We start from the raw sequence: 60,948 nt of genomic DNA, 5'->3' as shown, positions 1-60,948 counted from the left end.
CAACTCAATTTCACAGAGTTACAAAGGGCAATTTGCAAATTCATCTGAAATAACAAAAATCCTCAGATAGCAAAAAGTATTCTTAACAATAAAAGAACCTCTAGTGGAATCACCATCCCCAACCTAAAGCTGTACTACAGAGCAGTTGTGATAAAAACTGTCTGGTAATGGTAGAGTGACAGGCAGATCAATTAAACAGAGTTCAAGACCCAGAAATGAACTCACACAGCTATTGCCACTTGATCATTGACAAAGGATCTAAAACCATCCAGTGGAAAGAAGACAGCATGTTCAACAAATGGTGCTGGCTCAACTGACAGTTAGCATGTAGAAGAATATGAATTGAAAAATTCTTTTCTCCCTGTACACAGCTCAAGTCTAAGTGGATCAAAGAACTCCACATAAAACAAGAGTCACTGAAACTTGTAGAAGAGAAAATGGGGAAGAACCTTGACGATATGGACACAATGGAAAAATTCCTTAACAGAACAGCAATGGCTTGTGCTGTAAGAACAAGAATGAACAAATGAGACCTCAAAAAATTGCAAAGATTCTGTAAGTCAAAAGACACTGTCAATAAGAACAAAAGGCAACCAAAAGTTAGGGAAAAGATCTTCACCAATCCTAAATCTGATAGATGGCTAATATCCAATATATATAAAGAACTCAAGAACTTGGATTCCAGGAAACCAAAAAACCTTATTAAAAAATGGGGTACAGAGCCAAACAAAGAACTCAACTGAGGAGTGCCAAATGGCTGAGAAGCACCTATAAAAAAATGTTTAACATCCTTAATCATCAAATCAAATCATCCCTGAGATTCCACCTTCCTCCAGGCAGAATAGCTAAGATCAATAACTCAGGTGATTCAGCAGAAGCTGACAAGGATGTGGAGAAAGAGGAACACCCCTCCATTGCTGGTGGGACTGCAAGTTGGTGCAACCACTCTGGAAATCAATTTGCCGTTTCCTCCAAAAATGGGACAGAGTTCTACCAGAAGATGCAGTAATACCACTCCTGGGCATATACCCAGAAGATTCTCCAACATGTAATGAGGATACATGCTCCCGTATGTTCATAGCAGTCTTATTTATAATAGCCAGAAGCTGGAAAGAAACCATATGTCCCTCAACAGAGAAATGGATACAGAAAATGTGGTACATTTATACAATGGAGTATTAATAAACTATTAAACAATGGATTTATGAAATTCTTAGACAAAGGGATGGATCTGGAATATATCATCCTGAGAGAGGTAACCCAATCACAAAGGAGGACACATGATATGCACTCACTGATATGCTGACATTAGCCAAGAAACTTAGAATACCCATGATACAATTTACAAAACGCATGAAACCCAAGAAGGAAGACCAACGAGTGGATACTTTGTTACTTCTGAGAATGGGGAACAAAATACCCATGGAAGGAGTTACAGAGACAAAATTTGGGGCTGCAATGGAAGAAAGGACCATTCAGAGACTGCCCCACCTGGGGATCCATCCCATATACAACCACCAATCCCAGACAGTATTGCATATGTCAGCAAGATTTTGCTGACAGGACCCTGATATAACTATCTCTTGTGAGGCTATGCTAGAGCCTGGAAAATACAGAGTGGATGCTCACAGTCATTTATCAGATGGAACACAGGGCCCCTCTTGAAGAAGCTAGAGAAAGTACCCAAGGATCTAAAGGTGTCTGCAACTTTATAGGAGGATCAACAATATGAACTAACCAGTACCCCACAGAACTATGTATCTAGTTGCTTATGTAGCAGAGGATGGCCTAGTTGACCATCAATGGGAGGAAAGACTGTGGTCTTGCGAAGGACATATGTCCCAGTACAGGGGAACACCAGGATCAGGCAGCTGGAGTGGGTGGATTTGGGAGCAGCATTGGGGGAGAGGGTATAGTGGACTTTCTGAATAGCATTTGAATTTTTTTTTTTTGGGTGTTTTTGAGACGGGGTTTCTCTGAAGCCCTGGCTGTCTTGGAACTCACTCTGTAGACAAGGCTGGCCTGGAACTCAGAAATTCACCTGCCTCTGCCTTGCAAGTGCTGAGATTAAAGGTGTCTACCACCACGCCCGGCACATTTGAAATGTAAATAAAGAAAATATCTAATAAAAATGTATCTAGTACACATTTTAATTTCTTCCAAGCTTTATTTAGGGAATGAAGACTTATTAATAAAGTCAATATGTTTCCCTAATTGTTTATGCTACTTCACATTTCAGATGCTAGTAAATGAAATGTATTTGTTTTTAAATAGTTTAATTACTGGAAAAATGTATACACACACACACACACACACACACACACACACACATATGGATAATATGTAAAGGTCATGTTCACCCTTCTTTTTATTCCTTTAATTTGTCCCAAACTTTCTAATGTGATTTTCTTACCAATATCATGTCTTTGTAATTATAATATTCTTTATCTCACTGTCTCTAGTTAGTACTTCCTATATGCACATGGATCTGAAGGCATTTACTGGAGCATAAGCTTCTGTATTAAGCATGGAGACATGTTAGTTGCTCCCATTCCATGCTCAATTTTTTTTACCTGACTTAATGTTTTTCAGGTTTACACAGATAACAGAGTTCATGATTGCAAATGCCATCTCACATTCTAAAGACATAATTTCCGACATTCCTTGCCATCCTTCAGCTTTTCAATTCTTCCCTTTGCATTTTCTGCCTTGTTCTCTGATTCTTGTGGATAAGATAAGGAAACAAATGTCCCATTTAGAGCTAAATACCCACAATAACAGATTTTCAAAATTTTGATCAGTTCTTGCTTTAAGAAGAAGACTAGGTTTTATGAATGCTAGAAGCCTCCAGGCCTAGGCACAGGGATAGTTAGAACACATAAAGAAAAACTCTGGGCTCAACCCAAGCCATGGGGTAATAAAGACTGAGTTCAGCACTCATCTCATCTGTTCATCTGACAAAATAAAAACATTTATATTTATAGCCACCCAAAAGGAGAAGTATCCCAACAACTGGCATAAGAGTGAGAGACCCAGCCGTTAGCACCGAAAGGAGTCCCATAAAAAGAAAAAATCTAAGCTAAAACCTATAATATATACTCAGAAGACCTGACAAAAAACTTGGTAGGCTTTGTTTACTTGCAACTTCAATCTCTGTGAGTTCATTTGCGCCTTGACTAGTTGATTGTAAGAGGCTTGTTATTCTGGTATTCTCCATACCCTCTGCTCACAAATTCTTCTGCCTTCTTTTTTGTGGTTTTCCTAGCCATTAACAAAGAGAATTAATGAAGGCATTCCATTCTCTCTATCTTCTGTCCCTATCTCTCCCTCTTTCTCTCTCTCTGTCCCCTCTCTCTGTGTAATATTTGGCTGTGTTTCCATGTAATATCTGCTGTTGTCTGCTGAAGGAAAAAGTTTCTCTGATGATGACTGAATAAGACACTGATCTAGGAACCTATCGGAATATGATTAGGAATTTTGATACATTTTTTTAGACCAATAATGTCTAGATTTACTTTAGATTTCTGTGCTGCCTACCCCTAGCCTACTTTAGATCTCTGTGGTTATCCAAGTAATATCTGGTAGAGGTTTCTTCTTATGTAATAGGCCTTATATCAAATGAGACTACTCCCATATGTTCTGTGCTACAGATGTCCTAGCATACTTTGCAGGTAGAGCAGATTGTAGGCCAGAGAGTTTGTTGTGGTGCTGGTTTTTACATTTCTCTTTGGTAGCATGCAGGATACATTCCATTTCCAAAGTGACTAGAACATAGTATTGAAGGCTACATGTAGGCACATTCTTGACCTCTGCATATGCAATGAATTGTGTGGGTGTTTTCCACAGCAATGGGTCCTGTTCTCAGTTTTTGAAAAGTGATGCATCGTATTAATAACTGCCTAGGCTGTTGGCAGATTTTTTTGGAACACCTTTGGCAAACGATATAATTCAATGCAATACTTTCCTATTACTGCTGCATTGTTTGCTGACAATGTATTGGCCCGTTGAGACAATGTATTCCCCATTATTATGAGATCTCTTTAGGATTACCATATATTTGAGGAAATTTCCATTGTACCATATATTTGAGGAAGGTTCCCATATCTTCCTTCAAGTATTCCTCATTTCTAGCTGTCTTTCCCCAAATTCTATGCTTCTATCCTCTCTCCTTCTCATCTGGTAATCCCATCCTTGCCCTCAACTACCTCTGTCTTCCTGTAAAATCTATTCTATTTTCCAATGTGACAGAGATCTATGTGTCTCCCCTAGTCCCTTTATATCTAACCTCTCTGTGGTCTACAGATTGTAAGTGATAGCATCAGTTCTATATGTTAAAGCTGTAAATATCAGATGAGATGAGCAGGTGCACAGGCCCTTATATCTGCACGCAGATGATTAAAAATTTTCAGAATGGTGGGGAAGTGGAGGCACATGCCTTTATCCCAGCATTTGGGAGGCAGAGGCAGGTAGCTATCTAAGATCTAGGCCAATCTTGTCTACAGAGTGAGCTCCAGGGCATCCAGGGCTACACAGAGAAAGCAAGTCTTGAAAAAACTTCAGAATATTACAGAAATATTTATCATGCTATAAAATAGCTGTCATCAAAACAACAAATATTGGTTAATTACTTACATATGTGTCATGTGTCTCCACAAGCAAGCTTGAATAGTGAATATATGCCAATAAAGAAGTGGTTGTTTCTGCTAGATACCCCAAAGGGCAAGGATAAAACTTGGTAAGATGTCCAACAACAATGGGAAAGACCCTGATCCAGTAGGCAACCACAGTCTGTACATAGAATTTGTAGGTCATGAGTGCTACATAAATCAATGGCTTTCAAATGACAATGTAATTTTCATAGGCCATTACAGTTAGTAGGAGGCGCTCAGTGCCTGAATATATAGGGTCAAAGAACACTTGTACTGCACAGTTCAGGAAAAACATGTTTCCTTCTTAGGTACAAAATTGTAGAACAATTTGGGGATGGTGACTATTATATAACAGGTTTCATTTCTTTTTATATCCACTCATTTCTCACTTTTTACAAATCAGTCTCTAGATTTTTTCTTCGGGGAGTTTTGTTTGTTTGTTTGTTTTCTGTTTTTGCTTTTGTTTTTCTTCGGTTATTTTTTCCTAATCCAAATGAATTTTTAGCTCACCATTTGTACTACAGTAACATCTTTTCCTTAAATCAGCTCTTTCTTTTCTTTTTCCATTAATTAATTTTTAATTGATTTATATCCTTATATGGCTCTTATTCCCTCCAGTTCTCCCTTATCCCATCCCGTAGGATTCAGTCCCATACCTGATTCGTATTATCATGAACCAGCATGCACAGTTCTGAGTTCTGTGCAGCTCCCATAGAATTGTCAACCTCAGACTCAGTTAGGCCTCTAAAAGAATTATGCCAATTGTAACACCACAATTTGTGGCTCTTAAGCTATAGTAGGAGCTGGAGGTCACCCTTTCTTGTCTCTATTGTCTCCAAAGCCTGAGGGACCAAGGGGACCCTGCATTAGCAGCAAGGTTCGAAAAGAGTCGCTTTTTCTGCCTTGGTGGGAGGAGGATCTTCTTCATCTGAGTCCTGGATATCCAGCTGAGGGCAGTGGACTGCAACTGGCTTACTTAAAGCAGCTTCAATCTGTGACTTAACAAAACTGGTTAATTTTCTAAAGGCCCAGGGTCCAAGAGACAAAAGCAGCAAAATATCCATGAAAGGTCTCAAAAGGCTGGGAAGCAAGGTGGTGACCCAAGGAGAAGTAGAAAACCAATTTTTATACCAATATTCTTGTTTCTTTCTGTTGCATTTTCTCTCTTCTAAACTAGCTCTAACTTTGTCTATGCTATCTTGAACTACGCCAGTCTTGTCAAAGTAAAAACAACACTCTTCTAATATCTGAAATTTCTGTCTTTGTAGCCTTAATATTTGTTATATCCTGTCTTATTGTTGAAACCACTACTTCTAAGACATTAACCTTTGCCTCCAAATTTTTTATCTACAATAAATTGCTAATATTCTTATGCATATCATTAACAAAATGACCAGTATACAGCTGTTGATCTAAAGATGTGGTAGATATTGAAGTTAAAATTGCAATTAAAGCAGTAAATCTTAAAATTGCTCATTTGACCTTTTCCAAGTTTGTATTCTCAGATTTTTAAACCAAGGATCATTTCCTAACTCTAACAGGAAGCAAAACATAAGTAGGTCTCTTTAACAAAATCATAACAGCAGATTCCTTATCTATATTAGGATCTACACAATTAGTTAATTGACAACAATTACAATGAATATAAAAAGACTTTTCAAGATTGGTGATCTTAACTCTTAAAATTATCTAACTAAATAGCATATAATTAAGGTACAAAAGCTTTCACAGCTATAGGGGAGTTGGCCCGAATGGCCCAAAACAATGTCTCTGATGAACTCTTGTTTAATACACTGTAGCAGTCCCTCCACCTCACATGTCATCATTTATAGTTGTCTTCAAATTGACACCAGGTTGGCTCACCTTGCTGTAGCCCATGGTGGAGATAGGAAGTTTCTTCATCTTGTTTGCAAGTGGCTGCTCTCCCTGATTCCTTTTCCTCTGTGAACTTAACACAGCTTTATTGTCATCACTGCCAGGGCACTCATGAACTCACAGGTCAGTCTGTCACACGGATCATTCTGGAAGCTAGCATGCTTCTGTAGTGTTCTGTGGAAAAAACAGAAACACTGCCCCCTTTTCCCCATAATAACTTTCTGTTCAGGATCATGCCTTGTGCCAATAAGTGGATCCTTTTCATCTCACCTAGACATGATAATGTCTAGTTTTAAGATACTATAAGGCATTTATTAAGTTCTTTGACATCTGAATTTCAAAATTCTTAAAAATAAAAGTATGATTTAAATAATGTGCATGGGAGTATAATTTCTCCCCTTTTTGTTTGATTTTAAGAAGATAGAATTTTTAAAGTTTTATAATACCCTGTCTTTGAGAATTATTAAATTGTTGACAAAAACCACTTAAATATTTGACTGTTATAGTCAGTTTTTTTATTAGGTATTTTCTTCATTTACATTTCCAATGCTATCCCAAAAGTCCCCCATACCCACCCCCCCTACACTCCCCTACCCACCCACTCCCCCTTTTTGGCCCTTGTGTTCCCCTGTACTGGGGCATATAGAGTTTGCAAGTCCAATGGGCCTTTCTTTCCAGTGATGGCCAACTAGGCCATCTTTTGATACATATGCAGCTAGAGACAAGAGCTCTGGGGTACTGGTTAGTTCATATTGTTGTTCCAACTATAGGGTTGCAGTTTCCTTTAGTTCCTTGGGTGCTTTCTCTAGCTCCTCCATTGGGGGCCCTGTGGTCCATTCAATAGCTAACTGTGAGCATCCACTTCTGTGTTTGCTAGGCCCTGGCATAGTCTCACAAGAGACAGCTATATCTGGGTTATTTGGCCTGTCAGGGAGATTGTGAAAGGCTCACTTTCTCACGGGATGGTCTCTGACACTCCCTCACACAGCCTTTACCAATAGCCCTTTCCTTTTTCTCTGAGAAGGAGGCCCTCCCTGGGTATCCTGCCATCCTAGCACATCAAATCCCTGCAGAAGTAGACCATCCTTACCACTGAGACCATATAATCCAGCCCAAACATGAGCTCAAGATCCAAAGGCAGTCGACAACTTTACAAACAGCCAGCATTCCAAATTAGGGGACTGCATGAAGTCCAAACTGAACATCTGATACATATGTGCCCAACTTGTATGTTTATTGTTGGTGGTTCAGTCCCTGAACCAAGTGTCCAGGTAAGGTGACACTGTTAGTTTTCCTGTGGAGTTCCTATCACCTCCAAGGACCTTAATTCTGCTCCTATCACTTCAAAAAGACTCGCTGAGCTCCATCCAGTGTTTGGCTATTCGTCTCTGCATCTATTTCAGTCATCTGCTAAGTGGACCCTCTCAGAGGATGGCCATGCAAGCATAATAGAGTATCATTGATAGTGTTAAGGATTGGTGCTTGTCCATGGGGTGAGTCTCAAGTGGAAAAAAGTTATTAGTTGGCCATTTCTTCAATCTCTCTCCATCTTTGTCTTTGCATTTTTTATAGACAAGATAAATTTTGGGTTGAAAGTTTTATGGATGATTTGGCTTCCTTATACATCCATGGGAGTTCTGCCTGGATATAGGAGTTAGCCACTTCAGGTTCCATATCCATGTTGCTGGGAATCTTTGCTAAAGTCATTTCCATAGACCTTTTGTTGCCTCCCCCATCATAGGACTCTAGCACATTCTAAAGGTGACCCCACTACCTTGACTCCTGTCATCTGAAAAGATCTATGATTTCTCCTGTTCATATGGTCCATTCTCCTGTTTCTCCACTCACCTAATCCTGTATACCTTCGTTCCCCTCCCCAGCTTTTCTTCCACACATTTCTCTCTCTTTATCTACCATTCTATAACTGATTTATTCCCCCTTCTAAGTGAGATTTAAGCATTTTTACTTGGGCCTTCCTTCTGGTTTAGGAACTTTGGGTCTGTGACATATAGCATTGGTATCCTGTACTTTGTGACCAATATGCTCTTATAAGTAGTGCATATCATGCAGGTCATTTTGGGTCTGGGTTACCACACTCAGGATGATATTTCCTATTTCTATTCTTCAAATTCATGACATCTTTATTTTTAGAAGCTGAGTGGTATTGCATTGTGTAAATAAAACATATTTTCTGTATCTATTCCTTGGTTGAGGGGCATTTGTGTTATGTCCACTTTCTCACTTTTTTTTTGTTTTCAGAAGAAGTGATAGTATACATAACTGACCCTAAAAGTTCTCTCAGAGAACTATTCACCTGAGAAATAAATTCAGCAAAGTGACTGGCATCATCCTGAGTGAGGTAACTCAATCACAAAAGAACTCACACAATATGTACCTCATTGATAAGTGGATATTAGCCCAGAAATTTAGAATACCCAAGATATAAGATACAATTTGCTAAACACATGAAACTCAAGAAGAATGAAGGCCAAAATGTGGACACTTTGCCCCTTCTTAGAATTGGGAACAAAACACCCATGGAAGGAGTTACAGAGACAGAATTTGGAGCTGTGACAAAAGCATGGAACATCTAGTGATTGCCATATTCAGGGATCCATCCCATAATCAGCTTCCAAACGCTGACACCATTACATACACTAGCAAGATTTTGCTGAATGGACCCTGATATAGCTGTCTCTTGTGAGACTATGCTGGGGCCTAACAAACACAGAAGTGGATGCTCACAATCAGCTATTGGGTGGATCATAGGGCCCCCAATAGAGGAGCTAGAGAAAGTAACCAAGAAGCTAAAGGGATCTGCAACCCTATAGGTGGAACAAAAATATGAACTACCCAGTACCCCCCGGAGCTCGTGTCTCTAGCTGCATATGTATCAGAAGATGGCCTAGTTGGCCATCATTGGAAACAGAGGCCCATTGGTCTTGCAAACTTTATATGCCTCAGTACAGGGGAACGCCAGGGCCAAGAGGTGGGAGTGGGTGGGTGGGGGAGTGGGTGGGGGAGTGGGTGGGGGAGTGGGTGGGGGACTTTTGGGATAGCATTGGAAATGTAAATGAAATAAATACCTAATTAAAATAATAAATCAATAAAATGTACTCAAATAAATCAGTAGGCATCCCTGTTAAACAGGCTGAGAAAAATTTATGGAAACAACACCCTTCACAATAGCCACAAATAATATAAAATATCTTGGGGTAATTCTAACCAAACAAGTGAAAGATCTGTATCACAAGAACTTCAAGTCTCTTAATAAAGTCATTGAAGAAGATCTCAGAAAATAAAGTGATTTCGCATGCTCATGAATTGTCAAAATTAGCATAGTAAAGATGGCCACCCTACCAAAAGCAATCTAAAGATTCAACACAATCCCCATCAAAATCCCAACACAATTCTTCAAAGACATGGGAAGAGCAATTCTCAAATTCATCTGAAAAAGTAGAAAACCCAGAATAGCAAAAACAATTCTTAACAATAAAAGAACTTCTGGGGTAATCACCATTCCTGAACTCAAGTTATATTATAGAGCAATAGTGATTAAAAGTGCAAGGATAGTGGTACAGAGATAGATACTTTGATCAATGGAATAGAATTGAAGACCTAGAAATAAAACCATATACTTAGAGAAACTTGATATTTGACAAAGAAGCCAAAAATATACAATGGAAAAGAGAAAGCATCTTCAATAAATGGTGCTGGTCTAAGTAGTAATCTCTAGATTAGAAAATGAAATGAAAATGATCCATAGATTTGTCACATTGCACAATACTCAAGTCCAAATGGATCAAGGACCTCAACATAAAACCAGGTAAAATGAATCGAATAGAAGAGAAAGTAGGGACAAGTTTCAAACTCATTGACATGGGGAAAATTTTCTTAAATGGAATTCCAGTGGCTCAGACTCTAATATCAAGAATTGATAAATGGGACCACATGAAACTGAAAAGTTTCTGTAAGCCAAAGGACGTAGCCAACAGTACGAATTAACAACCTACAGATTGGGAAAATAAAATCACCAACCCACATCTTATAGAGAGTTAATATTCAAAATATATAAATAACTCAAGAAGCTAACCACCAAGAAGCCAAACAAAGCAGTCAAAAAATGGAGTACAGAACTAAATAGTTTACAACAGAGGAATCTCAAATAGCTGAGAAACACTGAAAGAAATGTTCAAAGTTCTTAGTGATTAGGGAAATGCAAATCAAAATGACCCAGATGTTCCATGTTATACCAATCAGAATGGCTAAAATCAAAAACTCAGGTGATAGCACATGTTGGAGAAGATATGGAGAAAGAGGAACACTCCTCCAATGTTGGTGGGATTGCAAGCTTGTACAACCACTCTGGAAATCAGTCTGGTGGTTCCTCAGAAAATTGGACATAGTACTACCAGAATATCCAGCAATACCTCTCCTGGGCATATACCCAGAAGATGTTCCAACTTGTAATAAGAGCACATACTCCACTATGTTCATAGCAGCCATATTTATATTAGCCAGAAGCTGGAAAGAACACATATGCCCCTCAACAGAGGAATGGATACAGAAAATGTGGTACATTTACACAATGGAGTACTACTCAGCTATTAAAAACAATGAATTTATGAAATGGATGGATCTGGAGGATATCATCTTGAGTGAGGTAACCCAATTATAAAAGAAATCACATGATATGCACTCACTGATAAGTGGATATTAGCCCAGAAATTTAGAATACCCAAGATACAATTTGCAAAACACATGAAACACAAAAAGAACGAAGACCAAAGTGTGGATACTTCGTTCCTCCTTAGAATGGGGAACAAAATACCCATGGAAGGAGTTACAGAGAAAATGTTTGGAGCTGAGATGGAAGGAAGGACCATCTAGAGACTGCCCCACCCAAGGATCCATCCATAATAAACCACCAAACGCAGACACTATTGCATATGCCAGCAAGATTTTGCTGACAAGACCCTGATATAGCTGTGTCTTGTGAGGCTAGGCCAGTGCCTGGCAAATACAGAAGTGGATGCTCAGAGTCAGCTATTGGATGGAACACAGGGCCCCCAATGGAGGTGCTACAGAAAGTACCCAAGGAGCTGAAGGGGTCTGCAACCCTATAGGAGGAACAACAATATGAACTAACCAGTATCCCCAGAGCTCCTGTCTCTAGCTGCATATGTAGCAGAGGATGGCCTAGTCGGCCATCATTACGAGGAGAGGTCCTTGGTCTTGCAAAGTTTCTATGCTCCAGTACAGTGGAATTCCAGGACCAGGAAATGAGAATGTGTGGGTTGGGAGCAGGGACAGGGAGGGGATAGGTGACTTTGGGGATAGCATTTGAAATGTAAATAAAGAAAATATCTAATAAAAATTGTTTAAGAAAAAGAAAGAAAACCTCTTTCTGAACCTACTTACACAGGATCATTTGTGATTTTTTTTTCTGGTGCCAGGGTATCTTTTCTTTTCTTTTCTTTTCTTTTCTTTTCTTTTCTTTTCTTTTCTTTTCTTTTCTTTTCTTTTCTTTCCTTTCCTTTTTCTCTTTCTTTCTTTCTTTCTTTCTTTCTTTCTTTCCTTCCTTCCTTCCTTCCTTCCTTCTTTCTTTCTTTCTTTCTTTCTTTCCTTCTTTCCTCCTCCTCCTCCTCCTCCTCCTCCTCCTCCTCCTCCTCCTCCTTCTTCTTCTTCTTCTTCTTCTTCTTCTTCCTCTTCTTCTTCTTCTTCTCCTTCTTCTTCTTCTTTTTTTTTTTTTTCCGAGACAGGGTCTCTGTGTGTAGCCCTGGCTTTTCTGGAACTCACTTTGTAGACCAGGCTGGCCTCGAACCCAGAAATCTTCCTGCCTCTGCCTCCCGAATACTCAGATTAAAGGGGCGTGAAGGTGTGTGCCACCACGCCCAGCCCCAGGGTATCTTGTAAGTAGAAAATAAAAAGTCATACTACACAACAAATCTCATATAAGAAATTTTTTGAAAAAACCCACAGAATTGCATTTGCTTTGGAATGGGAAAAGGGAATGTAAAAAGCTGGGTGGAAGGATGGGCTTTTATAGGATTTTTGAAGCATGTTCATTGAGAGCTATTGGAAAAGTACATTGTGGTGGTAAGTGTCACTTGGCTGTTAATTCAGTCATAGAAGTGGGGATTTCCAAGTTTCATGTAGGGAACATATTTCCTGCATTCTGTTACACAAACAGTTAGAGATTGCTATAGACATGTTTTAACAGTAACATATTTAACTCCAAATATTAACAGAAATTAGCATCTTCTGCTTATGGTAATTTTGGCAGGTATCTAGATGTAACCCTTACTGGTTCAAAATGTTTTTATTAAGATTTCAAAGGATGTCTTGGTAAGCCCAAGAGTGTATAAAAAAGGTCAAGGTTTCTAAAATCAAGTCCTGAAAGGATGATGCATGACCTTAAAGATGAAACCTAAGCTATGAGGGGAACTTTAAGCTGATAGAGATGAAAGATCCTGACAGAATGTAAAAGGACACAGAAGCCCTGAAATTGGCAAGATAGATGTCAGTGTTAGCAGAACTAGCTTCACTGATTTAGAAAAAATAGAGGTGCACAATGCTCTGGCCACTCCTTGAACCTGTGTGTCTGCCTATGTTTTGACCATACCTTGACCGATGTGTGTGCTCACTAATGAAGCCCATTGCCAGGTGTTTGTGATATTGGTTGCTGAGAAAGAGTCAGAAAATCTCCCCAGCAACCACAGCCCAGCAAATCCTGAGTTGCTACACCTGCACCAGACTCTTTCCTTGTGCCCCTCCCATACCCATTTCTTGAGAATAGACATTTTTTAGATCTGGAAATAACCTACTTTCCCCCTTCTCCTTTCCCCCCTGAGGGCCTATAAAAACTGGAACCTCTTTCTCCTCGAGGTCGACTCCTCTACCCCTGCATGGGATATGAGTCGTCCCCAGAGCTCTAGCTTTCCCCGAATAAAGCCTCATGTGGTTTGCAACAAACTCCGTCTATCTTGAGTTCTTAGGTGTCCACTATTGTCCTGAGGCCTGAGTGAGGGGCTCCTTTCAGAGTCTTTCAGAGAAACCAAGCTTGTGGAATTTTGGTATGAACATACTCAGGGAAGATTAGGAGCCAGAAGGAGCAGTGAGGTTATATACTACAAAGTACAAGAATACAAGGCTTTTCAAGGACTTAAAATTAATATTTTGTTCCACTTGTTCCCAAAGCTACATGGAGATCCACAATTTAATGTTTGCCTCATTGAGTTTTGGTCTGGTGTTGGTTCTCTTTGTTCTTTCTTAATTTCCAATATTTTTTGAAATGTTGTATTATCCATTTCTTATTGTATGTTGTCATTTTATAACAGATATTTAATTGTTCATGACCCAGAGTTTTGTGCAACAATTTCCTTCAAGGTTAAAACCGTATAACCTTCCAGGCAATGGTGGTACACACCTTTAATCTCAGCACTTGGGAGGCAGAGGCAGGGGAATTTCTGAGTTTGAGGCCAGCCTGGTCTACATTGTGAGTTCCAGGACAGCCAGGACTGCACAGAGAAACCCTGTCTCAAAATAAAATAAAATAAAATAAAATAACAAAACAAAACAAAACACACAGAGAAAAAAAACAAAAAAGAGATGAAACAAAACACCTTACATCCTGCATAGAACCTTTTGAAGCTGAAAGATAAACAACTCAAAATAGCTGAAATCAGTCCACAAAATTTACCAAACTCAATAAGCTTCTTCTTTCCAAGAGTAAAAAGGTTAGCTTATGATAATCACTCTCAGATAAGAAAATGTGCAAAGATTCAGGAGAACAGAGCCTGGAAAAAGCAGAAACTGACCAATCTGCCTAGAAGAGGCATAAAAAACTGAGAACCTGGAAAGTCCTACTTAGCTGCCTGCAGGCTGTGCAGTGTGTTCCATTTTTGCAGCATTTGTAAGCTGTCCCTCATCATTCTGGTGTGGATGTTACAACACAGTTGTGTTTGAGTCATTTCTGCTCCTATTAAAAATCCCTGATCCATAATCTGATAAGTGGCCAATACATCACATTGTTTCACTAATTTAGACATTGATCATGTCTGTATTTTGTTCTGTTGTCTCCCTATCTGAAGTGAGTAGAATATTTTATTTCCCCAAAAAGAGCCTTGTCATAAATTGTATGCTTAAGATTTTATCTCAAATCCTATAAGGCATTTTTATAGTAGACTTTTGAACAATTTTTAACTCTTATGGATTTTTAATGATAATTAAATGTATTTTGTTATGAGATGTCTATGAGAATTGTAAAAGAATGCTATATTTGAAGATTAAATCCTTCCAAATGGCTCATATAGTGAATGGTTATCTTGTAGTGGGTAGTAATATTTAAAATATTTGAAACAAAAGCCTATATATATTCAGTAGATTACCTATAAGTTGTCATTGGTGCTGACTTGTGTAACTTGCCTCTAAGGACAATTGTATGTATATTCAAATATAAACCATTTACTTAGTCTTGATACAAAATGTCTATTTCACCAAAAATTCCCTCATGATTCTTCTCTTCAAGTTCTAAATACTAAAAACAAAACAGAAATTTACTCTTCTGGAGCCAAATAATGTATTATATCTTAAATTTTATAAAATTTTGATCATTATAACTGAATAATTTTCTGTTATAAATGCATACTGTAAAACTAATTTTTATTTACTGTGATGAAGGGATGAGATGAGGGTTGTATGCAAGCTATGCACATATATGTCTTGGGCTGATTCCAGAGTATTTTCTTCTGTGTTCTAACTACACTTTGACCTAGGACAGGAAGTTCTAGCTTCCATAAAATCTAATATTCTGTAATCATCGACCTTGAAGGCTTCAGATTCTAGTCTCTGTCTTCTAAGCTAAGCCTAGAATATCTCACCCCTTGGGACTTATTGATGATAAGCTACCTCTTTCTAGTTCTTTCTGAACTATTGCTGGCTGTTTCAGCTCAAAAGTCCTCTCCAAGCTGATTTCAACTGGCTTCTCTTACTTGCTCTTTGAATTGCTCTGCTTGACCTCAACCTAACTCTGGCAGTCCATTCTAACCTCTGGCTCCTTCTCATCCTCTGGTTTCTTCTGTTTTTATGTGCAACTTGACTATAAAACTGTCCTGGTAAAATTGCCTCTTCTGTCTCTGACTCTGTTTCTCTTTATCTCTCTGTCTCTCTCTCTCTCTCTCTCTCTCTGTCTCTCTCTCTCTCCCTCCAATACATTCTTAAATCCCTTCTCTTTTCAGTTTGTTCTCATTAGAGTTTGGCATAGTCCATCTCTGACTCATCTTTAAAATCTTTCTCTGATTCCTAACTTTGTCTGCCCCTTAAATAAATGTCACTTTCAAACATGGCTGCTTCCATCTATAAACTAACCTTACTTTCATTGTTTGAGATTAAGGAGTGCACTTACAGTATGTCTGTATTAAAGCCAGGTCACAATGTAATCCAGACTATGACTGCCTTCCATTTGGATTACAAAAACCTTGATCTTTGGATGTAATCTCCAGAGCAGTCATGTTGCTGGATTCAAACTGGCACATATGCTACTTCTTGGGACATTGATTTTAAATTAGGTATCGCACATGTTCTAATCACAGAGTTAATATGTAGTAGTATATTATCTCTTTATTTTCAAGTTAATAAGCAGTATTGACTGTAGTAATAATATTTATTTCAAATTAAAGTGCTTTATTTGTTGATATTAATTTTCAAATATGTAAAGAACTAGTAATATACCTCTGTTAAGTATCTTTAGAAAACAAAAATTATGTACTGTTACGTTAGAACTTTCAAAACTAATAATAAAATACATGTCACAGAACCAATATGTGATATGGAAAAATCATTTTAAATCACTTTTTAATAGTATTTTATAGACCTAATTACATCATATTTTATCCCAAGTTTAATGCAAACAGTGTTTGTTTTCTGTATAATTTCCTAATGTTTGGAGAAAGCTTGAGGTGGGGATTTTATCCTCATAGAAAGTTTTCTATTTTTGGAAACATTAAATCCTAGTGATGAAATATTATTCATGTTTCCTTACATTGCATTGACTGTAGCTAACAGCATGGAAAAGAAAGAAGAATATTTTTTCTTTTACTCTGTTAGCATTTATTACATCTAATCTTCAGTTTCCCATCTCATCCTCTTCCCAGTCCCTCTACCGCACCTTACCTCTCCTGAGATCCATCTCTACTCTTGTGGACCTTCAGAATGGAGCAGACTTCTCAGGGATATCAACTGTACAAAGCATAACACTATACACTAATACTAGGTACATATCGTCATATCAAAGCTGGAGGAAGCAACTCAGTAGTTGTACATCAAGTATCCCAAAATTTCCCAAAAGCAAGCAAGAAATCAGAAGAAAAATAACGTAAAGAACATAAGCAAAATTATTTTATAAGGACATTTTGGCACCAGGAAAGAACAAACATTTCTTATTGACTTATAAACCTCTTTTGACCAGTACAAAGCAAGGAGAAACACTGATGTTTAAAAGCAAATCAATGTTAATGAGCTTGCAGTTATGTTTGAAGAATAGAGTCCATTATGAAAACAATATATTATCAATTTATTTACTCATTTAAGAGATGAAATTGTGTTCAAATTAAATGTTCAAAAAATTAGATATTTTAATTGGCTTTAATTGACTCACAATGCTAACAATCTGGTAAATAATTTTTTCAGTGCCCCTGTGACATCCTTGTTCCTCAGGCTATATATCAAGGGATTGAACATTGGAGTCAAAATGGTGTAAAACAGAGAGAGAAGTTTGTCTGTCCCCTCAAACTTATTGGACTTAGGTTTTAAATAGGTGATACTAGCTGATCCATAGAATAAAAACACAACTATAAGGTGGGAAGAGCAGGTAGAAAAGGCTTTTGTCCTTCCTGTGTTTGATGGTAACTTCAAGATAGTTGAGATGATCCTGCTGTAAGATGCAAGTATTAACATGAATGGGATAGTGACGATCAATACAGCAAAAATAAAGACCACAAGTTCATTCACAAAGATGTTCCCACATGCCAACTTGAGTAGTGGAGGTATGTCACAGAAGAAATGGTTAATTTGGTTAGATTCACAGAAGGGCAGAGACAAAATCTGATATGTCTGCCCCACCTGAATGGGAACACCAATGACCCAGGAACCAACTACTAACTGGGTACACACCTTGGAACTCATGACTACAGGATAGAGCAGAGGGTTGCAGATGGCCACATAGCGGTCATAGGACATCACAGCCAGGAGGAAGCATTCAGTAGCCCCCAGGATCAGGAATAGACACATTTGTGTAGCACAGGCAAGAAAGGAAATATTTCCTTTCAGTGTGAAGAGATCCATAAGCATTCTAGGAAGAGTGACAGAAACATAACAAATTTCTAGGAAAGAAAAGTTGCTGATGAAAAAGTACATGGGGGTTTGCAGAGTGGGTTCAACCTTTGTGATTAGAATGATGATGCCATTTCCCAGAAGGATAATCATGTAGATGAAGAGGAAGATTCCAAAGAGAAACCAGTGCAATTGGGGAATATCAGAAAATCCCAAGAGAACAAATTCTATAGGTACGGTAAGATTTGTGTCTGTGATTTTAAATTTGTTTGCTCTTTGTAGGTTCACATATTTGGATTGCATTTTCTTCTTAAACCAAATTGGGATTGTGTTTCAGTCTTTATAACTTCTAAGGGTTTTTTGTGAATCTTGAAGGATTTTATTCTGCGTGATGTCTCTGGAACTAGAAGTAGTGAGTTTTTATGAATAAAAATTGAAATTGTTTTATACCTAAAGTCTTCCAAATGAGTTAACCATGTTAGATATATATCCTAGTTATATCAATAAAATTCATATAACTATATTTTATTCACTTGCCATATCAGAAGCATAATCCATGTGGATTTGATCTTGCTGTTCCACTATGATGCTATTTCTTCAATCCCTTGTCTCTCTATATATCCATAGCCTCAGAATTTGTTCAAGTGAGTTCCAAACTTTAAAAAGGACTACAACTTTCAAAATATTACTTATCTTTGAATTTCAAAAGTAGACTTGATGTCTTAGAGGCTTTATTCCTAATATTTTTATTTACATTTCATATTTCAATCTCACATGCAGCATGAGGTAAACAGGACTTAACATTTTCATTTGCCAGTGACAGGATAAGAGTTTCCATTTACCTTTCCATTTACCTTTTCTGTGTATGTGATCTTTAAATGTATAAAAGATTGAGGTTGTCATTCTTTTACAGGAGTTTACTCTTTTACTTATATACTAATAAACATCTGACTATAACAGTATCTATTTTAATTAATAATTAAAATCAATTAAAATGTACTCATTTTTAGTTTTCATTAGTTAATATCCTAAGTTTGGCAACCAAAATATGAGTAACAATTCTTTCAAAAGGTGGGGAAAAAAGAGATGTTAAGGAATAAAAGCAAGGAATAAATGTTATAATTCCATTAAAATGTCAATAAAATAATCAATCGTTTATCATATGACATCTATGACATAAGACCCAAAAGTTTACTCAGATTTGTTCACTCCTATCTATTCTCATTAGCTAGAAAATTGAAAACAAAGTAAAATATTTCTGAACTGGTAAATACATAATGAAGTAGAAAACTGTATATTAAAAAGGAGGATACAGAAATATAAACAACGCACAAAAATATTATTTTCAGAGGACAGTCAGGATAGGTCCCCCTTTTTTGAGCATTCCATAGCCTCAGTGTCAGGCCTTGGGGTCTCCCTTTGAGCTTGATTACACTTTGGTCCTAGAGTCAGATATTGATATTTGCAACCTGCCAATGAACAGATGTTATTGACCCTGTAGTTGAATTAAGAAAAACATGGAAGAAGATCAGGAGGCAGGTGTCCCTGTAAGAGGACCAGAAGTCTCAATTAACTTGGACCCCCACTATCTCTCAGACACTTGACCACCAACCAGGCAGCATATATCAGCTGATATAAGGCCCCCATCAGGTCTGGGTTCAGTTTGAGATGATGCTCCTAACCCTCAAGAGACTGGAGGCCCCAGGGAATTTAGAGGTCTGGTGGGCTTGGGGTGGGGTGGGAGGGTGGGGACATCCTAGTGGAGACACTGGGGTGGGGAGTAGTTATGGGATGTGGAACAGTCAGAGGGTGGGCCAATACGGGGATAAAATCTGGAGTTTGAAAAAAAGATTAAATAATAATTATAAAAAAACTATTATTTTAAATCTGAATTAGAAGTACTTTCCGACTTGTCATATCTGAAATATTTAAATTCCCTTTTACTGATGAAATACACAGGGTTATTTCATTTCAACCTGTCGATTTTTTTAAATTCATATTAAGTCTGTCCCCTGCTTCTCTCTCTCTCTCTCTCTCTCTCTCTCTCTCTCTCTCTCTCTCTCTCTCTCTCTCAGTAGTGTGTGTGTGTGTGTGTGTGTGTGTGTGTGTGTGTGTGTGTTTGTAGGCTGGATGAGCGAGATGTGTTGTACACATTTCACAGCATCATGTGGAATCCAGGGATTGACCTCAAACCATCAAGTTTAGTAGCAACTTCCCTTATCATTGAGCTATTTTTCCAGACACCCCCCCCCCCGCAATATTCTTTATATAACCACTTATTTCTTTGTATTCATTGCCTCAATAGATCATTTTTAACACTGAATTCTAGTTCAGAATCCATGCATGTCAGCTTAAAAGTCTTCTACTACTCACTTTATTTTATAGTTTTTACATGTTGTTTACTCCTAAATATGTAGAACGCAATGCATGTGTAGCTGTTAGAGAAGCCATCATGTTTCTTGTGAGGATTGCCATTGATTTGCATACATAGAAGCGAGTTAAATGTTTATTAATTAAATTATATAGTTTTATAAGGGGAAAATTAGTTGGTATGTCCTCACTATTTATTCTACAGGACGAAAACAAGTTTAAAAAGCTTACATTAAGAAAGTGTTATAATACAGTTCCAGACCCAAGTTATTTAGAAGGCAAGTTAATTGTATTGGTGTGAATTCAAGGCAACCCTTGCTCTAAGAGTAAAATATTTTATCATAAAATAAAACATTCTTAAATAAACATGTTGCTTTAAAGCATATTTTTTGTTTTAAAATTTTAGTATATTTTTCTTTCTGTCACATTTTCATATTTTTTCTTTTTAAAAAAGGCTTCATTCTTTTTGTCTGTTTATTTATTTATTTATTTATTTATTTATTTATTTATTTATTTGACTTTCTACTTGTTAAATAAAGGACTTAACCAAACATATGAAAGACATAGGGTTGAAAATGAAGACAATATTGTAATTGGCATATGTTATTTTCTCACCCAAGAAGGGAAAAATCATATGCATATATTATACTGTATCTTTTGTGGTATGAAAACATGCAGAAATGGGTATGTAATCACAATATACTGCTGAGTAAAAATTTTAATAGTACTCAGAAAAAACAAAATCCTAACTCAATTATCACTATCCTAACTCAATTATCACTCATACTATCTAGATTCCATAAACCTCTTCTAGTTCTGTGTAGCCCATTGACAGCCTGGTAGATAGTGCCCACCAGGTATTGTACATCCACATAGCTCCTGCGCATGTGTTTGTATCTTTTTCTGCACTCAAAAGTATATATCACTGTATTGTAGATACAGATAAAACTCTGATTTATTCTGTTATCTTATGTGTGATTTCAAAGTAAAGTAATGGTACAACTTATCATTAGAGTTTCCTTCTTCATGTAAATCAAGTGGAAAGATTCACTGAGAATGTGAAAACAAATAATTCCAATTTTATATCAAAAGATATTGCTAACTCTTACATATTAGATTAAAGTAGATGATGTTGAATAAATAATAGGCATTTGACTTTTTACTTTTTATTAGCATAATATAACTGTACTTACTTTTCCCTATATCTAAATTATCTCCATGAACAATAGACAACTTTTACCATGTTAAACACATATAGACACATATTGTGTAGAAATTTTGCCATGATTTTTACTAGGGGTCTTATAACAGATTAAATTAAGGCATTAATCTTTACAATTCAATCAGCTATTGTTTACCGAAGATGATACATGTAACATGAAAGATACAGTTGATGTCTGTTTTCTCCAATACTGGGAGAGGTTTTCAAACAGGGAAAGAACTTTCTAGGAATGCTGTTATTTTACTGTTTCCTTTATTACCAACATAGCAAAATGTGTTTTCATTATAATCAAAGCAACACTTTCATTATGCTTTTTTATTGTAATTATAAATAAAAATGTTAAGAATCAAATGTTTTAGAGGCTTACACCATATATTAGTTTACAATTTAAATTAGATAGTAAGAAGAACCTAGGGATGTCTAAAAGATAAAACTTTAAGATCAATATACTAAAATTCATAATTTCAGATGTTCATTACAAATTACTGAATTATATTCCACAAATTTATACTACTGAGAAATATAAACATGTTAGCAGTTTACCTTTTCAGTTTTGCTAAAGCTGTATATTTTTGATTGAAGTTTTATTGTTTGAATATATAAAAATAAGGGGTTATATCACATTTTAATTAGAGCCCGACTTGTTTTCTAAGTACTGAATACCATTTATAAAGAAGATACTTCCTTCCAGTGGGGATACCTATTCTCCCTTGTCACACCTAAATTGATACATACGTGTCTGAGTTTGCAATTAATTTGGTAAGTTTATTACAACCAATCCCAGTATAACAAACAAAACATTTTTATAACATTTCTACAGAAAGTTGTTCTTCCTCCCAAACACTTTCCAATCAATCATTTATTAGTCCCAAAAGTATAAACATTGGAAGTGTGATATTATCTATTACATGCTATATCTGTTTGCTTTCTTAACTGAATAATATCGTATGCTATTATTTCCAATACTAAGGATCCATCAGGTTCAGTACTGATTCAACAAGTCTTTTACAAATGAATAATCTATTTTTAAAAATTTTTCCAATTCTTTATTTTTTAGTTATCAGAATTATCATTACTATTATGTTTTATGAAATAATGAAAAAAAGTACTCAAACCAGTCCATATAATTAAAGATCAGAGACACCTCTAAATTGTCTCTAGGAAAATAGTGTTAACATGGTAACAAATCACTATTGTGTGTAAAATGAAAATGTAGTGAATGCTACAGGTCAATTTACCAATTAGGCATAGAATAAAAGTACTCATAAAAAAATACTTGAAAAACACCCTGGCACGTAGCCCTGTCTTTTTGACAGGAAGCCTTCTGCCATCCAGAACATCCAGGTATTAGACCTATATCCCAATGCTTTGATTCTGGGCTCCTCTTCAAAGCAAGCAGACCTGAGCTTTTCCCCATCAATTTTGTGCTCCATTTCCTGGACCACACCTCCAACTACAATCGGTTCTGCTGTCTACTCCCAGGGCCACAGCTTTGCCTGTCTCCCAAGAGTCCTGCTGTCACACAGGACAACCAATCCTAGAAGCCTGCTACTACCAGGGACTACCAGGCCAGCGGACTCCAGAGACAACCAGCTGGCTGAAGGCAAGTACAATGGCACAAACAAAAAAAGCCAGTGAAATTTGGTGCCATAAAACCCAAGCTCTCCTACCATACCCAGCACTGGATATCCTAACACACCAGAAGAACATGACAAAGATTTTAAATCTCATCTTATCAAAACTATAAAAGCCTTTAAAGAGGAAATTAGTGGATCTCTTAAAGAAATACAGGAAAATACAATTAAACAAGTGAAGGAATAAATTGTAGCCACAAGACACCATGGGTTACTGGGTTTCTGAACAAAGAGGTGGGGGTAGATGGATAGGATGGCAAGAGAAATAAGGAGCCAAAACAAAATTCCCTGATCAAAGCTCAAATTTTAGGGTACAGCTCTGAATATGAATGGGAAAACCCAAGGAACCATCCCTTTGTTTCAGCTGTGTTCTGTTGAGTGTTTCAGTTGGATTGAGTTGCTAAGTAATTGCTTTAGCAGCTCAGGGGGTATGCAGTTCTCAATTCTCTTGCAGGAAGTTGTAAATGTAGCAAGGCCAGATGTCAGATTCCAGTGTTGGTGATTTGTTCAGCCAGCTCAAGGCTGTGAAGAGGGCACAATAAATGAATGAATAAAACTGTTCAATATCTGAAAATGGAAATTAAAGCACTAAAGAAAAGAGAAACGAGTAACCTTGTAGATGGAAAATCTAGAAAGAGAGCAGGAACTACAAACACAAGGGTCTCCTACAGAATACAAGAGATGGAAGAGAGAATGTGTGGAAGATACAATAAAAAAGTGACATATCAGTCAAAGAAAATGCCAAATCTAAACAGCTTCTAACACAAAATAACCAGGAAATTTGGGACACTATGAAAAGATCAAACCTAAGAATAATAGGAATAGAAGCAGAAGATTCCCAGCTCAAAGGCTAGAAAAAGTCTTCAGTAAAATCATAGAAGAAAACTCTCTTTACCTAAAAACAGGTGGCTATAAATGTAGAAGAAGCTCACACAGCACCAAATAGCTTGGACCAGAAATGAAAATCCTCATGCCTCAAAATAATCAAAGCACTAAATGTATAGAACAAAAACGGATATTAAAAGCTACAAGAAAAAAAAAAGGTCAATTAACATATAAAGGCCAATCAGTAAGAACTATACCTAACTCCTGAAAAGAGACTCTAAAAGTGACAACGTTCTGGACAAATATCTTGTAGTCCCTAAAAGACCACAAATGTCAGCCTAGATTATTTTACTTAGCAAAAATTGCAATCACCATAGGTGAAGAAACCAAGATACTCCATAAAAACAATAAATTGAAAAAATATCTTTCCACTATTCCAGCCTCATAGAGTATAGTAAAATGAAAAATTTAGCACAAGGAAGATAACTATACCCAATGAAACAAAAATTCATCATGTCAGAATAAAACCAAGTGAAACACACACACACACACACACACACACACACACACACAACCAATATAAAAACAACAGGAATTAGGGATCATTGGACATTAATATCTCAATGTCAGTGGATGAAATTTCTCTATTAAAAGCACAGGCTTTGAGAGTGGATGTGTAAATGGATCCATCATTCTGCTGCATGCAAGAAACACACCACAGCAACAAAGAGAGACACTATCTCAGTGTTAACATCTAGAAAAATGATTTTCCAAGAAAACAGACCCTCAAAAAAGCTAGAGTTGCCTTTCTTTTTTTTCTTCTATTTTTAAAATTTATTTCATATATGTGAGTACACTGTCACTCTTTTCAGACACACCAGAAAAGGGCACTGAATCCCATTAGAGATCATTGTTTGCCACCATATGGTTGCTGAGAATTGAATGCAGGACCTCTGGAAGAGTAGTCAGTGCTATTAACCACTGAGCCATCTCTCCAGCCCTTAGAGTAGTCATTCTTATATCTAATAAATTAGACTTACAAACAAATGAAATCAAAAGAGAGGGGGAAAATTCTTTATAATTATGAAAGGAAAAATCCACCAAGATGACCTTTCAATTTTCAACATCTATGCCCTTCAAATGTGATGGCTCACATTTTTATAAACAAAATATCACTAAACCATAAATCACCCATAGAAATGCACACATTAATAGAGAGTGACTTCAACACCCCACTTACACCAAGGAACAGTTCATCAACACAGAAACTAAACAGAATATAACGAAAATAAAAGATGCTATGAACCAAATGGACCTAACAGATATCTACAGAACCATTCACTCAAACACATTAGAATATATGGTCTTCTCAGCATGTCAGGGAACCTTCCTTATCCAGAGAGCAATCCTCAACAGACACAAGAAAATTGAAGTAAACCAGTGTAACTTATCACCCTGGATTGATACTGGACTTCAACAACAACAGAAACAAGAAAAAGACTATAATCTCATGAAAACTAACAAGCTCTATACTTAAGGACCACTGGGTCAAAGAAGAAAAAAGAAATAGAAGACTTTCTAGGGAGTCAATGAAAATGAAGACACAGCATACTTAAACTTATGGAACACCATGAAAGCAATGCTAAGAGGAAAGTTCGCAATACTAAGTTACTTCATAAAGAAATGGGTGAACAGAGGAACTTAGAAGATTAGAAGACTTTGTGCTAAACTTGCTCTGCAACATACTCCAGTTGAAACAAAGGATGGGTTTTGTGGGCTTTCCCTATATAAACACAGTGCTAAATATTAAACTGGGAGTCTTGATCAGAAATAAAGAAAGGAAGAAATGGGAAAAATCTCATACTAGCAACTTAACAGCATACCTGAAAGCTCTAGAACAAAAAGGATCAAACACACCCTAGAGTAGTTGATGGCAGGAAATAATAAAACTCAGGGCTAAAACCAATCGATTAAAAACAAAGAGAATGCAAAGAATCAACCAAATAATGAGTTGATTATTTGACAAATTCAACAATAATCGATTTCGAAAATCTGTTAATTGAATTGATTTGATTCAAGAGATATTTTTAAACTTACAAATCTCTCAGTAAAAGTATAGAGTTTGGTGAGATGTATAAGCAGTTAATCACACTGCATGTTTTCCCAGAGGACTCAGATGCAGTTCAGAGCATCCATGTAGAGGCTCACAACTATCCTGAACTCCAGTTTTTAGGGTCCTTAACATCTTCACCTAGTGTCTGTGACCACAAATAATAAAACATGACTTATTTGTACAAATATTAATCTTTTGATTAATATATCTGGGTAATGGCCGGGTCATGAATAATCCTAAGAGTGATAAATGGCAAACCTTATTGTGATGCTAGACCTTATTGCCTGCCTCATGGCAGGCAAAACATTTATACATATTCATAATAAAGTAAATAAATATTTTAAGTTTATTAAAAAGTAAATTTGTAATACTTTTTAGATAATAGTGAATGATGTAAGAACTCCATTTTTAGACAAAACCAATAGAAGACACATATATACATTCATACATGTACACACACAGATACACACACATGCACACTCACATACACAAACATTAAAATTATGATTTCATAATATTCAAAATCCTAGCATGCAGTGACATGTTTGGCACCAGGGTCTACTCCTATGTAAGGACATAGTGGCAGTTGGTACCTGCTTGGAAATAGCAATGGTCTTCTTCAAAAATATGAATGCTAATATGTCTACCAAACATCAGTGGGTGATCTTACATTTGAGAGTGTGTGGGCAGTATACACTAGATATGAAAGAGGTATCGGGGTGGGCAGGTGGCAAAATTGAATTGGTATGGAAAGACTGGGGAAAAGACTGAGAGAAATTGGAGAAGCAGAAAGAAAACAATATAATATTTTTAATGAAATTGTCAAAGAACTATTGTACATTAAAAATAAAATAATGGAAGTGAATAAGTAAAAATATTGGAAACTGTGGCAATGAAACTAAAATATAATAAATGCAACAATAAAACAATTTAGACATAGCAGACTAGAGACAGGAAAGTTCCAGCAGAAATGGACTTGCCAGTGGGAAAGACAAAGAGATAGAAAGAAAGGGATAACTAAGATTGATGGATGTACTTAACATACCTACTCTTTTATACATTTTTAAGTGATTAAGGCAACATCATCTTGTTCAGATTCCATTTTCTCTTTACTTAGACTTTTCTCTGCCCTCTACTCTCTCAATAAGATGTGCCATATATCACACTTGGGATGATTCATGACCCCAGCCATTATCCTGATATATTATTAATCAAAAGATTAATATTTTTACAAATTTAACATTAAATAAAATAATTGATAAAGGTATAAATCAAATTTGATTGTAATGTTGTATCTATGGCTACTCTACTGTAGAAACAGATGCTTCAACATTAGTCTAACCACCCTAAGATTGATATAGTTGTGTCTTATATAATCTTTTACCCTAAGAAACACTGTATCCCTGTGCTTCTGCACCAGTGTTTTTGAGATCCTAGTCCACTTTTTGTTACACATCAAAAACAAAAGACTATTATATTCATAATTCATAATAATTTATGGTCTATAAATTTCTCATATATATTTCAGTTAAACCTAGTATTTGAAGAAAATATCTCTCAAATCTGGATAATATTGCTTAGCTCCATCTTTAATGAATAAAATCAAGATGTAGGAGTGTGGCATCTCTTCAGAGGTTGTTGCTCAGGCAGGCCCTACAGGCTTCCAAAACAAAGATGTCTCCAGGCATGCCTCTTGATGACTCCCAAGATATATGTAAGAGCTCATTGCTGAGCTTTGCTTAGCCAGCTATCCTCTGTGGCTGCTTGCTGCAGGTATGGTCATCCATCATCACAATTATGTTGATCCCTTGGGCTGTGTCTCTTTTAAGCTGTTTTCAGACAAAGTTCTAAAGGTAACCCTAAACTTCCAGGCTCTAAGCAGTGGGTAGAAAGGATTTGGACATAATGGTTCTTCCTTTCCCAGAACAGAATTCATGTTCTAGGTTGGCAGTTTCATATGCCAAATTAGTAATGGCTCCAGGGGAGAAATTTGAGGATAAGTAATCAATCTCCATGGGGAGAAATTTGAGGATAAGTAATCAATCTCCATGGGGAGAAATTTGAGGATAAGTAATCAATCCATTCTGAAGTATACAGGTCCTAGAATCTTGTCCACAGAAAATATTGAACCAAATACAAATGCTTCCATTTCTCCTTGACTGTTAAGTTTGAGCTGCTTGATGTCAACATGGGATCTTTGGGAAGGGGAAATAGGGCATTAGCATTGTGGAAGCCATGGAGGTTTCTGGGTCCAAAAAGGCAAAACTTGCTACATCTACATTGTGTATCATTCTAATTCCTTTTGACTTGGGATAACACCCACCAGATCATTCCTTAAGTAGTTCTGGGGAACTCCTGCAACCCCTTATGCTAACTGCCCCTGAAATTTAAGTGGGATTACATTGTTAAGTTTAAGATATCTAATCAAAACTAAAAAGATTGGGACTGGAGAGATATCTCAGTGATTAAGAGCACTGGTTGTGCTTCCAGAGAAAGCAGGTTCAACCCCCAGTAACTACTACATTGCAGAAAACGCCTGGCTCTCACTCCAGTGTTAGGGTTTCTGATTCCCTCACACAGATATGCATACAGGCAAATGAACATAAAGTAACACTAAATTTTAAAAGAGAAGTAAAAAGACAACAATTTAAAAATCATATTGTTAACCACCTTGGTAAGAAGATATAGAGACATCACTCTGGATCTTAGATTCTTACTTCTTGCTTACTGGTCTTTGCAGTGTTCGAAGCTGCTGTGCAGTTTCTTGTGTAAGAAAACTTAGCTGTCGTCTTACCTATCTGTGAGCAATGTAACTACAATGCCAACCAGCTATGTAAGATGTTTTAATATACCAGGGTAACCAAACAATCTCAGGTTGATGTGGAGGCCCAACAACTTTAGGGGAAAAAAAGCTTATCCTGTGAAGATGGTTAAAAATCCATGGCCATAGGTCCTAGGTGGGAATATGAAGTAGTATTGTTTATGTAAAGTGTCACATGCTGAATTTCATCACAAACTTTGTACTTATAGTAAGTGCTATGCTAACTTAATCTTAAAAGCTTCTCTTTGTGCTGAATGGTAGTGGATGCTTAGCCTAGGGTATTAAGGAAATAAGTGCTACTGTTAAGTATTTGGCTCTAAGCAGGACATCATTTCAACCATCTTTTCGATAGCTCAGAGATCATGAATGTCTCAATGTAGCCATATCAATAAAAGTTTCTATCCCAGCCTGGGTGAAGACTCATGAGAGCACCATGTCTGCGTCTCTTGATAGAACATGCCTAAAACATCAGAGGTTAGAGAGTCTTTTCAAAGCAGCTCCACTTGTTAGAAAGTCTCATCGTCCAATTATTCTTTACTTATTCCTCAGTCTTATTGAGGGGTGTTTTAAATCCTGTACAATTAAAATTTCCTGGCCCAGTCACCGGAGCCAGCCATGCCTGCAGTTTCCTGAACTATGTGCTTCTGTCCACCCAGAGCAATTGATTCTAAGGCCTGACTCTAGCAATGCCCTTAGCAAATCTGTGCAATGTACTGTTCAGTGACAGCCTGGACCCCTGCTGCCGGATGATCATGCAAGATGGAGGGCTGCAGGTGGTGGAGAAGCCAAACGAGCAAAGGAGGAACTTATAGCTGAACTCCAGGACTGTGAAGACTTATCGTTCAGTCAGCTACTAAGGTCACTGCTGGTGTCATCAATGTAGCAGAGAAGTTCCAGGTGGTAGGCAGGGCTGGTACCGGCGTGGACAATGTGGATCTGGAGGCTGCCACAAGGAAGAGTATTTTAGTCATGAACACCCCCACGGAAACAGCATCAATGCTGTGGAGCTCATCTGTGGAATGATCATGTGCCTGGCCAGGCAGATTCCCCAGGTGACTGCTTCGATGAAAGATGGCAAATGGGACCAGAAGTTCATGGGGACAGAACTGAACGGGAAGACACTGGGAATTCTTGGCCTAGGTAGAATCAGAAGACAGGTGGCCATGGGAATACAGTCCTTTGGAATGAAAACTGTAGGCTATGACCCCATCATTTCTCCTGAAGCCACAGCCTCCTTTTGTGTTCAGCAGTTGCCGCAGGAGGAGATCTGGCATCTCTGTGACTTCATTACTGTCCATACCCCACTCTTGCCCTCCACCACAGGCTTGCTGAATAACAGCACTTTGCTCAGTGCAAGAAAGGTGTGTGAGTGGTGAACTGTGCTCAAGGAGGCATTGTGGATGAAGGTGCCCTGTTCCTGTTGCGTGCCCTGCAGTCTGGTCAGTGTGCTGGGGCTTCACTGGATGTGTTTACAGAAGAGCCACCAAGGGACCTGGATTTAGTGGACCATGAGAACGTCATCAACTGTCCCCTCCTGGGTGCCAGCACCAAGGAAGCCCAGAGCCACTGTGCAGAGAAATCATAGTCCAGTTTGTGGACATGGTGAAGAGGAATTCTCTAACAGGGGTCGTGAATGCCCAGGCCCTTACCAGTGTCTTCTCTCCAAACTCCAAGCCTTGCATTGGTCTGACAGAAGCACTGGGCATGCTGATGCACTCCTGGGCTGGCTCCCCTAAATGGACCATCCAGGTGGTTACACAAGGAACATCTCTGAAGAATGCTGGGACCTGCCTGAGCCCTGCAGTCATTGTCGGCCTTCTGAGAGAAGCATCCAAGCAGGCAGATGTGAACTTGGTGAATGCTAAGCTACTGGTGAAAGAGGCTGGCCTCAATGTCACCACCTCCCACAACCCTGCGGTCCCAGGGGAGCAGGGCAGCAGGGAATGCCTCCTGACTGTGGCCCTAGCAGGTGTCTCCTACCAAGCTGTGGGCTTGGTCAGGGCACCACACCAATACTGCAGGTGCTCAACAGAGCTGTCTTCAGACCAGAGCTGCCCCTACACAGGGGCCAACCCCTGCTTATGTTCCGGGCTCAGCCCTTCAACCCTGTGATGCTGCCTACTATGATCGGTCTCCTGGCAGAGGCGGTTGTACAGCTGCTGTCCTACAAAACCTCCAAGGTGTCTGACAGAGAGCCCTGGCATGTCATGAGCCTCTCCTCCATGCTGCCCAGCCTGGAAGCCTGGAAGCAGCCTGTATCTGAGGCTTTAAAGTTCTGCTTCTGACCCTGGGGCTCAGCACTCTCAGCCCCACAGGCTCTTCTGAAGAAACTTGCTCACTGTGACCTATAGGGAGAGGGGATCACAGAACCAGGGCATGTGCCTGAACTAATAGCTAGTAAAGAATCATAACTCCAATAAATAGATAGATAGATAGATAGATAGATAGATAGATAGATAGATAGATAGATAGATAGATAAATGAATAAATAAAAATATCCCAAACAATTGGTATGTATTTACTCTTTGACTCTTACAAGCCTCCTTCTTTCCTGGATAAGAGGATGTTTAAAATGGGAACAGGGGAAGAGCACTTATTGCTCTTATAGATAATCTGATCTTAGTTCCCAGCATCCATAAAATGGCTTAAAACCACCTGCAAATCTAGTCCTAGGGATGTGATGCCCTCTTCTTATTTTCATGGGAATTGCACACATGTGGAACACATGTACCTGCAAATAAATATTCTTAGACATAAAATATAAGAGTAAATAACTCCAAAAAATAAATTTCCTTTGTGCCTTCTCTACCTTGTGTCCTTATATACCACAGACTTCTCTGTAGTATTTCAGACATTTCTTAACATTTCTTGAAACAGCTGCTGGTTCTTGTGGTGACTTTGTGCTTAAGGTTCTTTATTAATTAATGAGAAGAGAATGTAGGGGAGCTCATCTTATCTGACATCTACTTATTCACAGATACCTAAAGACCAAATTTCTCTGTTCTGCTTTCTGATATGTATTCATGTTACTTAAAGTAAAATATAGTATTTTCAAGTCACTATAAGAGAACAAACGTTATGCAAACAAGTTTTATTAATGTTTAATGGTCTCAATATAATGGAGCTATGTTTCCATGATTCTCTACTTCCTATTTTGCACAGAAGCTACTCCAACTCTCGCAATCCTCTTTCTTCTATTATTACACAGGGTCTCACATAAAACTCTGGCTGGCATGCAACTTCATGTGTACCAAAGGCTTATCTCAGACACAGAACTCAACCTAATGAATAACTGGATTACAGACATGTACCTCTCTATCCTTTTTTCTCTTTAAACTTGAGAATTTTACTCCTTTTAAGCATTCCATAAAAATTAAATTAAGCTGGGTATGGTGGCATACGCCTTTAATCCCAGCATTTAGGAGCCAGAGGCAGGCTGATTTCTGAGTTCAAGGCCAGCTTGGTCTATAGAGTGATTTCCAGGACAGCCAGGGCTACACAGAGAAACCCTGTCTCAAAAAACCAACCAACCAACCAACCAAACAAACAAACAAATAAATAAATAAATAAATAAATGAAGTGATAGATACACAGAATTGTAGGTATTTGGGGGATATTGGATTATTTTTAATACTAATACACACTGTATAATGTTAACTCAAAAGAAAAAAATATAATTTCAAAATTGGTCATTTATTCATTTTAAATAGGTTCAGTGTTGTTTCCTCTAACTTCCAGTGCATTGCTATTTTCTGTAGTCCTCCAGCTGTGCAATTGCTATAATTTGCTGTCAAATTATCTGCGTTGCTTGTTTTCTTGCTTCCTGGTTCTTCCTTGCCTACAATTACCACAAATGTATTCTGTAATATTAAACTGTGTATGTATAAGATTAAATATATTGAAGGTTAAAGATAAAAAGTGAGAACTGGGAGAATTCAAAGATTAAAAACTTTTAAAAAATAAAAATAGGATGCCTATTGCTATAATATGCTTATTAAACATCCTACCTATATATCCAATAATTTATTGTAATCTACACTTTTATGGAAACATTATGTATGAATAAAATATTCACATCTATGAAGGAGGCTCATATGTAGAGATATTTACTAGCTTAGAGGGTGAGTCTTCTTCACATGGGAAGAAACTTTCTAAAAGCATTAAGATGCATTTGAAACACTGGTGATATTGTCATGATAAATTCTACCAATAAATTAACACTAAACATCCACAGAATACAAATTTTCCTTTTTTATTTTTGAAAATATGAGCAGTGAACTGTTAATGTAACTTATTCACCAGATGTAATTATCATTTTGGAGGTTTACTGCTAAATAACCTCTCCCTTTTTATTTCTTTCTGAACTCTGACTGGCTGATTCAATTTAGCTGTTTTGGCTCAAAACTTCTCTTTGGGATGACGGATTCAAACTGGATTCACTTTCTCCCTGAATTGCTCTGCTCAGATAAACTGTCTTGGAATTCTATGACCTGAATGCCACTGACTGCACTGACTAAAGGAAATGAACAGAATGGAAATGAACTGCACAAACTCAATTGAACTCAACTGCATTCAACTGAACTGCACCAAACTGCACTGCACTGAACTCAACTACACTTCCTCAACTCTGTCGCTCTGTTGCTCTGTCTTTGCACTGCTCTCCAAAGTCTCCTCTCTTTCCTGTCTGTTCTCCTGAAAGTTGGGTATACCCTAACAGACTCATTTGGTCAAATCATTGTCTAATTCATCACTGTCTGCCCCTCAGTTAGACTTTCAAATTTCACATTTTCAAACATAGCGACATTCTTCTAGAACCAAACTTGGGATTACAGTTTTGTACTCAGGGCATGTCTGTGTTCTAGTCAGAGGGATTAAAGATGTTTCTGAATCCAGCCAAAGGGATTCAAGGTGTGAATTAAGGGCATACCTGTATTACAGCCAGATCACACAGACCAAGAAGACCATTGGATGTGATCTTTTGTTAGAGCAGCCATGTTGTTGGATTAAAATTCTTCTACTTTTTTCCCTTTCAATTTACTACTACAAAAGAAACAGTTATCAAAAATGCTTAATTTAACAGTCTAAATGACATTCTGAAAATCCATTGATGCATAATGTTCCTTCATACCTTCAGTTTGATCCTCTGTCTTTTAGCAGATGTATTGGTCAGCACCAAGGTTTCCCAGTGGGCCAGTCTGATGAACGATCTATCCTTTTTCGGTTGAGCTGTCCCCAGGCAGAGGGATCAGATTTCTGCATGTTCTGCATTGCTATCTTCCTTTATATTATCCTTCCTTGAGTCATACCTTTCATGCTGAAGGTTCTCTTATTCAACTTGTATCTTCATCAACTTTGATGAAACTCATAGTCTTTCATCGCCTGTGGAAATATAGACAGACCCTCTTCCCCAAAGTAACTCATTCCTTGACATCCATTGTGATGTTGCAATATCTTTAAAGTATACAGGTTGATCTAATTCTTTTCTAAACCTCAGTGTCTTTCAACTAACCTCATCCCCCTTTTCTGTTTATCAAGATACAATTAGATCTTTATGAATCCATACATAAACTAGATACTTAGGCACTTGAATTGCAAGCTCTGCTCCATACAAGCCAGGCTTCTCACCCACTTAAACATAGAAACAATTAAGCCATCAATGTATAGTGTATCCTATACCTAGTTTAGTTAAGTATAGTTGCTCTTAGCTGCTCTGTGGGTTGCTGACAGGAAAGAAGCACCTGACTAATATTGTGTATTTACCAGGGTACGTGTTAACTCCCTTAAGGAGTTTCCTATTGGTAAGGGATTATCTGGGATATCTCTTGCTGATCTGCATTCACTAGTCCTATGCCTATTCTTACCATGCTTTTCACAAATCCAGAAAGGCTGAGACCTTGAAGTCTCTAGGCATACCCTGTCTAATATCCCTTTTCAAATAAATGATCTTGTTACCCACAGTCAAAACAATAGACACATTGATATCTCTGATTATTGGCCATTGCTTATCTATGTAGTCAGTAGGATCAATATCATCAGTAGTTCTAATCCAGCCATCCATGGGTATTGACTGAGATTTAAAGATCTAAAAACTTTTTTTTTAAAGTCTGTATTTGCATTTTTGAAAGCTAAAGTTTTAATTAATACCTGCCTTATATCTAGATCTGATATTTTCCTTTTAATATCTGACTTTAATTTATGTGATGTCAGTAAAAGTCTCTCTGGAGCTTTTCATAATCTTTGTGAATGACATAGAGTCTTTCTTCTTGTTCCTTCAGTTTATTCTAGGCTCTTAAAGCTACTAACATACATTCTATAATGATAGAGTCATAAAATTGCATCTGCCTTTGTAAGTAAGCATATTGACCTTCACTTAACAATTTATCTTTCCTGATATTAACATGTTTGCCGGGAGCCATGACCACAGCCATGGCCTTGTGAAAATTTTCTAGCTTACATAAACAATCCTGAGGGAACATTCATGGTCATAACAGTAAGAATGTTTGTGGGTAAAGAGGACACGGTGTTCAAGGAGCTGAAGATTGCCACCTGACCTTCGGAGAGCCCCCGGACTCCCCACCCCCTGCCTTGAAGCCTTCTCTTGCTTATGCTCATATTGCCACTCCTGAATAAAAATTTTCAAAGCTTGATCAGTATAATTGACTTGCTCTCATTCTTCTTGTCTCTTTTCCCTCCCACTCTCTCACTCTCTTGCCCTGGGTCCCCGCTGATTATCCCTGCAGGCCGGGGCACATGTTTAGACCTATTATGATTCTGCATAATTACAGTTTTTTTCCTCACCACCATTTCAGTCTTTCTAATTGAGAACTAGCTTCCATTACAGCTGCTCCTAAATCTTTCCAGTCTTGGGGGATAAACCTGTTTTGTCTAGTCAAGGTATCTGTCACTCATAGTGTGAGTGCATTCCATAAAATATTACTAGTTTTTAAAAATTATTTAATATGTTGTAGTTCAACTGGATTCCTGGCTAGATGTTCATCTTGTGAATTATCAACATTTTCTGGCATTTGTCCCTGGTTAGCTGGGAAAGCCAGTTTCCTTTAAGCAATTTCATTAAGAAGTGGACCATAAGTTGAATGGACTGTTTATTTTGATCCATAATTTCTCAAGGTGCATTAGATTCACAATTAGAAACTTCCATTTTCTTATTTTTTTATATCTTATCTATCAAGATTTATACTATCATAGGTATTTTTTTCTTGTTATTCGTGTATTTTTTTCTTGTTGCACATCTATTTTATCTTACACAATTTTTTAATTTTACATTTATTTTTCAACCTCGTTTGAGATTTTTTTCTTACTGTACAGTTATTGTTTCAATTTTGTGAAGAAATATATGAAGATTTTAATAGAAAGTAGGGAGGTGTTTACTCCAATGGTCACAGTTGTAAAAAGGTATGACAATGGCTTTTTCAAGTAATATTTCTATATGCTCAACTGCTACCATTGGTAATAAAGGATCTGAAATGGAGTTTCACAGGGATTTTAGAGCAAGAAAGGGGATAACATTTGAAATGCAAATAAATAAAATAACCAATAAAAACATAAATAAAAAATGTGTATATATAATTAAAATTATCTTTTCGGGTAGCTCGCTGTGACTTAATGCTGCATAGGGTCCTGTGTTGTTTCTTCCTCTGGGCTCAAGTCTCTTGCAACTTCAGAGTCTTCTGAGTATCTAGGTGTCTAGCCAAACTCAGAGAACTGATGCTTTCTCTGGAATCAATTCTAGTTGAAATTCTCCTCTGCAGCTTTCTGCCCAAAAGACTTTCTGTCTTGTCCTCTGTAACATTTCTGTAAGTTGCCAGCTTTCTTTAACATTAGTAGACCTTCTTTTGCTCCAATTAAGTTGGGTCCCTGATGCAAATATGCAAATGCAACTTTATTTGACAGATGTAATTGTCATCTCAGAGGCTTACCTCTGAAAAGCTTACCCTTTCTTATTCTTTCTGAATTAACTAGTTTAGCTCATCTATTCTCGCACAAAACTCTTCTCTACAGTGACTGATTAAACTTCTCTCAGCTTCTCACTGCTTATACAAACTGGCTTTGAATCCCATGAACTGAAATCCACCAGCTTCACTGGCTTCCATTCCATTTCTATGAACGTCACTACATTGCCTTTACTCTCTGTCTTTGTCTCTGTGTTCATTCCTGTATGTTCTCCTGAGAGTTGGGTATATCTTATTTTACTCATTCTGTCAAATCTCTCTTTCACTCATTACATTGTCTGCCCACCAATTAGATGTCTCTTTTAAACCTTGCTGCTTCTTTCTAGAAATTAACCTTGCCTTCTTTTTTTGGGGGGGAGGGAGAGGGGGGGCTAAAGGTATATGCGAAGGGCATGATTGAATTCCAGCCAGATCACATAGACTTAGAAGATTTTTGGATGTGATCCTTTGTCAGAACAGTCAGATTTCTGGTTTATAATTCCTCTACATTTTATTAATAAAATATATCAACACACATTTATCATGTACAATGCTGTATTCCCCAATATAGGGGAATGCCAGGACCAGGAATGGGAGTGGATGGGTTGGGCAGCAGAGGGGAGAGTGAGGTGATAGGGGATTTTTGGAGGGGAAACTAGGAAAGGGGATAACATTTGAAATGTAAATAAAGAAAATATCTAATAAAAACAAATAAATACAAAATAAAAAGAGAGAGAGGGAGAGAGAGAGAACTTAAGGTTCGGGGATATGGAATTGATACAGGGTTTCTCTGTGTAGACTCTAGTTCTCTTTGTTTCTCTAGTCTTGAAGCTCATTCTGTACAATTGGTTTACCATGAACTCAGAGATCCTCATGCCTCTTCCTTTCATAGGCTGAGATTAAAGGCATGTGCAACAATACCCATCTTAAAAAGACAGATTAATCCCATGATTAGAAACAGTTTACATACCAGAAAAATAAAAGATGTCTTTAACATGAAATATCCTTAATCTCAACTGAAACCTGATCTTTTTTTTCTTTAATAGAATTATATAATTATGAAGCAATCACTCATTCATGCATAAAAAGCATTAATAGTTGAATCTTACCTATTCATTAATAATTATTTCAACATTATATTAGAGTAAGCATATATTTACATCATAAACATTTTCATGAAATAGAAAATATAGTCATTACTTTGGAGTCTCATCATGAAACGTACAAAAACTTTATAATTTTAGTATCTGTATCTTGAATTAGATATGCACAAATGTAAAAACTGAAGTTTAGAATTAATTTACTGCTTAAAAATAAATACAGAGTTGGTCTTGAGTGCTATATAAACATGAGTACTCATTAAAATATCTAAAAAATCAAGAATATTGAAAAAGAACCACACAAGGTTTCTGAATAAAAGAACATATTTTATTGTGTTTTATTTACATATGCTTATATGTAACAATGATTAAAGAAAAAGTAGCTGTGAATGTGACCAAGAATTAGGAGAACTGTGCATGACAATGGTAGAAAGAAAAGAAAGAAGAAAGAAATTGTGTAACTATACTATAATTTAAAAAAGGAAAATATAAAAATAAATAAAACATGTTTCTTAGGTCATAACATGAAGCATCTCAGAAAAATTTTTTTCAATGCAATCATAACATCTTTGTTTCTTAAACAGTATATCATGGGGTTGAACAGTGGAGTCACAACAGTATAGAAAAGAGAAAGGAATTTGTCTACTCCTGCTGAGTGGCTGGACTTTGGTCTCAAGTATGTAATGATACCTGATCCAAAGAATAAAGCTACAACTATAAGGTGGGAAGAACATGTAGAGAAGGCCTTGGCTCTCCCAGTTGCAGATGGAAGCTTCAGAATGCTTGAGATTATTTTCACATAAGATGCAAGGATCAGCATAAAAGGAATGGTGACAACTAAAAGGGCAATCACATAAATTAGCATCTCTATCATAAAAGTGTCCCCACAAGCTAGGGTCAGGACTGGAGGTATGTCACAGAAAAAGTGATTCAGCTGATTTGATCCACAAAATGGTAGAGAGAAGATCCAGTATGTGAACCCTATATGAACAGGAACTCCACTTATCCAACAGCCAGCTGCCAGTTGTATACAGAGACTATTGTTCATAATGAGAGGATAGAGCAATGGGTTACAAATAGCAACATATCTGTCATAAGCCATAGCCGTCAGAATAAAGCACTCAGTGGCCCCAAAGATAAGAAAAAAATACATTTGTGTAGCACAAGCCATGAAAGAAATGATTCTGTCTTGTCTGTAGAGATCTGTTAATAACCTTGGCAGAGTGACTGACACATAACACATTTCTAAGAAAGAAAAATTTCCAAGGAAAAAGTACATGGGAGTTTGCAGGGAAGGGTCAGCTCTTATAATTATGATAATGAGGCTATTGCCCATCAGAATAATTAGATAGACCATCAAAAACAACCCAAAAAGAAATTCTTGCAAGTTGGGAACATCAGAAAAGCCAAGTAAGATGAATGCTACAAATGTGGAGTGGTTCTGTTGGGGACTTTGTAGGGTGGATCCATCCATAGATGATTGATTTCAAGGTTTTAATGTCCATTTACTCAATGGAGTTCAGATATTCTAAAAAAAAAAAAAAGAAATACAAAAAAGTATCAAATACACAAACACAGGAGAGGTGTCCAGTCATATTGATTTGTATGAGTTATTCACAAAATAGTCCTACTTCCTATATTTTATGGGGATGAAAAAAAAAAGAAGCACATTTAAGATCTTTTTGTCCTGCTAGTTTGTCACAAACCAAAACAACAAAGCACTGAGTAATGACACAAGATCACCATAGTTCAGACTGCCTATCCCTTGGCTATAAGCAGTTGCTATTATTGTGTAGTACTAGATCAGTAAATTTCATCTTTACCTTTCATTATTTGCCTTTATTTGTCATAGAAACTGTTTCATCACAATTTTACTTTCAATAAACTTTCCAATTGAGCTAAAAGTGTTTTCTTTGAGTTGTATCCCAGGTAAGGAATTGAGTGGTCATTCAGTAACAATGTCCTGTCCAGATAAAGCTATTCTGAGTTCAAGAAACCTGTACCAATTACTATGTGGATAGACATTTACATAATGATAACAAAAGTAAGCATTTGTTGCATAATTATAACTTATGCCATATCTGTACAAACATATCAGAGATAATATAGCACAATAATTCATGACTTAGATTGTGAATAAGAATAAGATGTTCTTGTTTTATGTATACATATATATAAATACTATATATATATATATATATATATACATACACACACACACACACACACACACACACACACACACACACACACACACACACACATATATATATATATATATATATATATATATATATATATATATATATATATATTCCTGTCATTGTCCCTACTAAACTTAACAATGCTACTTATGTCTGAGATTTAAAACCCTGAAGGAATCTTTGTCAAAGTTGAGAAATTCACAAAATTAATATATAAAAAGTAACCAAAAGAATTTGAATTTGATTATAAGTGTCATATCAGCACCATATCTACAACTTTATGGTTCCAGCATTTCTTTCAACTGTTATTGAAGGGTGGTTATTTATACTATTCTTTAGTAAGCAACTATTTATATGTATAACTATTATGTAGAATGCATGTTTGTACTTTAACTCTTTATTTCTGACTAGCATGCCAGCATATAACTAAATGCTAGTTACTACCCCTCATGTATTTATCTTTTATCCACAAAAGATATTCAGTATCTACTACAGTATACAGTATCCTTGCCATCATTTTATTTTTCTTTAAATTACTTCTAACCTATGTACTGAATTATTAGCTCTTCCAGAGTTGTGCATTCTAAAAAAACTGAAATTATCTTGAGTTTTATACATTGTACATATTATAGATCTCAAATTCTTTTTCTGTTCCACATGTAACAGCTTTTCTCTCTGCTATTGAGATTTTAAATTTCTCTGTCTGTCTCACAATGGTAAATGTTACAGTGATTTGTAATTTTGACTTGGTGTTGAATTTTCACTATTCCTATATTTCTGAGTTCAATGAACCTTTGATTTTAAATTTTACTTTTTAAATAATTGTGAATTATTTAAATTATCTCCCAACATCTTCCTCATTCAAAGAAGAAACATCAAAGATTTCAAATTTTTGGACATGTTACTATTTTATGCAAAATGATGCCAAGTATAATTTCTAATATGTTTAATTGCAAACTCTAGTGTGTTTTTATAATCTCTGAAAACTTGTGTATTTCCTTCATATTTTATTGCTTTAGAATTACCTTTTCATTTTATATCCTCTCAAAAGCTTTCAATATTTACATGACTTTTCCACGTGTATACATATTTAGCACAATACTCACAAAACTTATATTTGAATGAACATCTGAACATAGATATTTTAAGTTTGTTTGTTCCTAATATTTTACTGAATACATGATTTAATTTTATATATACATATGTCTTCTCTTCATGAAGGATCATGAGGTTGCATATATTGTTTGTGAAAATTCAACATAGAAGCTTAGTTTCTGCTCTTATAGAGCTTAGAAAGTAGTGCTAAACCCAAATATGTTTTATAAGGTATAAAAGAATCTATAGGAAAAAATCATAACTAGTTATCCAACATGTCTAAGTGTTATAGAATGAATGATTTGAAACATAGCAGTAAATCTGAAATGTTCTTAGACCATAGAATATCACAGAATCATTTTGTTAATTTTACATTTTTGAAGAAGATAAAAAATACTGTCTAGGACAAACACTTTATTTTTTACTTGTTTTTGTGTGTTCTCATAATTAGGTAGTTGTGTACACAGGCCAGTGTTATTTATAACAAAATCATTGCAGGAAACACTTCTCACTGGGTTCTACAATAATCTTATAAACTGAATCAACAGCGAATTACTTACAATGGAATTTAGGCATCTTATGGTATCAATATCCTCATTGAAATATTTGGCCATTTTCTTTTATTCTTGTAGTGATATTAAGCTCAAGTGGGTGTTTTTGTCTGAGAAACCCTAGACCATGAACTATATTACCTGGAAAACGACAGCTGCCATCTTATTAGGTGATCTTTTTTATTGTTGTTCTTACAGCTGCTGCATTTTAAAAAATCATTTTAGCACCTGCTGTCATCCCACTTTCATATACCCTCTTATTCTCAGTTTATAATAGTTAAAACAGTGTTGTGTATAATCACAAATATTGCTCTAAGAGTTAGTAGCTCATCTACTCTAAGGTATATGAAACAGTAACCATAACTATGAAAACTCTTTTATAAAAATTGGGTCACTCTGTGTAATTGTATTTCTATCACATACCGAAGTTAGACTTTGTTTTAAAAACACAGAAAATTTCAAATTTATGATCCACATCACAACATAATTATAGCATTCTCAAAACAACCCATTTTGACCATTTCTATTTCTGAACCTGAAATACTTTTTATGTCAAGAATTAATGATATAATTAATGATTGTAGAGCAGTTTCAAGTTGGGAACCATGGTTCATAAAGTATCTTTACTGAAAATGTGCTTTCTCTGTAAATGCTACATCACTCTTCCCAGATTATTTTTGTTTTATTCTTGTACACTTAATGAAAAATGTAGAAAAAAGAAGGATCTGATTAAGCATATTTTGCCCTTCCACTGACAGTTTGTGAACATTCTTTTTGTACCAAATACTGTGTTGCTGATCTCCTTGTATGTCTAACTTAGTGTGTTCTAAATAGTGCTTTATGTGAGTAGATGAAAAAATAAAAAACAACCTACAAACTGTGAAGAGCCCAGCTGAACTCCAACTTAACCTTGTAAGTTTAGAGTTTTTAGCCTTAAATAAAGATCAATAAAAGTCATGAGAAACAAAAGAAGATATTACTTTGGCTTCTATAATCTTAGAAATAGAACTAAATATCAAAGAATACAAAACATTATATTTTCAATGACAAAAAGGAACTTGTCAAATATCTCATTATAAGACTGAGGAGTAATTTCTTTATAGGTATGAAGATATCCACTTTACAAAAAGTTTCATTTTGTCTGATATGTTTTGATCATGAGGATAAAAAATTCACTACAATTAGATGATACAAATGTTGCTTACCTTTTATATGTGCTGATCAAATAATATTTTATCCCAATTTTAAGAGTAATATAATAAACATTTTATTTTCATTTGTATTATTTAAGTAATAAAACTAGCCACTTTTTCTATGTCCTTAAAGCATATTCTTTAACTTTAATTAAACTATAGTGAATTTTAGGAAGGAAATGACTTCTTATTCATCAAGATATACTTTCTCTTTGAGATATACAGTGTTTTTAACCTCAGAAATGTGTTAATCAAGGAAAAATGTAGTCAGTGATCAAAGCTGTCTGGTTCTGTCATTGGATCATTGTAATTTTTGTCTCTGAGGAATATTTCCAAAGGCAATAACCTATTTGGCCATTCTTTCCAGCCCTCTTAGCCATCCTTTCAGTCTTTGGAGACTAAGCACACAACAATTGGGACAAGTTGCATAATAGAACTGTATTCACAAATGTATTTGGTATTTTATATAAAACTATAAGTGACTGAACTTTTAAAAAATAAACCTATCTTTAAAAAGTATTTATTTTGAAAACTAGAATACACGATTTAATAATGTGATGCTTTAGAATCTGGACACATTGTGCAATATCTAAATTGAGCTAATTGACATGTTCATTACATCAGATACTTGTCTTATTTTATAGACAGATTATTTAAGGTGTTCAGTCAGAAATTTTAAAAAACACGACCCTGTAGAATTAATTATATGCACCATGTTATTAAATAAATTTGTTTAATTTATTCCTCCTAGCCGCTGCTGCTTCTGCCTCTTCTTCTTCTTCTTCTTCTTCTTGTTCTTGTTCTTGTTCTTCTTGTTCTTGTTCTTGTTCTTCTTGTTCTTCTTGTTCTTCTTGTTCTTCTTGTTCTTCTTCTTCTTCTTCTTCTTCTTCTTCTTCTTCTTCTTCTTCTTCTTCTTCTTCTTCTTCTTCTTCTTCTTCTTCTTCTTCTTCTTCAAGACAGGGTTTCTCAGTATAACCCTGGCTGTCCTGGAACTCACTCTGTAGACCAGGCTGGCCTTGAACTCAGAAATCTGCCTGCCGCTGCCTCCCGAGTGCTGGGATCAAAGGCATGCAACCCCACTGCCCAGCCCTCCTAGCTTCTCTTAGTATGGCATTTATTTTCAAATATATCCCTCAAACTTGTACTCTTTACATATTAATTGCTACTGTCCAAAGTCATTTATGACTCTTAAAACTTTGAAATTATGGGTTTGTATATAAAAAACTTTTTATTCCCTAAAGTCAACTATCAAGTCATGAAAATTATTTGTTCCTTACAAGGTAATAGATGAGCTAAAAACTGTCTTAGTAAAGATAACATAATAAAAATTGAGTCTCACTTTTTTATAGACAATGTTGGAAACATTTCATCAAAATATCTATGAAAGTACTAGGAGATATAATGTCCAGTGAATTTTATATGTTGTTATATATTGGATTAAATCAGTTTTAGTGATTTTGAAATTCAGTAGAATGTAATTTTAGGAATTATGATGCTATACAATTCATAGTACAAATTCAAATTACTACCTGTATATTTACTGATCTTCTTTAATCCCAACTGTCAATTTCAAGTGTAAACTGGATAGTTCTTTCTTTCTTTCTTTCTTTCTTTCTTTCTTTCTTTCTTTCTTTCTTTCTTTCTTTCTTTCTTTCTTTCTTTCCTTCTCTTTTTTTTTGAAATGTTATCCTCTTTCTTTGTTTCCCCTCTAGAAACCCCCTATCACATAACCCCTCCCCCTGCTTCTCTGAGAGTTCTCCCACCCACCCTGGCATTCCCCTACACTGGGACATCCAGCCTTCCCAGGACCAAGGACTTCTCCTCCCAATGATGCTGTACAAGGCCATCGTCTGCTACATATGCAGTTTGAGCCATGGGTCCCCCCCATCATGAGTACTCTTGGGTTAGTGGTTTAGTCCCTGGGAGCTCTGGTGGGGGTGGGGGGTGTCTGGTTGGTTGATATTGTTATTCTTCCTAAGGTGTTGAAAATCCCTTCAGCTCTTTTGGTCCTCTCTTCAATTCCTTCATTGGGGACCCAGTGCTCAGTCTAATGGTTGGTTGCAAGCATCTGCCTCTGTATATGTCAGGCTCTGGCAGAGCTTCTTCTTTTTTTTTTTTTTTTTTTATTTTCTTACACATGCATGCTTTTCTTTTTTTTTTCCATTTTTATTAGGTATTTAGCTCATTTACATTTCCAATGCTATACCAAAAGTCCCCCATATCCACCCACCCCCACTCCCCTGCCCACCCACTCCCCCTTTATGGCCCTGGTGTTCCCCTGTACTGGGGCATATAAAGTTTGCAAGTCCAATGGGCCTCTCTTTCCAGTGATGGCCGACTAGGCCATCTTTTGATATATATGCAGCTAGAGTCAAGAGCTCCGGGGTACCGGTTAGTTCATAATGTTGTTCCACCTATAGGGTTGCAGATCCCTTTAGCTCCTTGGCTACTTTCTCTAGCTCCTCCATTGGGAGCCCTATGATCCATCCATTAGCTGACTGTGAGCATCCACTTCTGTGTTTGCTAGGCCCCGGCATAGTCTCACAAGAGACAGCTACATCTGGGTCCTTTCAATAAAATCTGGCAGAGCTTCTTAAGAGACAGCTTTATCAGGCTCTTGTCAGCAAGCACTTCTTGGCATCTGAAATAGTGTCTGGGTTTGGTGATTGTATATGGGGTGGATCCCCAGCTGGGGCAGTCTCTGCATGGCCTTTTCTTCAGTCTCTGCTCCACACTTTGTCTCTGTATTTCCTTCCATAAGTATTTTGTTCACCCTTTTAAGAATGACCGAAGTATCCACACTTAGGTCTTCCTTCTTGAGCTTCATATGATCTGTGAATTGTATCTTGGGTATTCTGAGCATTTTAACTAATATCCACTTATCTTTGAGTACATACATACCATGTGTGTTCTTTTGTGATTGGGTTACCTCACTCAGGACGATAATTTCTTGTTCCTTCCATTTTTCTAAAAATTTCATAAAATTTTTGTTTTTCTAATAGCAGAGTAGTCTCTCTTGTGTAAATGTACCACATTTTCTGGTAACATTTGACATTTCCTTCTTCTTCACACCATGAATGTAAGCCCTTCGTTTGTCTTGTCTAATAGCAATTGCCAAATTCCAAAAACTAATCTACACATAGAGGACTTTATTTATTTCCTTACGTAAAACCAATATCATTTGATTACTTCAAATCATTTATATAAAGTTCATCATAACATGTCAATATAGACCATTTGAATTGAGAATATAATATACTTCCATATGAACAAGAGTAGAACAACAAACAAACGAACAAAACACCAGGGATGTCATTACTCTAATGATCTATTTGGAAAAAAGTGGCCAATATAAAGACTGTTTAAAATGTTCATATTGTGAAAGGGATCAAAAACTACACACAGATATTATGCCCAAATGTTTCCCGTTGGCTCTCAGGTAGTCCAACAATGTCCTCTAACAAAGGAAGGTCCAAGAATCCAGTATTTGTTGAATCTACAAAGCTGCTAGACTCAGATGGTCTTCAGCCTATACTGACTTGTTAGCAAGATCTAGAGCAAACAGCGAGAGAGAGAGAGAGAGAGAGAGAGAGAGAGAGAGAGAGAGAGAGAGAGAGAGAGAGAGAGAGGTTCAAGCATCCTCTTTCCATGTCTTTTATATAGGCTGTCAACAGAAGGTATGGCACAGATTTAAGTTAGACCTTCCTACCTCAAAAGATCTAGATAAAAGATTCAAATCAGAAGTGGATCTTCCCACTTCAAATGATTTAATGAAAAGTGGTGGTTTGAACATGCTTAATACAGTCAGTGGTGACACTATTGAGAGGGGGCTTTGTTGGAGGAAGTACGTCAACTCTGGGGTGAATATTGAGACCCTCCTCCTAGCCATGTGGCAGCCTGTCTGTTCCTGGCTTCTCTTGGATGAAAATATAGAAATCTCATTTCCTCCAGTGTTGTGCCTGCCTCAAAACTGCCATGGTAATTGACTGAACCTCTGAAACAGTAAGCTAGTCCCAGTTAAATGTTTTCCTTTATAAGAGTTGCCTCAGCAATGGTGTCTCTTGATAATAATGGAAAACCTACCTAAGACATGAAGGAAAAGTCCAAAAGATAAATATGTTATGTATTCACTTATATCTTGGTATTTATCATTATGTAAATGATAGTCAAGCTACAATCTGTAGACTCAGAGAGGCTAGGCATAGGAAAATGAATTACTGGGGACACATGGATCTCTCTGGGAGGGGAAATAGAATACATATTATGAGTGGAGAGGAGCTCTGTGAGTGGAGACAAGAACAGAAAGATCAGGTGGAAAGTGCTCTAGGACATGGTATTGCAGGAGGAAATAAACTTTGGGACACAAAGAGCATTTGAGTGGCAGGATGCAAACCTAGTACAATGGAAACTTCCTGTAGTAAAATAAGGCCATCCTAATGAAGTTTCCAAATAATGATCAAGAATGAACTCTCTTGTCACCAAATTAAGCTTCTAGTGCCATGAACTAGGTTTCACTCAATTGAGTTCTTGGCTGAGGCAGTCCCATGAAAAACTGCAAACAACTGAAGCTGTTGTCAAGAAAAGAGGTTGCTTTTCACAATCTGACATCAAGGTCTCATTGCTGAAGATGACAGTTACACAACTGACCTTGGAGAGGATGAGATGGTTCCAACATGGAACCTTCACCATCATTAGACCCTTGTAGAGCTTATGACATGGAAACATACATTGAATTCTACCAAAAAAGAAATATAAAAACCAACCTAATGCCGGGCAGTGGTGGCGCACACCTTTAATCCCAGCACTTGGCAGGCAGAGGCAGGGGAATTTCTGAGTTTGAGGCCAGTCTGGTCAACAGAGTGAGTTCCAGGTCAGTCAGGACTCACAGAGAAACCCTGTCTCAAAAAACCAAAAACCAAAAGCAAAACAAAACAAACCCAACCTAACAATAAAATCTTTGATCTTCAATATATACTTCCTGGGAATTGTACTAGGGCAATATTGGCACAAACTAGTGGGAATAATTCACTGATATCTGTTTTGACTTAAGACCCACTCCAAGAGATGAAATTCATACCTGAGACTACTTGGATGACCAAAAACAAGACTTTGTATATCCCAGAGAACTAGGGAAAAGCCAAATACTACTGGTCTAAAAAAATGGTTACAGAAATGGCTCCTGATAATATATATTGTTATGTTTATATATCAGTGACTTATTAAGCCATCATCAGAGAGGCTTACTCATACAGCAGATGGGGACAAATATGGAGACCCACAGTATGCAGAAAGATAGCTAGAGGTGAGAGAGAGAGAGGGAGGGAGGAAGAGAGAGAGAGAGAGAGAGAGAGAGAGAGAGAGAGAGAGAGAGAGAGAGAGAGAGAGAGAGATCTTGGAACACACATATATTACCATCATCTTTGTAATTAGAGCTCAGAAGTAAGAGGTAAAAGGAATGGAGGGAGACACAAAGAATGAAGGACACTAGGAGAACCAAGCCATCTAAAATATCTGATTGAAATACACATGAACTCACAGACACTGAAGCATCATTTACTGGTCCTCCTATGCTTATGCACTATAGCTTTAGTACTTTTATAAAACTCCTGAATATTTAAATGAGTGGATCTCTGATTCTTATGCTTTCCCTTAAGGCTCTTTTATTTTGTTATTGTTATTCCTTATCTAACTTTGAGAATATAGTCTTCATTTTATCTTAATGAAAAGGACTGAGACAGGCTGACAACATGACAGGCTTCAAACTGGAAGTTCAGGAGACTAGGCCTAAATATCTCTTTCCTAGAACTGGGAAAGTCTGGGTAAATCAGCTACTGGAAAAACCACAGTCCTCAGGCAGCCAATCATAAGCTGCCCTGCCATATGGCCTGAGGGAAGAGCAGTGAGTAAGCAACTGTTTCCAGGCTTCCCCAGCAGTGTTCTGGAATTTTTCCAAGAGCTCAAGCCAATCCCCCAAAGACCCCCATACCCCTACAAATTGAGCCAACCCATCAAGATAAATGTCACCTACCCCTCCTAGGAATCCCTTTAATTGGCTTTAAATTGGGTCTGCAAGCTCACCAGAGCAACTCCATCTTGGTAAATGGTAGACTCCAACATGCTGGACTTCTGCAGAATAAAATACTATTTGCTTTTGCATACTATTTGAGTCTGAGGTATCATTCTTTGGTGAATCATGGACCTTTGATGATAATGGACTGAACCTCTGAACCTGTAAGCCAGCCCCAATTAATTTTTTTTTATAAGACTTGCCTTGGTCATGGTATCTGTTCACAGCAGTAAAACCCCAACTAATACAGGCCCCATCCCTCTAAGTGGGGTGCCAATCTACTGGAGGTGGTCTCTTCAGATTCTATTTCCCTGCTGTTGGGTATTTCAGCTAGTGCCATCCCTAATGGGTCCTAGAAACCTCTCACATCACTGGCATCTGGGACTTTCAAGTGGTTCTCCAAGTCCCTTCACCCTGCTAATTATTTCTCTCCATTTTCCTAGCCCTCTGGACTTCTGTCTCTTCCCATATCTGTTTCTTGCCCCTCAACCTGTTTACCTCAACCTCCCTTCTCCAATCCAGATTCCTCTCACCCTCTGCCTTTCATGATTATTTTGTTTCCTGTTCTATGTGGGTTTGAAGCCTCCACACTTTGGCCTTCCTTCTTTTGAGTTTTATATGGTTTGTGAATTGTTTGATCTCCTTTTGTTGTCTAATTGCTCTAGCTAGAACTTTGAGTACTGTATTGAATAGATATGAGGAAAATGGACAGCCTTGTCTTGTCCTTGATTATACTGGGATTGCTTTAAGTATCTCTCCATATAATTTGATAATGGCTCTTTGTTTGCTGCATATTGCTTTTATTATGTTTAGGTATGGGCCTTGAATTTCTAATCTCTCCATTACTTTTAACATGAAGAGTACTGTATTTTGTCAAAGGTATTTTCAGCAGCGAATGAGATAAATATGCGATTTTTTGAGTTTGTTTATATAGTGAAATATGTTAATGGATTTCTGCCTATTGTACCATCCCTACATCCCTTGGATAAAGCCTACTTAATCATGGTGAATCATCATTTTGATGTGTTCTTAGATTATATTTGTGGGAATTTTAGTGAATATTTTTACATCGACATTCATAAGCAAAATTGGTCTGAAGTTCTCTTTCTTGTTTTCTTTTGTTTTGTTTTTTAAAGATTTATTTATTATTATACGTAAGTACACTATAGCTGACTTCAGATGCACCAGTAGAGGGCATCAGCTCTCATTATGAGCAGCTATGTGGTTGCTGTGATTTGAACTCAGGACGTTTGGTAGAACAGTCAGTGTTCTTACCGCTGAGCCATCTCACCAGCCCCACTGAAGTTCTCTTTCTTTGTTGGGTTTCTGTGTGGCTTAGGTAACTGTGGCTTCAATGAATGAATTAAGTAGTATTCTTTCTGTTTCTATTTTGTGGAATAATGTGAGAAATATTAGTATGACGTCTTCTTTGAAAGCCTGATAGAGTTTGCATAAAAGCATCTTGTCCTGGGCATTTTGGGGGAGTGGGGGAGGGGGAGGTCGGGAGATTTTGATTACTGCTTGAATTCCCTTAGGGATATGGGACTGCCTAGATAGTTTATCTGATCCTGATTTAACTTCTGTACCTGGTATCTGTCTAGGCAATCATCCATCCTATCTAGTTTTTCTAGCTTTGGTGAGTATAGGCTTTTGTAATTGGATATGATGATTATTTTGAATTTCTTCAGTTTCTGTTGTTGCCTCTCCTTTTTCATTTCTGATTGTTAGTTTGGATAATTTCTCTATGCCCTGTAGTTGCTTTGGCTAAGGGCTCATTCTTTAGAATTTGCTTTGTGACAGCTAGGCTGCCTTTAGATCTCTGGAGAGTCAAACATCATTTTTTTTCTAACAGGATTTATGATTTTAGTTAGAAAATCTAAGGAGAGCAAATATTGTTCTTTTAGAACTTTGCATAGCTTTCTTTTTCAAATAGGATTTACTACATAGCTGTCAGAGTGTTTTCTAGCAGCTATCCAGAGAAGACTGAAGAACAAACAGCTATTTTAGAAGATTTTTCTAGTTTTCTGAGTTTGATCAGAAAACCCAAGAATTACTTTTGAAATTTTTCTAACAGGATTTTTGACCTTTTGTTGTGATAAAATCATCTGCCAAAAGCAACTCAAGGGAGAAAGGGTCTATTTCATCTCACAGTACCTGGCTATACAGTCTATCATAGTGGGGAAGTCACAGTGATAGGATCTTGAGGCAGCTAGTCACATTGCATCTATAGTAAAGAAGCAAAGAGCAACAGATGAACACATGCATGCTTACATCAACTCCCTTTTTCCATTCTTACCATACTTCAGGATTCCCATATTACGGGCAGTCCTTTCCACCTGTACTGCTTAGCATTTGTCAAGTTGACATAAACTAGAGTCACATGGAAAAGGGGGGCTTCGATCAATCAATTTTCTCCATTGGATTGTTCTGTGGGCATGCCTATGGAGTATTTTCTTATTTTTGTTATTAAAAAATAGATTTCTTTTCTGAAATGATGTATATTAATTATAGTTTCCCCTTTCTCCATTCCTCACCTCCTCATCTCTCTTCCAGAACTGTTTCCTTTCTATCTCTCATTAGAAAAGAGCAGGCTGGATGGAGAGATGGATCTGAGGCATAGTACACTTGCTGGTCTTGCAAAAGACCTGGCTTCAGTTCCCAGCATCTATATAACAGCTTACAAACAACTATGTTCTAGGGCATCCAACACTCTCTGTTGTCCTCTATGGACACTTGCAGGACATGGGACACAAACATACAGGCACATAGAAAAACATAAAAATAAAATAATAATAATAATAATAGAAAAGAACAAGATTCTAAGAGATAACAAACGAACATGACAAGATATAATAAGATAATAAGATGAAGCAAAACTTTTATATAAAAGTTGGACATAGCAATCCATCTGGAAGAAAAGAGTCCCAAAAGCAGGCAGAAGAGTTAGAGATACACATCTTCTCATACTCAGGAGTCTCATAAAATTACTGAGCTAATATTTATTACATTTATACAGAGAGCCTGGAATATAGACTATGCTCTGTGAATTCATTTGCACCTTACTTAGTTGACTCAGAAAGCCATGTTCTCCTGGTGTTCTCTATCAACTTTAACTCTTACACTCTTTCCACCCCCTGTTTCACAGGTTTCCCTGAGATCTAAGGGGAGGGATTTTATGGAAACCTCCAATTTAGAGTCTCTCTCCACATAATGTCTGACTATGGATCTTTTCATCTGTTTCCATCTACCGCTAGATGAAGCCTCTCTAATGATGACTGGATAAGGTGTGATCTATAAGTGTACTTTGGCCCGAAAACCCATGAGCTAACCGGAGAGCTTTTTACAATTTTTACTAGCAGAGAGAGCTATCTGGAGCAAAAAGCTAGCTTGTTTCAGCCAGAGAGTTTTTAGAGTAGCAAAACCAAGCTGTTGAGAGAGAGAGAGTGGGGGAAGAGAGAGAGAGAGTGAGAGAGAAGAATGAGAGACAGACAGACAGACAGAGAGACAGAGACATAGAGAGACAGAGACAGAAAGACAGAGAGACAGAGACACAGAGAGACAAAGATAGAGACACAGAGACAGAGAGAGACAAAGAGAGACAGAGACAGAGAGACAGAAGGAGAAGTCTGGAAAGCCATCTCAGCAGAACCTATGCTGCCAACTTGGACCCACAATTGGACTTCAGTTCATTTGTTTTCACCACTCTCAAAACACTCCTGTCTCAGGAACTCAAACTTAGAAGATGGTAGTCTTTGGCAATCATAGAATTCCAAATTGAAAGTACTTTGAGATGCCATCTAACTAAAATCTGAATGACAATCATAAACATATCTGACACTAGATGTTAGAGAGGAAGGGAAAATAGAGGAACCCTTATTCATTGATGGTAGAGAACAATTAATATATATATTGAGGAAATCAGTTTAAAGATTTCTCAAAAAACTAAACATAGAATGTCCTTATGACTCAAATACTTTACTCTTGGCTATTTACCTAGAGAACCCAAAGTCCTATCATAGAGATATTTATAAACCCATGGTTATTGCTGCCTTATTCACTATAGCAAAGAGTTGGAACCAACCTTATTTTCCATCAATAGATTAATGGATATTGAAATTTTAATATATATAAGATGAAGTGGAAGGTCTGAGAGCTGGTTATAAGCATGAGTTATGAAATTGGATAAACAGTAAATTGTTTCTCTAGTGCTAATTCCGCCATATGTTTGTTGTTTGTTTGTTTGTTTGTTTGTTGGCACATAAGTGCATGAATACACTTGGTAATTAAAGCATCAAATTTAATGTGACACTTCACAGAGTTTGTTTCAAATGTCAATTCTAATTGTATAGAAGTTCACTAATTTGTGTGGATGTTTGATCTGATTAAATTTGGTATGTGAAGCTCCTTATTTGCATGTTTTTTTCTCACAATTAAAAAAAGAGTTTCTATTTAAAAGAGCAAACAGATGTTTATACTTTTATAGAATGCACTAATAGTTTATTTATAACTAAATAAGAAGAAAGACATAATTTTAAAAAAGGAAAGGAAAGAGAAAAAGAAATAAATCCCTCACAGTTATACCCAGTTATTTGGGTCTTAGTTAATTCCAGCTCTAGCTTTGTTGAAAAACAAGAATAGCCATAATAAGCCCACTCCTCCTTATCAATTTCCTAATAATTTTTCCTAACATAAAATAAATATCCTATGTCAAATGCATTTTAATTTTAACTTATGCCAAACATAAGTATCACTTTTAAAATCACAAGTACATTAAAAATTTAGGATAGGTGCTAATTTCCCTTGAGGATTATTATTTTATTATCTCAAATTTAAATTTAGTAATTACTGATACTCTGTGAATTGATGTTACATTACATGATAAAGAAATTTAGGAATTAAAACAAAAATAACAGTACAAACACATTATGTTTTATTAATTTGTTTATTTATTTTCTTTAATTCTGACTGCAGGCCCCTCCAGGTTCCCTTCTTACATGCTATCTCCCTTCATTCCCCTCTCCTTCTTCTCTGAGCAGGGGGCTTCTTTGCATATCACTCCACTCTGTCACATCAAGTCACTGCAGGACTAGGTGCATCCTCTCCCACTGAGGCCCAATGAAACGATTTAGTTAGGAAAATGGGATCCACAGGTAGACAACAGATTCAGGGACAGCCTGTATCCCAGTTGTTGGGGCACTAGCACGAAGATCAGGCTGTACATCTGCTACATATATGTGGGGGGAGACAGCTAGGTCCAGCCATGCTTGCTTTTTAGTTGGTGGTTCAGACTCTAAGAGACCCAAAGATCGAGGTTAGTTGACTCTTTTGGCCTTCTTGTAGCATCCCTGACCTCTTGGAGTACCTCATTCATTCCCCCAATGCTTACATAAGACTCTCTAAGTTCCATCTAATGTTTGGTTGTTGGCCTGTAAAATATGTTTTGGCCAGCTGCTAAGTGAAGCTGTCAGAGGACAACCATGCTAGGCTCCAGTCTGCAAGCATAACAGAGTATCATTAATATTGTCAGGGATTTGTGCTTGCCCATAGAATGGGCCTCAAGTTGAACAGGTCATTTGTTGGTCATTCTCTCTGCCTGACTCTCATCCACACTGGCCCTGCACATATTGTAGACAGGAAGGGTTTGTTGTTGGTTTGGTGTCCTTATTGCTCCACTGGGAGCCCTACCTGGTTACAGGATGTGGTCATTTCAGGTTCCATAACGCTCCACTGCTAAAACTTACCCTTAGACTCCCTTGTCCTTCCCTGCCCTAGTTCCAGGTGTATAACATCGTAGAGATGTGCTTCCCTGTGCCTGCAGCTAATTCCTATTTTCCTTTCCCAGCTCTCCCTATACATGATCCCCTTGCCCCGTTCCCCTCCCTAATCCCTCTCCTCCCAATTTTCCTTCTTTCATCCACATCATATGTCTACTTTATTTCCCATTTTGAGTAAGATTTAAGCATCTTCCTTTTGGCCCTCCTTGTTATTTGGCTATGTTGGGCTTGTGAATTATAGTGTGGGTAACCTGTACTTTATTGGTAACATCCGCTCATAAGTGAGTACATACTATTCATATCCTTTTAGGTCTGGGTTGTATCATTCAGGATGATAGTTTCTAGTCCCATCTATTTGCCTGTAAAATTCATAATGTCCTTGATTTTCATAGCTGAATAGTATTCCATTGTGTAAATGAACTCCATTTTCTTTATCCCTTCTTCGGTTGAGAGGCATCAAGGTTTCAAGTTGCTGGCTATTATGAATAATGCTGCTATGAACATAGATGTCCATCCAGATGAGTATAAGGTTTAACTTATCATAACAGAGAATCCCCAGGCAATTATAATTCTTGTTTCTGCAACTAGTTATATGGCCTTATTTGATATTTATAACTAATTTCCTCTACTATGTAGTCTGTATTTCCTCTAACTTCAGCAAGAGTATCAGATCAGCAGTTCTTGTCACTTTTTCTAGAGCAGTAACCCACTGCTTTATTCCTGGAGTATCTGTGACCTTTGACATTCTGCATAGATTATAGGTTATTATAGTTTTCCATTGACTTCAATCACAGAGCATGATAGCACAAAGATATCCCAAAGGATCTCCTATACTCCTGACATAGTCTGTCTTACCTTCACTGTATAAAATCAATTCAATTTACCCAAGATAATGTGAATTAATTGCCTCTCCTAACAGCTATTCCTTTCTTACCCTATTGGCTTAAGGGAATCAGGGGTCCAAAGTGGCCAGGAGGAAGTCTATGAGATTCCAGTTAAATAGCATGTTTGTTATGGCTCTTGGCAGGGTTACTCCTCTGCAAACAAACCACTATGACATCGTAATTTTAGGTGGTAGGAATATATTTCAAAAACTTTCAAGTTGTCAGATGCCAACAACTGAATTTTCCTTGAAATGGTTTGTTGTTTTTTATGGATGTAATGGATAAATTATGAATTTGCTAGGCCTTCAGAACTCTCATCACAAGATTAATTCTTATTGCTGATAAGCCTTTCGTGTTATTATTATATATTCTAATGATCCCTGGTCATTAGCCCAGCCTACTGGGCAGAATTTCTGCAGATCAATGAAAATGTACTTTCTTGTAGTTGTGCTATGTAGACAAATTAATGATTTTATAATTTCTAATAATGATTCGATAGAATTCTTAAATTAATATGAGTAATTTTGAGCTCTATATAGAAAAGCTGCAATTATGGCTTTGTAAACCTTCATGTATCATGTGCTAATTGCACTAGGATAGAAAGTAGTCTTGAATCAAATTTAAGATCAGGGAAAGCATTCTTATTAGGCCAGCTATGAAACCATTATCTAATAACTAAAGTTTATAAACTCTAAATGAACAACTTATTGTAGAGGCACAGACTGAAGATAAAATATTTACTGGATTTATCTATATAAAACTTCAATACTAATGAGATACAAGGCTGATGATTTGTCTCTTGACAAAACAATGATAACTTAAGACATAGATTTCTGGTTTTAAACTTTTAATGAACCTGTGGAGCTGGTGACAGATAACAGATGTTTAATTAGGTAACTAGTCATAATGTAAACATCTGTAAACATTTCTGCTGTAACTTCATATTGAACTTATGATTCAATTTATGTTTTTAACTTGTGAACTTTTTTAAAAAAAATGATGTTTGGAATACCATGTGATCAATTACCCTGAGAATATATACTACTTCAGATAACTTTCTGAAAAGTTTTCTGATCTTGCTCTTTCCAAGTCCATGACCATCTAGCCTATTGATTGGCTACAGCCTATAAATCAATAAACAATCTCACACTTGTTCATTTTCCTCCCAAACATAATATATGACCATGTGCATTATACAAAGTTCTCCCCACTCTGAAGAAGTTTTCTGACAATGCCTTTCAGAGTTGTCTCTGAATGGGGCTATACTGGTGTAGCTGTATACTTCTGGATACTGCCTCAATAGTGTGTAGAACTATCAGTAAACCAGTCCCTAGTCTTCTTTTTCATAATCAACCAATTACAGAGCATACACCTTGAAACTAAAGATGCATGCTTAGTGTTATAACAGGACCATAAATAACAGACCTTTGGGGAACTTTTTAATGTAACTTTCTTGTGCCTTCAGGACCTCTTTGGGCTAAATCACATATATACCATCTCTATTTGACATTAGATTGGTGTTGTGCATGTCCCACTTTCCATCATAGCTGGTCATAGAAGACCCAGCTCATGAAGGACATCTCAGATCATATGATAACTGTAGCCCACTGTCAAATATTCCATTTCTATTAAGGCCTGATAGCAGGAAAACAGCTGTCTCTCAAAGGAAGATTTGTTGTCTGTAGATGGTGGTAGAAATTTGCTCAAAAGTCCTAAAGGTCTCTTCTATGATTCTCCTATTAAGGGATGCCAAATTTCCAAAACCCATCTCCATATGTCACTGCCACCTTAAGTATCATTCTGCATCATATGATCCAAGTAGTAGTGTGTGGGGCATTGGGCTGTGCACAGACAGACTGGTCTCCAGTAGAGCTGAGGTCTGAACCTCAGAATGGTCATAATTCACCTACATGACATGGTAGTTCCTCATGCTCCTGGAACTCTGGCTCCTGCCTAAGTTACAGTCCCCCACAGTCCTCATAAGAGAAGCATGGCTAGCAGTCACATAGACAATGGCCCAAGCTTCTGACCTATAGGCTAAACTCCTTCCCAGTTACCTAGCAACAGTAAGAAAAGACAGCATACTTTAAAAGGGACTATTTGGCCTCTCCCCTCTCTCTCAGTACTCTCCTCTTACTCTCTTACTTGGGTCTCTCTTTGTCTTCTCTTCTCTCTCTCCTCTCTCCTCTCTCCTTTCTCTCTGTCCTCTCATCTCTCCCTCTTACTCTCTCTGTCTAGCATTTCCCCTTCTCTCTCTCTCTCTCTCTCTCTCTCTCTCTCTCTCTCTCTCTCTCTCTCTCTCTCTCTCTCTCTCGCTTTCCCTCTGCATTTCTATAATAGTCAAGTGTCATTCTCTAGGCACCAATTGTCTTCTGCACTGGACAGATAGGAGAGTTAAAGTGTGATGTGATTGGAACCACTACCACTGCATCTTTCAAGGCCATGATGGAGGAAAAGACTTCTGAAGTTCCTACAGGAATGTAATGCTGTTTTTGATTCATTAAAATAATTATAGAAATATAATAAAATTCTAATTCTAAAACCATAGAATGTCTCTGTTCATCAAGGCACACTGTGCTTGGAGGATGGGATAAGCTTTCTCCTAATGAGCTGTTTCTAATCTCCCAATGGAAGGCCTTCCTGTGATCCAGTCAAGATTTGCTGTGCTCACTCTTGCCGGTGTGGGAACTTCTCTTCCCTCATCCCTCTCTCCTATAACCTCAGGGCTTTAGGAAAGTAGCTCCAGGGCTCCCAGGTTGGGCTGCCCTTGGCCAACCCCCAAAGAGTGGGTCAAAGGATTGAATGCCCACCCAGGGCTGAGTGGAGAGCATATGGCAGCCTTCCCACACCCACCTGACCAGAACAAAGGTAGAACTCTGGTGGGGTATGGGTCTTCCTTCCCCCTCTTCCCCAGAGCCCTCTTTTTAGTTCCTAACTGTAGTGTAAATTGAACCTAATGAAGATCCTTAGACACATCTAGCAGTTTTTGAAGGCATTTATTGTACAGCCCAGAGGAACACACTCAAGCTATGAACTTAATGTCTCTAAACACCAAAATAGACCAAGGAAAGTTTATGCTTCCTTATTGTTAGAGGTAGGGGCTTGATTTAATAACTTATGTTTTTTGTAGTTGATACATCTCTATATCTACCACACCACTGGATTCCAAAGAATTTTGCTGAGGTTGAGCCCCTTAAATTTCAGTTAGATTTATTTTTAGAACTCTGAAATGCATGTTTGTTATCAACAAGGTTGAAGTAGTTGCCAGCTACTATTCACTTGGATTAACCAGCATGAAGTTTTCAATATAGAACTCTTAAGAGATATTTTGTGGAAGAGACAGAACATGAAAATCCCTTTGAACTAAGTTATGACACAGAACTGAAAATTTTATGCATCCTCACGTGAAAACTGTAAAGTTATACTGCTGGTCTTGCCAACTGAAAACAAATTGTTTCCAGTGGTCCCTATGGCCAAGTACTATTCCTAGATCAGTATACCATGTATCAGAAAATGTGTTGATTTGCTCCTGTATGGATGTGCCATCTGGTACAATAGTGCAATTGAGTTTCTACTCAATGAAGTTTTCAATAGTCAAGTGTCATTCTCTAGGTACCAATTGTCTTCTGCACTGGACAGATAGGAGAGTTAAAGGGTGATGTGATTGGAACCACTACCACTGCATCTTTCAAGGCCATGATGGAGGAACAGACTTATGAAGTTCCTACAGGAATGTAATGCTTATTTCGATTCATTATTTTCTCTGGCAAAAGCAAAGGCTTCCCTTTAGCTTTTCTAACTACAATGGCATTGTGGTGGTTTGAATATGCTTGGTCCAGACTATGTCATTGTAGGAGTGGGCTTTGAACCTCTTTCCAGTGTGGAAGAGAGAGGTTGCTCCTGGCTTCCATTGGATGAAGGTGTAGAACTCTCATCTTCTCAAGTGCCACACCTGCCTAAATGCTGCCATGTTTGCTGCCATGATGATAATGGACTGAATATCTGAACCTGTAGTGAGCTCCATTTAAATAGTGTCCTTTGTAAGAGTTGCCTAGTTCAGAGTGTCTCTTCATAGCAATAGAAATCCTAACAAAGACAGGGAATCATTCCACATGTCAGAAACCAAAATGTAATTCTGCCAACATCTAAGTATATCTAGCCCAATTATACATTTCAAAACTGGAGAAACAAACAGAATGAGTTTGGGGACCCACTGGTTTTATTGTGAATCAAACTTCAGCTAAAACTTCATTAATCATTTGATTTATATTAGTGCTTACTTTGACTGAAGGGCCACAATTTCTTGGTATCTCCTAGAATTTGCATGAATTCAGAGCTAGTATCTAAAAGAATCTAGAAAATTTGTTTGTTTTCTTTACCACAGTATATAGTTATCCTTGTAAAGGCCATAAGTCATTCTCCAGGAGTAGTAGAGAAGGCTAATAATAAAACTCTAAGGTATTTTATCAAGTGTCTTCCTCAAGGGAACCTGGTCATTCTTTATTCAATTCAAAAAATTCTGGGTCTGCGAAATGCTACAAGTCTTTGAATTGGTTCATAGCCCCCAATTCTCTTTTTCTACATTCCATTGAAACCTTTCTTTCATGTTTTTGTAAAATGGTTTCCCTTATAGATTAAATAAAAATGTAGTAAGTATTTTGGAAGATCACCTCCATTATGTTGAGGTATGTTCATTTTATGCCAAGTCTCTACAAGTCTTTTATCATGAAGGAACATTGGATTTTTTCAAGGTGTTTTGTACCTAAATTAGATGATTATGTGGTTTTCCTTTCATTTTGTTTGTTTGTAAGATTATATTTATAGGTTCACATATGTTTAATAGTCCTTTCGTCTCTGAGAGTAAGTCTATTTGATCATGATCATCTTTTTTGATGTGTTCTTATATTTGGTTTGGATGTATTTTATTGAGAATTTTTACATTTACTTTCATACAAGAAATTGATCTATAATTTTTCTTTACTGAATAGTTATATGGTTTACATATTAGAATGATTATGGTTTTGTAAAACGAATTAGGCAATGTTCCTTTATGTTTCTGTTTCTGTTTTGTGAAACTTATGTAGAGTATTGACATTGATTCCTCTTTGATGGTCTCATAAAATTCTGTGCTGAATCTATCCTTACCTGAAGATATATTTACATATATATTGGTTTGGGAGACATTTAGTTTAGTAAATAAAGGTAAATGTGTGACTGGAAAATTAATGAGAGAAGCATGAGTCTCTACAAGATTAGTATCATTCGACTGTTTAATTTGCAGTTAAGTGACA

The 60,948-nt window shown here is 37.0% G+C and overlaps 2 protein-coding genes and 2 pseudogenes across 2 annotated transcripts; 1 reads left to right on the top strand and 3 right to left on the bottom strand.

The window, feature by feature from the left end:
• Nucleotides 4,556–5,009, bottom strand: Olfr1114-ps1 (olfactory receptor 1114, pseudogene 1; annotated as a pseudogene).
• On the bottom strand, nt 17,178–18,158 carry Olfr1113 (olfactory receptor 1113). Its single transcript, NM_207565.1, has one exon. The coding sequence runs from the start codon at nt 18,156–18,158 to the stop codon at nt 17,178–17,180; it is 981 nt and encodes a 326-aa protein (NP_997448.1).
• Nucleotides 29,435–31,255, top strand: Gm13730 (predicted gene 13730; annotated as a pseudogene).
• Olfr1112 (olfactory receptor 1112) lies at nt 38,407–39,363 on the bottom strand. Its single transcript, NM_146661.2, has one exon. It carries the CDS (start codon nt 39,361–39,363, stop codon nt 38,407–38,409), a length of 957 nt encoding a protein of 318 aa, NP_666872.2.
• Between the last annotated feature and the right edge of the window lie 21,585 nt (nt 39,364–60,948).

Source organism: Mus musculus, chromosome 2, assembly GCF_000001635.26.
Source record: "Mus musculus strain C57BL/6J chromosome 2, GRCm38.p6 C57BL/6J".
NCBI classification, from domain to species: Eukaryota; Metazoa; Chordata; class Mammalia; order Rodentia; family Muridae; genus Mus; species Mus musculus.
The sequence above is the reverse complement of the archived record's forward strand: the minus strand, read 5'-3'. Positions and strand labels throughout refer to the sequence as shown.

Coding starts and splice junctions, on each gene's coding strand:
- Olfr1113 (NM_207565.1), bottom strand. CDS start 18,158: ATGCAATCCAAATATGTGAACCTACAAAGAGCAAACAAATTTAAAATC.
- Olfr1112 (NM_146661.2), bottom strand. CDS start 39,363: ATGGATGGATCCACCCTACAAAGTCCCCAACAGAACCACTCCACATTT.